Genomic DNA, 72089 nt, shown 5'->3' on the forward strand with positions numbered 1-72089 from the left:
GCTGTCACTTTTATCTGCATGTTATTTACTTTATGGGTAATGGACTAATGGTGAGGATATTATTAGCTACCGTTTCACATAAAGGAATGAGAGAGGAGAGGAGCCAACACATATCTTTGCATAAGACTGCAAAGTCGTCAAGGCTAGGGCAAGTGCTGCCTTGGGGGGAACCATGTACCTGAGATATACATCCATTTAAACTGTAAGCTGCAGCATTCTACCGTATAGATGCCATTTCAAGTTTTGGTCTTCATATTGGTACCACCATAAATCATTATTTTACCACTTGGGACGTATTGTTTAATCAAATAATAAGCTATAACTGAATCAATTGGGATTACTTCATTCTATTGCTTGACTTTGACCGAAAGACTTGTGGTGTAGACTAATGATCTACACAGTCTAACCACAGTAGTACACTCATATGGCTGTCATGTTGTGTATCTAAGCAAGTAAACCTTCCGTTGACATATCAACAGAAAGCAGAACATAAGGTACGTGAGTGGATAAAAAAGCATTAAAGAGACTATCTGCTCACTGCCGCTTTAGTCATCATCTCTGAGTCAGAGCAGAAGGATGCTCGTTTAGATTTATAGCATCATGTGAAGGGAAACACAGCTGCTTGATAAAAAGAAATGTTCTTTCCCTGTGCACTGCACTTTCCAATTATGATTAGACCAGTGAAACCTATGGTAGAATTTATAATCTTGAAACCATGGCAATTTTTTGACTGATGATGACCCAGAGTTTAGAGAGTCCTAAAGACTACAGATTACTGAGGTTCTGACAGATTGTCTTGTCAAAAAGTGCAAAATGCTGCAACAATTGCAGTTCTACAAGTTCACAATGTGTCGCAAACAAATATGCCAATAACGATATCATAAAAGTCAAATAATGTCCGATATATCATCCGCCAAACCAATCTACAGCATATCGGTACAATTCACTGGAACAGTTACTGCATGCAAATTATAAGTCTATTTACAGTATGAATGTGGTGTCAGGAATCACCAACTCATTTTAATGCCAGAAATCTTGATTTATTAAAGCAACATTTCAGCACAGAGGTCTTCTTCAGAGCAAGATGATAAATACAACCACAGTGACTAAGAATGTGCAGCCAACTCATCTCTTTATCACAGTGTCTTCTGCTTAGCTTACACATCATCTCATGGTGCAGTATCCAAAATGAAAGAAAAACTAAAAAAAAAAAAAAAAAGAAACTAGGGGGAACTGGGTGACAATGATGTCAAGAAGTACTTAAATTAGTGGCTCCTAAACTCTTCTGGATCAGGGCCACACTTTTGAGAGAATGTTTTATTTTAATGATCAATGAATGATCGATTGTGTTCTTGCTTGGATCAATGTCATCTTAACTATGACAACGATAAATTTTAAAATCTTTAGAGTTATTCGTGAGACCACTTGCAATACCTTCAACCCCCACTGATTAGGAATCACTCTTCCAGTGCCCACTAAAGAAGAGTGGGCACGTCCATGTAGAATTGGCTATTTGGTCCAAAATGTTAAAACATTTAACCCATTTTATGCTTCAGCTATTAAAAAAATAGCAGCTATACAAGCTCACAGCACGGAACTGAGTGCCGTGCTGCAAGGTTGTAGATCAGATCTTTTGGAAACATAGATATTCAAAGATTTGCAAATATTTTCACGATTTTTCAAAAATAGCAGATCTACAAGCTTGCTTGTAGATTGTGCGCTTGTATATTTACTATTTTTCAATAGCTAAAGTATCAAATCATTCCAGGTATTAATATTTGGAAAATGGTCAAGTAATGTTAAGTATACATCATTAGAACATGATTGAACAATTGACAATAAGGTCTAAATATTTCTACAAATTGTTACAAAACTTTACATCCATCCAATAATTTTAGGCATTAACAACAAGAAGTTGAAGGGTAAATGTAAGTCTGATAATGATGCACGTTCACATCATGTACAGTATGAATACATCGAGGTGCACTAGTCCTTAGTGCGCACTATTCTTGTATCCTACTATTTTTCTTCCTATCGCCAAAATAAAAGTCTGGGTTTCCGAGGCTAGTATCCTACTAAAATATATATTATAAACACATTTTATCTATGAAATGACTTCGATCATATCCATCAGACCGGCTCCTGACTTCCTGCAGAGTGTTTGCAAACGGTCCTATAGATGTTTCAACGATAACTATTTTTATTCAGTATTCTTCCATTTCCATCCAGTAAAGTTTAGCATATTCTTATTTCTTATGATTAATACATCATGTCATCCTCATTCCTGACAGCTGGAGCTGCTTTTACAGGAAACGACCTCATGCCAATTCGGAAACGACCTCATGCCAATTCATATCCTGTTTCCTGTTTCATCACATCTACATTAAAGATGTTAAACGAAGGGCAGAGGTAATAGAAGGGCTGTACCGTCTTGTACCGTCTTGTACGGTCAAGTCATTTTAGTCACACATTTTGGTCATTCACATAGACGTATGACCAATTTGTTTCTATCTGGCAGAAACCGCCTCTTATCTCCATATGTAAACTTTTTGCGTTCATTCGTAAATTAAAACCCTACTCAGTCAGTAGCTGATCTACAAGCTTGAAGGTGAAGCGACACATTTTGAGCTTGTAGATCTGCTACATTGATGCTTTCTAATTTGAATCCTGGAAAGTTAACGGTTTTGGACATATGAGGTTTCTACTCGAAATTCTTCAGGACCTGCATACTTTAACTATGGATATACTTTTTCTAACGGTCGTTAAATGAATCCCTCTTTAACTCATTTGCTGCCATTTAACAATACCTTCGTACTCTCATATGCCCCTGTCTCCATAGACTTCCATGTAATTCATAGTGCACGGATCATGCACACCCATGCCTAGATAATGCACCACGTGTGGCCACATTGCTCACAGCTTTCAAACAAAAAAATCTGAATGGAAATCCGTTCAGGCATTCATGAGATAGCAGCCATTATGTTTTCCTAAAATGTAAACAAAGATGGCTGCCATGTTTGAAAGATGGGGTTGCTATGGGGGTTAAACATGCAATTTCGCGATTGCTATCATGCCTACTAAACTTTTTGGGGTCAATTTTTTTTTTTTTTTTTTTAAGATTTTTTTTTTTTTTTTTAATTTTTTTGATTTTTTTTTAAATTCTCTGGTTCCTCGGGCATGGCAGGGCTGTACATCGGGATTTTTTCGGGCTCCTCGGCCATAGCAGCAAATGAGTTAAGCACCCTACAGACGGATTCAAATTCAAAAATGGCAAAAACAGCAGATCTACAAGCTCAAAACACTACTGCGCTTTGCACCATGTTTTGAGCTTGCAGATCTGAAATGTTTGATGCTTTTGTGTGACGTTGTAGTATGATCAAATAGGGGTGTGAATTTACAAGAAAAACTATCAAAAGTTAAAATATGGAGATGAGAGTATTCTTCCCGACGACGATATAAATAAACTTCATCATAGAAGCTCATGTTCTTGACCAGCTGTTGACAGTACATTATGGTATTTCACAAAACAGAAGCTTTAATCCTATAAATCTGTTTTTGGAATGTCGATTCTTGGCAAACAGAATATTTTATGTACTGTACAGTATGTGTGTTTTTTTACAGTCACTAGTGTAACAGCTGAGTATTGTTGTGGTCAGCATATTATTTCTTTCCCCCTTTTCTTCAAATCTAACATTACATTTTTAAATGTCTCTAGGCTCAATGAACAAGTAAAGTACCATGATGAGATTGGGCAACATATTCTCATAGACAAATAATTGTACATCATCCTATTTGCTAATAATATGCATTGTAAATTAATTGTTTGAGTTTTTGATTCCTCTTCAGTAAAATTCAATAACACTTCCTGAGAAATTTGTATTATTAATCATTTAGTTACTATGAATACATTCAGTTGATTGTGGGATTAGCAGAACTGTGTTGAGAAGCAGGAAGTGAACTCATTAAACCCATCTAACCACAATGCAATGAAAGTGCTAAATGTTTAACAAGCTGTAAAACTGAATCCTACCAAGTGACCTATTATTAAAGACAATGAACATTTCCTGGAATCTACAATTAATTAACATTACCTCCTCGCCACTCTCCTACATATGAATCTACATAGAACCTGCTCTCCTGCATAGGTTGGATGGTTCACCCATGGTCTTAACCCAGGGGTAAGCAACCTTAGACAGGATGCCAACATTGGCACAGGGGAGGGTGATTACTGATCACTGACACACTGGCATTAAGGCCATAGCTACGCGAAGCTGGATATTTTTTAAACCGGATAAATAAGTGGAGAGATTGAAAAATATCCGATTCACTGGATCCGTGTAGACAGGGAACCCGGATATCTCTGAAGACTTTACAGTGTGTGCGCTTGTTAGACCTAGATATCTTTGTCGTGTGGACCTAGATATTTTTCTATGTGGATATCTGAAAAACCGGGATATATGAAATATCCAGCACCATGTGGACCTAGATATTTTTCTATGTGGATATCTGAAAAACCGGGATATATGAAATATCCAGCTCCGTGTAGCCATGGCCTAAGTGAGAGAGAGAGGAGTTTTCAGTTAGTCAGTTAAATTAAGTCCACTCACATCTATATACAAATTACATTACAATTCTACATTCATTGAAACTCCTATAACTCTGACAGGGGAGGGAGATACAAGTGGGTTATTGCTCTGGGTCCAATGAGCATTACATCCTGATGTGAAAGAAAATATTTCTAAAGAAGAAAAAGCCTATGGACAGTCAAAATCAGTTGGAACTATTACATTTTTCATATGGTGTCATAATGAAACGTAATGTTGACGTGGCACACTGACTATCAATTGTGAATTGAAACCAAATGGACCCTTATGGGTCCTTTTGGTTTCATTTGTATACTGTCAGGTTTACATACGTACTTCTAAGGGTCAATTTGGACCTCCCAAAAGGAACCCAGTGTCCCTGGACACCACTTTGAGGACCACTGGTCTAAACAGTCTAGGTTACTCCTTTTTCTTTAAGTTTTTGTTACCTTGTAGGTGGTTGTACTATTATGTAACTTGAAAATTAGCAAAAGAGGACAAAATGTGCCACAGAGGATTCAGAAATAAAAGGCCTTTATTTATGAATGGGCTAGAACATTAAAATGCACCAACGCGTTTTCGGCAAACGCCTTCTTCAAGGTGTTACTGTGGAGTAACACCCTGAAGAAGGCGTTTGCCCATTCATAAATAAATGCCATTTATTTCTAAATCCACCTGAGTGCCTGGACCTGGATTTATGTCCTCTTTTGCTCATTGTGTTCCCTTTCATGAGTACCGGTGGTTTGAGGGATACCAGTAGTGCCCCTGCTATCTTCTTTCTGTGCAACTTGAAAATCAATCATAAAAAACCAACATGAAAATGAATCGTGATAAGATCGTGTATCGTGAATCGTGATACCGCTTGGAAAAATATCGTGATATTGCATTTTCCCATATCGCCCACCCCGAAGTACACCCCTGTGTATAAACATCCATGTAGGAGAGTGACACCTCTCAACGTTAAAGAGGACCATACGTCATTATATTGTGTGATTCACACATCATTCATTCACACTTTCATAATTCCGATTCACGGTAATCATTCTTATTAATATACTCGTGATTTTGTAGATTAAAAAGATTTTCTTCAAAAGGCATACAATGTCAATCATATCACCATCCCACGCTCAAAGAGCCAGTGTTTGTCTGGTTGCCATGGCCACGAGAAGCCGCCTTCGTATCTCCTTCCTGCTACACCGCGGTGGTTGCACAACTACATGTGTCTCCTGAAAAGTCATGTGCAAAAGCAACTCCTGCAGTCTCTATGAATCTAAAAAAGCATCAAAAATATTATATATATATATAGTCTAGAGAGGAGCTCTTCTCCTCGTGAGCAGACATAAATCTTCATCATCTTCCTTGCTGAGCTTCGATAATAACACAATAAGACGGTGGCGCTTCAGGCAGCTCAGGGGGTCTACGGTGGCCATCTTGGAATTGGAGGGACCCCGGTTCGATTCCACGGCTCCTCCTCCTGCCAGTTTCCTTGTGGGCGAAAACACCTTGCGTTGTCTGCGCACGTGGGTGAAATCATCCGGCAAGGGCTTCCGGCAGACATAGCAGCCACCATGCCTTGCATGCAGCAGCCCAACACACTGGTCCATTTGAGTGGCAGTCAGTCCCCACAACAATATTTACTATTCTTTAGCTCGCTCAGCGGTGTCTCATGTGGATCAAGTCCGCTGAAGACGGCACGCCACCGTCATGATCATTAAAGGGATATTTCACTTTCAAAAAAACTTTTGGTAATCTTATCGTCTAATCAGGCTTTTATGAACACCCTGAACAGATTTTAATTTGCTTGATTCAATATTTAGATATTTGATGTACGGCCCTCCAGGCCCAGGGCCTCTCCCCACACACATTGTAACTTCAAACTTCATTTTAACCATGATAGATTCATTAAAAACACCCCAAAAACACCCATTCTTTTTTCTGGTGACTCATATTACCCTCCTAATACGTGAGCAGGCCGTGTTTTTTCGATAAATCTTTTCATTTATTTTTAATAATTATTTTTTGTATTTCATTTTTTCCATTTTCCCAAATAATTATTAAAAATAAATGAAAAAAGTTATCGAAAAAACACAGCCTGCTCATGTATTAGGAAGTTTGTATGAGTAACCAGAAAAAAATAACAGGTGTTTTTAATGAATCTATAATGGTTTAAATAGAGTTTGAAGTTACAATGGGTGTGTATGTGGAGAAAAGCCCATAAGGTGTTTCCCTGTTGAAAGTGGAATATCCCTTTAACTCATTGAGTGCCAGCCTATCACCACTAGAGGGCGCCCAGTGACCAGAGAATAATAGAGATATGCTGGTAATGCATGCCCAAGCCCTGGAGCCATGACTTTTTTTACAAAGGAAAGGACACTTTCCTTTGTGCATGTACAGGAAGAGGATGAAGTTAGCTTGAAGTTAGCTATTGGCTACCAAGCATTTTAGAAGCCTTATTTTCGTCAACTTAGCCATGATTAAACCTTGCACACCTCATGCATGGGAAAAAAACAGAGAAGAATGAGCTCTAAAAAATCCAATGCAATCCTGGATTGCATTGGAGTGGATTTGTGCAGTTTGTTCACAGCTTTCAAACAAAGAAATCCGATTGGAAATCCGTTCAGGCATTCTTGAGATAATCGCCATTATGTTTTACATGTAATGTAAACAAAAATGGCTGCCCTGTATGTTAGATGGGGTTGTATGGGGGTGGAACATGCAAAATCGCGATTGAAATCATGTTCACCAGATTTGATGGGGTCCCAAAAAAAAAAAAAAAAATTCAAAAAAATTTTTTTCAAAAAAAAAAAAAAAAATTTTTTTTTTTTTTTTTTTTTTTTTTTTTAAAAGCCGAACTTGTTCGGGATCGGCACACTACGATACGCTAATAAAGCCGAACTAGTTCGGGATTGGCACTCAATGAGTTAACTATACTTTATTGAAAAAAAAAAAAAAAAAAAGTTTTCTGCGGCTGGCAGAAAAACAGTGGCACAAGCGGGATGCGAACCAGGGAGATGTGGATTGAGAGTCTAATGATTAGCGAGCCAAGCCACTGAGACCGGTACTGAAATGGGGGAGCCGGTGTGAGGCTCCCATATTTCTGGCAGAAGCCCTTGCAGGATGATTTCACCCAACACTGTCAACTGTGCGTGAATGTATGGGTGGACATAATAATTCACATGGTAAAGCGCTTTAGAGAAAGGCACTACACTATTATCGTCTCTGTCGGGTGGAAACCTCATATGTCCAAAACAGTTACTTTTCAGGATTCCAATTCAAAAATAGCAGATCTACACACTGAAAACGAGCTTGAGGATCTGCTACTTTTGATGCTTTTGTGTGACGCTGTAGTGTGATGAAGTAGGGCATTAACTTACAAAAACAACAGATACGTTCGAAACAATGGAGATACAAGGTTTCTGCCAGACAGCAACGATATAAAACGCAAAGATGTATCATTAAGACAGAATGTTGTGTAAATTGGACACACGTCCCACCGGGAGCTTCTATTCGTCCTCCTCCTCCTCCTCATCTTCCCGTATTTTGACGGTCACGCGGTGCCAGGCGTTGCTCAGCACTCCCCTCAGGTTCCAGATGGGGGCGACGGTGTCCGGCTGCATGTTGTAGCTGCTGTCCACCGCCTTGCACACGATCTCCAGCGAGTCGCGGGCCTCGGCGGGGAAGGGCGCCGTCACCTGCCACAGCTTCCAGGCCCAGGCCCGGCCGGGGGGCGGCGAGGGGGGCGGAGCCTGGCCCTTCTCGGCGCTGATCAGCTCGGCGACGCGCCACGTCCTGCCGCCGTCCACGGAGACGTCCACGCGCACCACCTCGCGGCCCCCACCCGACCAGGCGTAGCCCCGCACCGTCACCTGTGGTGGCAGAAATGGATAGATCAGGAGGTCTTCCAACGTTTTCAGGCCAAGGACCCCTGAGCTGAGAGGGAGAGATGAAGCAGGGAACCCCTCTACATTTATTGTATAAATGTGTGATGCAGATTTTTCATCGATTTCATAGATAGATTGATATTTAACTACTGTTGTATATTTTGCGCCGTTTATTTGATTTTTATTTACTTTTTTTTACTATATCTACTGCATAGTACTGTGTTCTATCCGTCTGTCATTCAATGTTATATGAGATACTTCAATGGTTTCCTATGGAAATAAGCTTAGTCTTTTCTAGGATCTCCTTTTAGTTGACCTTGTACCAGTGAACTGTACCGTCATGAAACTGTACTTTATTCTATGCAAACTTCTAATAAAGTCTTCAATCAATCAATCAAGACTTGTCTATATGTTGGATTCGTGTTTTTAGTTAACTTGACACTCTGTACTTGGTCTGCTCTTTTTTACCTCTAGACCAAACCTATTTGCAGAAAATAGTAGATCTACAAGCTGATCTACAAGCGGTGATAGCCCTTCAATGACCCGCAATGTTGTAGTTTTCTGAACTTTAAAAGACTACACTGCGGTGATGGCTTATCACCCCAGACTGTACTATGATAGGGCCTTGAGTCTGTTTGTTACACACCTCCTCTGCGCTGCGGTCCAGCACGGCGCCCTCTAGAGGCTGGGTGATGGCGGACTGCACGGGCAGCTCCTGGATGGCCGGAGCAGACTTGAAGTCCACTGTGTCCCAGTCCACCCCAGGGGAGAAGCCTTTATAGTCGTTCTGCTGCCAGTGGCTCAGGCTCTCCTCTGCGCTCACTATCACCTGTTGGCCCCCCAGTGGTGGAAAAAGGTTAAAGTATTAAACCCATTTAAGACGGGTACACTATATTGTGTATCATTATTTTATGCTTTAACTAATGAAAAATAGCAGATATACAAGCTCACAGCGCGGCACTCGGTGCCGCGCTGTGAGCTTGTATCTGCTATTTTTGGAAAATCGTGAAAATTATGAATTTTGACCCCGATTCTATAAGTGTCTTTTGAATCCTTCTAAGGTTTTTTTTGAAAAACCTATGTTTCTATGTCAGCAATCTGGCCAGCCATCGTCAAAGAAAAGGTCCTTTTCACTTAACTGGAGCTCAGTTAATCTGTTCTTGAGAGACTACTATGTCAGTGGTTCTCAAACCTTTTCATGTGAAGGACCCCCAAAATGATATTTGTTTAGCCACGGAGCCGCATCTCAAAATATCTAGTTCCAGGGACCACCCGGACGGACGGACGGACTGCCGGTGGAGGTTTTGATAGTAAATGCGACCTGACGGTCGCAATTATGCAGAATGTCACATAATGAGTATCACGTTAAAGTAATGAAAATTGTATTCCAGTGAAGTAAAACAAAATGACAATTGTAATTAACCCATTTAGGCCTAGAATTATGTAGTGCTTTAACCATTAAAAAATTGCAGATATACAAGCTCACAGCGCATCACCGAGTGCCGCGCTTGCGAGCTTGTAGATCTGCTATTTTTGAACATTTTAGATATTTTTTCTTTGAATATACCTTTTTAAAAGCAAACATTTAACTCAAATATTTGCTTCCGGGTGGTCCCTGGAACAACAACATATTTTGGGATGGGGGTCCGTGCCCAAAAATACATGTAATTTTGGGGGTAGTATGAGAACCACTGATTTAGAAGAAGGATTTAGAAGACATTTAGACTTCAAAAATAGCAGATCTACAAGCTCGCAGCGAGGCACACGGTGCCCCGCTACGAGCTTGTATATCTGCTATTTTTCAATAGTTAAAGCATGAAACAATGGTTAAAGTGGCTCAAATCTAAAGCGACACAGATCTTAGGTCTAAATGGGTCAAGTAGAGTACTAAATGCACCACTGACCTTGCCCAGCCACTTGACGTTGCGGGCGCCCACGGTGCCGGGGACCACCGCCCTCACGGGGTACCCGTGGTCGGGGGGGATGTCCTGGCCGTTCATCTGGTACGCCAGCAGCACGTCGCCCTCCTCGCTCACCGCCTTGGAGAGAGGGATGGAGGCTCCGTAGGTGGTGCCCGTCACGTCTCGGTCCAGCCCTTCGAACTGCACGTGGCGCGCCCACCGCGCCACCTCCGGCCCGTAGCCCGCGGCCGCCAGCACGTCGCTCAGCCTGGCACCGCTCCAAGTGGCGTTGCTGATGGCGGCGATGCCCCAGTTCAGCCCTTTCACCTGTTTGACCCGGTTCATCTCTGAGCGCCGGTTACCTGGAATACAAACATCATTAGATCAACAACATCATAACGATATAGTAACTGAATCTAAAACATCGATTTTAATTTGCATTGAACTACTATAGCGATATGCAAAAGCAAAATATTGTACAGTTTTGTATCGTATCGTTTTACAATGCAGCTAATCGTTATCGAAGCGTTTTGCAACGCAAATAATCGATTGTATGGAAACTAAGTATTTTGCCTTGTATTTAGACATTCAGAAAAGTGGATTTATCTAGGATTCTGCTCCAGATCATCCAAATCGTCCAGAAACTCTTTTTTTTCCCCAACGGACCATAACTAAAGAACAGATCGTCCGGGTCGCATTTTTTTTAAATTTCTATTAGTATTGTTTTTTAAACCAAATATCCCCTGGGTCAAAATGACCCGCGAACAGCATAAAATCACACCCGTGTGAAGTGGAGCTGTGTGTGTGTGTGTGTGTGTGTGTGTGTGTGTGTGTAGATCATGTGTACCGATTTTTGTGACATTTGAAGAAAATATGTAGGAAAAGGAGCAAAACGTGTGTTTTGGAGAAAATTCAAGATGGCGGAAAATCTATCCTGGCGCAAATGGGCGTGGCCTATATGGGGAGATGCGTCTTGACCCAAGGAATCCAGGGAAAAAATAATTTTAATTTTCCGATCTACGGTTCAAGAGTTACGGGGCAAAACGTAAAGTGGGCCGTTATAGCGCCACCATGAGGCCGAGTGATGTAATTATTTTTCGATTCATTCTTAAAATCATTATGAATCTCCTCTCCGAGGTTTGAAACTGTAGCTCCTATGGTTTACGAGAGAAAAATACTTGAAAGTGATTTCTTGCATTGTCCCATTATAAGTCAATGGGGACAATTAAGCGTCGTTTTTTGCCGATTACGTCGGCATGGTAAGGCGGATCGGAACGAAAGGTAATAGAACACCATTCCCGGCCGAGCCGCACATTTTGATGTATATATTGCGCGAGTGGCGTAAATGGTGCGGCACTAGTTACGCGCCGAAGTCAGGCTACATACACACACACAGACACACACACACAGACCCACACAGCCACGTATAGGGAGCTGCACACAGCTCCAAAAATAATTACATGTTAATCACAGAAGAATCTTTAAGGCCAGTGAGTGATTGTAACTTCCAACCTAGCCTGGCTCCAGCCAATAGACCCGCCCACTCTGAGTGAACTGCTTCTCTTGGTCTGGTTTTGTCATATGACGCGTCTCTTTCTACCGAAACCGACCGAAACCGACCAATCAAATCAATGCAATACGGAGGAGGGGTGCGTCTAACTTTTGAAAATCAACAGAAACAGTGGAGGGAGGGGTGGCTCACCAGAGTTCTTAATTGCCTCCTTTGAACTTCAAAAGAGCTACAACTACAAGTGTCGATAGCTCGTTAGTGATTCTCTCTAATCAATGAAACATCAAAGACAATGACCTGTTTGGTGCATGTCATTGAGGGGAGGGGGAGGAGGGAATGTTTTGTGTGCAAAAGTCAAACACAACCCCTCCCACCAGATCTCTTGTGATTGGGAATTTCAAATTTTAAATCCCCTCCCCTTTTCAATCAAATAGAATGGGGACAACTTCAGACTCAAGCAGAGTCTGAAATCAGGCTACTTCCAACCTGCACATTGCAGCGTGGCGGTGATGGTGTGCTTGGGGAAGCGCGTCTTCAGGTCGTCCAGGGACAGGGTCAGCGTCCCTCCGGGCAGACCCTCCACCCGCAGCCGGTAGGAGGCGGGGTCCACGGCGGGCACGGGCAGGTGGTTGCGCTTGAAGAACAGCGGCGAGGGGGTGATGTAGTTGTCTGAGAGCAGCTCGGGAGGGGGCTCCGCGTTGAAGGGCTTCAGGCTGTTGATGCGAAGGACCGGGTGGCGCTCGGGGTCGCCCGAGTAAGGGTCAGAGGTCGACGCCTGCTGCTTCTGCTGGCGTTTCTGGTCCTCTGCACTCAGCTCGCCAACCTGGGGTCAAAACCACACAATGTGTCATAGAATGATGCTATTAGGTACCTTGTATTAAACCAAAGAATGATGCTATTAGGTACCTTGTATTAAACCAAAGAATGATGCTATTAGGTACCTTGTATTAAACCAAAGAATGATGCTATTAGGTACCTTGTATTAAACCAAAGAATGATGATATTAGGTACCTTGTATTAAACCAAAGAATGATGCTATTAGGTTAGGTACCTTGTATTAAACCAAAGAATGATGCTATTAGGTACCTTGTATTAAACCAAAGTATGATGCTATTAGGTAAACAAATAACTTAGAGGAGTAGTCTTTTGTGACAAGGAACCCCTATTCATATGCATTTGACTGAATTTTAGCTTTTAACCTTTTTAAAGACCTACAATCTCAAAAATATTTAGTGCCAGGGACCTCCAGAAGCAAATATTTTCTTGTTTTCTGTAACTTTCGCTCTCACTCCCTCTACGGCTTTGAAAGACAGAGAGCGAGAAAGAAACAGAGAGAAAGTGAGTGAAAATGATAACAATTTGCACAAGGAATTAATCATCAGACTATGAAGATTACAGAGAGAGTTTCAATGACAGACTTCCCTTCAGAATTGCGTGCGCTATAAGACCAGGAATAGTGCATCCTGCGCAGTGCACACACTTTACAAAGGCTCTGACATCACTGTGATGTCAGGAGAACCACACTAACAGATTCCCTTTTTATGCCCACATATGGAGATCCCTGATGTCATCAATATTAAGCCCATATCTAAAAGGACTTCATATGGGAATGACCATATATGGAGGCCACATCGGCCAAATACCAGTACCACACTAACAGAATCCATATATGGCCAAGACAGATGGCCAAGACAGCCCATATATGTGTAGCTGGTTCGACAGACAGTGCTTTCCATATATGGGCATAAAAGGGATTGTATGTATGATGATGTCAGATGTCATAGACGTCATAGGATTTTCACATAACGAATAACTGAGTAAGCATGTTTGGGGTCTCACAGCATATCTCCATATAGAGTACATGGATCTCCATATATGGTACCAGGGGTCTCCATATATGGGTAACTGGTCCGATATACATCACTGGCCAGATGGCCAAGACATGGCGCGACCTTGTTGCCCTTAGGCGTCTTACTGGTCATACTGTAGAGACTGACTAGTTATTGTTTTATTATCCTTTCATGACCAATGAACACCTCACCTTGTACTCCTGGGTTCCCCAATATGCGGCCCACGGGCCATTTGCAGCCCGCGGGGGGCTACTGTCTGGCCCCCACCAACACCAGTAATAATGGTGGTATAAGAGCAGCAACAACACTAGTATATCGTCGTTGTCGGGTGGAAATCTCGTATCTCCAAATGTGTACGTTCTTTCGCAAATCATACAAGTCCGTCGCACAAAAGTAGTGAAAACAGCAGATCTACAAGCACACAACGCCTCACACTTGTGTGCTTGTAGATAGGCTGTTTTCACTAGTTTAAATCATTTTTAAAATGATAAATTCAAAACGAACGGTTTTGGACATACAAGATTTTCACCCGACAACGATGAAAACTGTCGCTGGAGTAGTGGGAACGCCGCCGTCGCCCCCTGCAATGTTGTGGCCCTCGGCTTGGTAGCCTAGACATAATTCGGCCCTTGGGGAAAACTAATTGGGGAACCCTGTTGTACTCACTGAGCTGCTCCTGGTTGCACCAGAAGGGAACGACCGCCTCACCTTGTACTCATTGAGCATCTCCAGAACGTGCTCAGAGTTGTGCACGGCGTACAGCGACCAGAAGGGTTCGATGGCGCCGCCGGCCGCCAGCAGGATCTTGTCCCCTCCCGGGTGCATGGCCACGAACTCTGTGATGTCGTAGACGCTGCCCCGGTAGGTGACCCACACCCCGTCCTGCAGCGAGCGGTGCTTGGTCACCTCGTCCTGGGTGAAGATGGGGAAGGACCCCCCGGGGGACCCTCCTGAGGCCTTACTGCTGCTGGTGGTGGTGGCCGCCCGCTCTGTCTGCAAAACCACACAGTAAGAAAAACACCATACGACCATTAACCCATTTAGAACGGGTACACATATTGTGTATCATTATTTTATACTTAACTATTGAAAAATAGCAGATATACAAGCTCACAGCGCGGCACCGCGCTGCGAGCTTGTAGATCTGCTATTTTTGAAAAATCGTGAAAATTAGAATTTTGACCCGATTCTATAAGTGTCTTTTGAATCCTTCTAAGATTTTTTGAAAAACCTATGTTTCTATGTCAGCAATCTGGCCAGCCATCGTCAAAGAAAAGGTCCTTTTCACTTAACTGGAGCTCAGTTAGTCTGTTCTTGAGAGACCACTATGTCAGTGGTTCTCAAACCTTTTCATGTGAAGGACCCCCAAAATGATATGAATTTTGCCAAGGACCCGCATCTCAAAATATTTAGTTCCAGGGACCACCCAGAAGCAAAATTTTAGTTACAAACGTTCGCTTTGAAAATACATATTACTACTAATATTACATAAATACTATTCAAAGATTTGCACACATTTTCACAACTTTTTCAAAAATAGCAGATCTACAAGCTCACAGCGTGGCACCGAGTGCCGAGCTTGTATATCTACTATTTTTCACTGGTTAAAGCATTCAATAATTCTAGGCCTATCCTCTAGGGCTAGGCCTATCCTCCCTTTTATTACCGGGGGATTTGAGACAAACTTCTACAGCTCCTCCATAACAAACCCCTGGGTGTCCAGGGGCAGATATTGTGCAGTACTACTTGTCAGCCAGTAGGTGTCACTACCAGACAGCAGAATCTAATCTAAAATGGAAGAATAGGGAGACCTCTGACCACTGGCACTGCATGAAGTATTGTTACATTTTATCAACATACACATGATTAAAGTAATAACATTGTATTTATTATTAAAATGAGTGTACAAATGTTTCTGAATTAACGTTACATTTGTAACGCTCTCAGTTAGATTCTTCTGTGGATCGTTAGCAAAGTTAACAGGCAGGTGGATGTACGGGTTGAAAAGCTCATTTAAACTGTCAATCCATGGGAGTCCTACACCCGCCATGTTGAGGACCAACACAGGTGTTCTGATTGGCATAGAACAGTTAGTAGTTTTAGTTTAGTTCTGTGCCAATCAGACAAATCAGAAATCAAACACCTGTGTTGGTCCTCCTCAACATGGCGGATGTAGGACTACAATTGCAACCCATGAATTAACACAACACCAGATACTGATACAGTATCTGTCTAAACGCCTTAACGTCTATCAACACAACACCTGAACGTGGCCAGAAAGTTCTGTCTTCTGGTCTGTGGAATATAAAATATGAGCACTGTTGAACTATAACGTGCCTTCTTAACTGTTGCTAGTTGCTACACTAAATGTGAACCCATAAACATATAAATACATTTATTTAGACAAAATAATAATAATTGAGGTATGACATTTTTTATCTCACAGCCCCAGGAAGAAAAACAACAAGTGTTAAATTGACATTTTAGCCATCATTTTATAATAAGGCATGCAAACAGCCCAGAGGTGAAAAAGGTGAGGGTTTACAAAGATAATGGAAGGAGAAAAACGCCCGCACACTGTTCATATGCTCCAAAAACTTACTTTTATTATAGGCAACTGGCTGCAACGTTTCGACTTTACGTCTTCATCAGGCAAAAGTCAACTTTTGCCTGATGAAGACGTAAAGTCGAAACGTTGCAGCCAGTTGCCTATAATAAAAGTAAGTTTTTGGAGCATATGAACAGTGTGCGGGCGTTTTTCTCCTTCCATTATCTGATACCTTGATGTCCAGCACCTGGCCTGAATATAGGCTTGAGATGTGCACACAATCTTGTCTATGAGGGTTTACAAAGACCCTTCTTTGTAAATACCTTTTATTTTTGGCATTGTTGAAAACAGTTTTTGAGCGGTGGTCACAACGCTCCTATACGTGGCCGTGTGTGTGGGTCTGTCTGTCTGTCTGTCTGTCTCCGTGTCTGTCTGTCTGTCTGTCTGTAGCCTGCAGTAACCTTTTCTGACCACACATGTTAAGGGAGGGGCGCTGTTGCACACACACACACACACACACACACACACACACACACACACACACACACACACACACACACACACACACACACACACACACACACACACACACACACACACACACACACACACACGCTCAGTTCACACGAGTGTGATTTTTTCTGATGATATCTACAGCATAGTACTGTGTTCTGTCATTCAATGTTATATGAGTTAAAGACAAGGATCTCCTTGGAAATAAGCTGCAGGCTTACCCGAGTTTCCTTTTAGTTGACCTTGTACCAGTGAACTGTACCGTCATGAAACTGTACCTTTCCTTATGCAAACATCTAATGAATACTTCAATCAATCAATCAATCAATCAATCAAGTCTCTGTAATAACCTTGCTGTAGGGCATTCACAAATAGTGATTTTTAGTATTCAAATTATTCTACCTCAAAGTATTCGAATATTCGACAGGACTGGCCATAGTGGCCAAACTTCAAATATTAAGTAAGCAAGAGGCGAACATTGTGAAAATAGCCGATCTAAATGCTCACAACGAGCATGTAGATCTGCTATTTTCACAATATTTATCTGCGGAACCGAGTCACATTAAATGTAATACCTACAATTCTAAAGTGCTTGTCACGGTGGGGGCCCCCAGTTCAAATATGTTTATTTTGGGGGTCACGGCCTAAAAAGGTCTGAGAACCCCTCATCCACCAGGGGCATTGACAACTCATTCTTTATAAAGCCAAGCTTTATAAACTATTTGTTTTTTTAAAGAGAAAACAATAAAAATAAGCGAATATTCGACTTCGGTGAACATCATCGAAATAGTGACTTTGAAATTAGAATATTCGAATATTTGGTGAATGCCCTACCTTGCTGTAGTGAAGGCCATAAGCCAACACGGCTCCCGTCCCCGCCAGCAGTCCTGCCAGGGCATGCCTCCAGTGGGTGTGGTGGTTCCACTGGTACTGTTCACCTCCTGAGCGCTGGGTCTTCTCACTACTGCTGCTGCTGCTGCTGCGTGAGTGGAGGTCTGCAGCACACCAAGGACTGGGGGACAGCCGTAGAGGATGTCTGTGGACATAACACCATGGGACATTTAACCCATTTAGGCCTAGAATTATTGAATGCTTTAACTATTGAAAAATAACAGATTGCTGACATAGAAACATGTTTTTTTTTTTTTTTTTTTTAAACCTTAGAAGGATTCAAAAGACACTTATAGAATCTGGTCAAAATTCTAATTTCACAATAAAAAAAAAATAGCAGATCTACAAGCTCGCAGCGCGGCACCGAGTGCCGCGCTGTGAGCTTGTATATCTGCTATTTTTCAAAGGTTAAAGCATGAAATAATGATACACAATAATGTGTACCCATTCTTTAAAGTCAGTGGTGGTTTGGTTTTCAACCTTTTTCACATTAAGGTCCATTATGTATTCTGCAATTTGAGCCACGGACCACCATTTGATGAGATTTAGCGTCGCAGACCCAAAACGTACAATATTTGTTATCATTGGATGAGATTTTGTCCACAATTCCATGCTGTATTGATGTTGGTACCGTAGGAGAGATAACAGTTGATCAAAATAACAATTCTTCTACATTCTCTAATTGTATAGACTTCTTGTAAATTAAGTAATGCAAGTGTTTAGTTAACAATAATTTAACTCTTGAGAGCATAAAATGAAACCAAATGGACCCGTAAGGGTTTCATTTTACACTCTCAAGAGCTGAAGATCTATAAGGGTTCATTTGGTTACCAACTCTCCATCATTTAGCTGGGGACCACCTGGAACCCCCCTCCTCAAGGACCACTGGTGGTCCCCGGACCACTGATTTAAGTCATTGGTTCTCAAAGTGGGACCCCCAGAAGGTCCAGGGGGTCCCCAGAAAAAGTGGTTAAACAGCATGTTTACCCCTCTATCCGTTTATAATGTTGGCTATTAAAAAAGTAGCAGATCTACAAGCTCAAGGCACGACAATATGTTTGGAAAATGTTTCATAATTTACCCCAAAACACAAAACTTATAATCTGGTTCTCTTTTGTGCCTGATCCCTGCGGCACCTGTCTTGCACAATACATTTTCAGGCCAAATACATATCAATTTATGGGTACTAGACAAAATAATAATAAAAATAATTGAGAACCACTGCTCTAGCCTACACTGCAGTGTACCTGTCAAATAATGTTTCTCCACTCATGTATTCCTTTAATTTAATGCACATTACAAGTTCTAATTGCAGTATACATGGTAATATATGGATGCCACATTGTATCTACATGGGCTCATATTGTATCACAGAGAGGATAAATGGATGTGGACAAGTTGGAGTTTGGCATCACTTCCTGAGAGTGAAATAAAAACCCTTTTTGTTAATATTTTCCAGAATGACACTAATAAGGCCTAACCACGTTTGTTGGGCTTCTTCCTCACGGAAGACACAGGCTGGGGAGCTAACCCAACCTGCTCCCGGTAATATACAACAAGACTAGATTTTGTCTTTGGTTTTGGATATGGCATGCGTTGTCTTTTCATTGTTTTAAATCACTCGTAGAGTGAGTTTGTAGATCGGCTATTTTGGGTCAACATCCATATCGACCAGACCTTGTAGAAGGTCATCCGACTGCGTTGATCTGATGGACACCTGACCGCTCACCAGTGTTGACAGATTTTCAGAGAAAAACAAGCAGCCAAGTTCATGAAAACTAACCCAAAAGAAGTGACTGGGTCACACTGCATTTGATTCAAATAACTAGCAACTACCCATCAGAAACAAGCTTGGAGAAAGAAAAAAAAAAAAAAAGAAAAAAACATCCACCAACCAAGCGCAAAAACAAGCACAAAGTGGCTTATAATAGGCAGATGTGGCAACACTGGTTCCTCTGCTTTATGCAACAGTCAGTCTAATAATGTGTAACACTGAGGAGGTTCTTGAACGCTACCCTAAGCTGGAAGACCCTTCCTCTTGTTGTGTGGTGGGAACTTGTCCTAGTCAGTATAATCATTGTGACAGAGAAAAGTACTTCCACCAAACAACACTAAAGCAATAAACAGGAAGATATGCTCAGTAATTCAGAAGCTTCTTTGATAAGGCAGGAGGTTCCTCTTGTTGAGGTCAATGATTAACTTCAACTCCACCATGATGTAGTAATAGCCAACCTGAGAGTGACTGGCTGGAGTTTACACTCCTATTCTATCCAGTCAATCCAGAGGCTGTCCCTGATCGCCTCACCGGCCCATTAAACTCTGACCCTTGTCCAGGTCATTCAAAGAGTGCTTTAAAACATGCATGTTACTGTCTGTCTACGCAGATATTCAATTATACACATATACATATACCACGGTGCAAAAGATTTCAAATGAAGAAAAAGGCTGCACACTCGTAACCATCATTTAATGAAAAAATCACACCCGTGTGAACTGAGCGGTGGTCGTGGAGGCTGTGCAACAGCACTACTGGGTGGGTGCAGCGGGGTTAGTGTGCTTTACAATGCTGTAGTTTCTTCACACACTCTAATTTATTTGACCCTAAAACATTCAGTTTGTTAATAATAATAATAATACTTGACCACACATGCTGACCCACCCTTCCCCCCTGTGTGTGTGTGTGTGTGTGTGTGTGTGTGTGTGTGTGTGTGTGTGTGTGTGTGTGTGTGTGTGTGTGTGTGTGAGAACAACAGCGCCCCTCCCTTAACATGTGTGGTCAGAAAAGGTACTGCAGGCTTGAGGCTACATACACGGACGGCCGGACGGATGGATACCCACACACACGGCCACGTATAGGAGACGGTGTGACCACCGCTCAAAAACATTTATTGCTAGTACCTGAGACAAGGAATCATCTACAGTAAAAGCTGCTTGTGTCTGTTTTGTCAGTGGAAACATCAACTGATGTAACAGATTCTCAAACAGCAAAAGTGTTGACGGATTTAATAAAGGCATTTCAACTACAACGTTGGTAGAGTTTCTTAGTGTTTACTTACCTTTGAGTTTTATTCAGAGGTCCAAGTCTTGTCAGCCGTTGACAGTGTCTGAGAGGCAGCATTGCATTGGTGTTCTGTGGAGGAGAGTCACAACGTTAGAAATGAAATGAATAGAACATTGAACCAGGAAAGGCGTTTCTGTGATGATTACACCATAAACTGTACAAGCAGATTACTGTGTCCTCAGCCTGTGTTCAGTCAGTGTTACACCCTGAGTGATTGTGAAAAAAAACACCATGAATCTCATGGGTTTTATGATAGAACAGAGTTATGTCTGGTTATGAAATAATGGTAGCCAATCTTACATTATAGTCCTTAACCACTCAGTTAAGACCCGGAACACTATTATTACGCATTATTACTTTAACCATTATTTTAGGCTTTAACTATTAAAAAATAGCAGATACACAAGTGCTTGTAAGATCTGCTATTTTTGAAAATGTTATAAATGTCTTCTAAATCCTTCTTCTAAATCAGTGGTTCTCAAACTCTTTCCATGTCAAGGACCCCCACAATCACATGTATTTGGCCGTGGACCCCCATCTCAAAATATGTTGTTGTCCCAGGGACCCTCCCAGAAGCAAATATTTGAGTTACAAATGTTTCGCTTTTAAAAAGATATATTCAAAGATTTGCAAAACATTTCACAAATTTCTCTAAAATAGCAGATCTACAAGCTCGCAGTGCGTGCTGTGAGGTTGTATATCTGCTATTTTTTCATAGTTAAAGCATGCAATAATGGTATATATATATAATATATATATGGTAATATACGGAAAATGTGTTGTGCCAGGGACTGGAAAAGAAGAAGAAAATGCTGCTGTTTTAGAGTGTCTGCAACTACGGACATTTCAATCAATAACTTACTAACAACTTATTTTAGGAAGCATGTTGTTGTTGTTCTCCATCTCCATCAGAACAGATGCTCCTCTGGCTGAAAAACAACCAATTGGATGACCAAACTCCCTCCACTCCTCCTCATTTAACTAAGCAGGGGTTATACCACCACCACAGCCAACCAGGGTTAAGGGGTGTGTCCTCATTTGACAGGCCAACCAGGGTTAAGGGGCGTGCCCTCATTTGACAGGCCAACCAGGGTTAAGGGGCGTGCCCTCATTTGACAGGCCAACCAGGGTTAAGGGGTGTGGCCTCATTTGACAGGCCAACCAGGGTTAAGGGGCGTGAACAAACACAGAGGTGGAGGAGGGGTAAATAGAAGGCTACCAAGGCGCCCTACACACAGTTGGGACAGCTATCGTGTCGTGTAGTCTGAGATTGAGGGGGGGGGTTGGGGCAGATCCAATGGACTCACACATATGCGTGAAACATCTTCTCCGTATCGTCTGAGAATGGCCACTGGGAACGCCGTACTGATGCATTGTCAATGGAAGGTTGTTTGGTGTTTTGTCGTTGCCGTGTCTCTAGCTCAACCACAGCCTGTCTTTTGGCCAAGAGACACAGCAACGACAAAACACCAAACAACCTTCCATTGACAATGCATTAGTACGGCGCCCCCAGTGGCCATTCTCAGACGATATGGAGAAGATGTTTCACGCAAATGTCTGTACGGCGCCTTACAAGTTGCTGCTACTCGAAACTGGTAAAAGAAAACAAAGCCTATCCTTACTTCCCCGACATTTCTATAATACAATTTATTTTTCATTGTGTTTTACGACTGTGTTTTTTTTAAACAAGCCCAAAAGCTTTTTCTTTTTTTTTAGGTGTTGATCCTTTTAGTTGACCTTGTACCAGTGAACTGTATTATCAGTAAACTGTACCGTTTCAGTGACGTCAATACGTGCGCGTCACGCGTCTCTGACGCATTCACGTTGCCTAAAGACGCATTCACGTCAGTGTCCTTGGGTCCCATGGACGCATCCACGTTAAAATAATTTACCACGTCGCGAAAAAAATATATTTTAAAAAGTCCAGACGCCACCATTGTTCATGGGTGAAGGCATGCTACTTAATGCTATGTTAACACAAATGAAATCCGCGTAGAAGGTCTTAAAACAGACGATAGAACTAACGACAGTGCGTTCTATCGTCCACCGATGCCATTTTGGGCGACCGTAGATGGTCACAGAATTCAATGGGTGCCTGAGTTTTAGCGTAGCACCGGGCCGCTCTCTGACCATAGTGGCACAGGATGTTTGGTGATACACCGAAAAGAGTTCCCCCACAGAACGTGTGCAAGGCACAGCGCTGAAATATGACGTCTCTACACTGCAGCGACACAACAAGCAAGCAACACTTTATGCAGCTGCACCCATCAGAACTTGCATCAAAGCCCTGATAATATTTATAATAAATAATTGCTCTTCCTTGCGTTAGCATGGAGTCTGTTCTTTAGAGACTAGAAGCGGAGTTTTACAGAGTCCATGGAACGTAGTGGGGGCGCTCAGGCTAGCGCACCCCCAGGCTAGTGTAGCTAAGGCTAGTGTTAGTGTATTAAATGTGGAGCAGTGTCTGCCTCGCTCTCTCCCCGACCACGTCCACGGTGGTGTCGCATTAACGTGTATTTTGCGATCATCGCACACGACGGCGACGCTGCCATTAACAAGCGAGCTTTTCGTGTCAAGCATGCATGCAGAGGCAGGAGGTAAACAAAAGCATCCAGTCCATAGAGTTGATACAGTCAGGCAAGTCAACGCGCATTCGCGCACTGCTATGACGCTCGCATCAGCCCGTTCCAGCAGTGTTTCTCAATCAGTAGTCCGCGGACCTGACTAGCGCCGCATGCATGTTAATGCACAACACAGGCATGCACTCGTCTCCGACACACACACACACACACACACACACACACACACACACACACACACACACACACACACACACACACACACACACACATACAAACACACACACACACACGGTCCTCTCACATATGGAAAACATTAACGCTTATAACGTTTTGAACGATTAAAACCTTTTTTGGGGGAAAAACTTTTGAAAAATAAAGAAAATATATGTTTTTATTTTTCGATAAAATAATCTTACAATTCCAAATTGTAAGATTTGGAATTGTGGTTAATTTCCTTCATACACATTTCTACGTAACATGAACATAACCATATAATAACCAATTCAAGTTAAATGCTGCACTTTGTCAAAAATGACATGACGCGTTGAATTTTTGTGGGACCCATAAAATATCCCTGGGACTCATCCGAAAGACCCCTCTTGGGTCCCAGGACTCATTACATTAAAAACCTATTAACATCACTGCCGTTTCCTATTCACACTTCTAATAAAGTCTTCAATCAATCAATCTGCAACACAATTGTATAACATATGTAGTGGACGGACCCCCCTGCTTCATCTCTCTCTCTCTCTCTCTCAGATACTAAACATGAAGTCGCTGGAATAAACTAGATTTTCTAATCCACAAGAAGACATGGTCATGAACAGAAGCCTTCCTTTATCAATAAGACAAAGCTATCAGCCACCATCAACTCATTTACGTACACATCAACCTGGTGCAGTGATTTATTGTGGAGGTTATCAATTAATCACTATAGCTTAGCCCCGATAACAACACAAAGTATTGTTATAAAAAGATATAAATAAAATCTGGTCACAATGAAGAATTTCCCCCATGAGAGAGAGAGATTTAATTCATACAAGCCTTATCACTAAAACACAACAAAACAAAACAGCTGCATTGATAATGAATTGAGGGTAATGGACACATGCACAGAGAAGTGTGCAGCTACTGTAAGCAATCTCTGAAAACTAAAACGTTTTAAAATCTGTTATTTTTGGTGAGTGATACCATTGAGCAAACAAAGTATTAATTGGTCAAAATGTTATGAAAGTTATTCAAATTCCAAATCAAATATAACATGGACATGTCCTCAGACTCCTCACTGCCACAGGAGCATATCTATGTTACCCGTTTACCTAACCCTAAGGTAAGTGGGGAACATGGGAGGACCTGGGAGGGGGTCATCGCCATATTGGCTTTGTGGTGGTGGACATCTTTGGCAAAATACCAGAACTCCAAAATGAGTGGACAATAATATTACCAGAAACACAAAGATATACTGTAGCCCTGAATGGCCATACATGTCTGTAACTCTGAGAGTCTTCAAATGAAACCAAATGGACCCTTACAGATCCATTTGGTTTAAAATGTCTTTCTATGAATTATACTGAATACTGTTTTAGGGACTAACTATGTTGGTAAATATTCCATAGCGTCTACCTCCCAATAAAAACCCTTACAAGGGTTTTGAGGACGACTGACCAGTCACTTCTTCTGGTCCCACCAACATGACTGAAGACCAGGGGGGAGACCGACAGATCATTTCACGCTGTAGCGCCCAAACTGTGGAACCATCCGACCTCCACTCCATGTTAAAGTGTCTCAAACCTTTGCCTGTGTTTAAATCACGTCTGAAAACTCATTTGAACTCCTTGGCTTTACATGGTTCAGAATGAGTTGCTGTTTCCGTTAGGTAATGTGTCTGTGTGTTAGACCCCCCTTACACCCTCTGTTTTACTATTAGTATTTTATATTTGTTTACTGAGTGTACTGTACAGTAGTAGTAGTAGATGAATAGGTTCATCGCTGTTGTTTTAAGTGTGCTGTGCTAAATAATAATAAATGAAGTGGATCATATTGGATTCCTTTCCTAAAACAGTTTCAAATACTTGTGTCCAAAAATAGTGTTACATGGTCATCAATCCTAACAAAGATTAGTTACACATTACATTTAGTTTTTCCTTTACTACCACTGTTTTCCTAACTATAACACTGTAACACTACACTACAGCTGTGGTTCTCAACCTTAATATCAGTCTGCAACCCCCAAAATAATCATATTTTAACTGTGAACCCCCACACCCTGACGAGCACTAAGAGTTAAGGCATTAGATTTTGTATATCAGGGTTCTATTGTGAAAATAGAAGTCTACACATTGTAAGCATGTAGATCGGCTATTTTCACAATTTTCTGCTCTAATATTTGACAATTTGGCCAATGTTTGTCATTTCAGAGGTATTAATTTCATTTCAGAGGCTTCCTTAAATTGTCACTTTAGAAATGTCCTATACAATGTTGAGTGAGAAAACAATGTTGTTGCACAATAAGGTAATCATCTGGGAACCCCCCAAAATGTTGAGAACCACTGCTCTACACTACAGTATCATCTTATATCTGCAGCGATGAATTTCACCATAATACACCCAGTCAATACTGAATCATGATGGGTGGCACTGTGTGCTTTCCATGATTGCCCAATTTTATGACCACCTTATTTCATTATAGATCATAATTTACCTTACCTTCCAGTAAGTATTTTTGAGACAATATAGAATCAAACTCTGTACACTCGTTGCAAAAGCATTATAAATATAGGCTATTGTTTTACTATAAATACTACATTTTGTAAAATTAGCTCCTTATAATTTAATTCACTGTAAAGGTAACTTTAATACAATGATACTTTCATTTTACACAATCAGCCAACATTCTCCTTCTTCAGCACATAATCATTTAGATTATGTGCTCAAGATAGCAATGATAACAATGCCATCTCCAAACAGTGGACAGTCTAGACACTGAAAATGGGGTTGGTATGACTGTGAGACATTGTTTAGCTTCGTTTATTGGTAAAATACTTACTGGAAGCCAGTGGAAGGTTTAATAGCAAATCATTTAACGCTATGTTCAAGACAGTAGGATTCACAAAACCTGGATCAGTCAGTCCCCCTGCAAGATTGCTCCAAACATACAGTAACTTTTTGTCTTTATCTCTTTGTCATTTATATTCCTTCTGGTTAAACATGCCAGGGGTTGAGCTCATTATTATTAAATTCAAACTAAGTACAGGTTACTTATTACACAATTACACTTTTGCTTTACATAATCAGGCAACATTCTTCTACTAAATGATCATGTGCTGAATAATTTCCCGTTATAGCAATAATAGTAATGCTATTTTCCAAGAACAGTGCAGTGGACACTGAAAACTGTTGGTATATATGACATGACTGTGTTGAGACATATAGTTTACGTTCATTGGTTTATGGATTTATATAGTTTTGGGGTAAACAAAAGTAAGCAAAACATCTGTGTGTATGTGAACAACATCACGCATGTGTTCATCATCATCATCATCATCATCATCATCATCATTCATTCTCCACAATCCACATCATATGACCACAAACATTATTCAACTGTTAGCAACACTACTAGCCACACAGGCTAACAGTAAAACACTCACTTTGTGCCGTTGTCAGTTGAACGTGACAACATCTCCTGTTTCTACTGGTAACGAATACGTTTAGAGCATTACAAGTACTCACCTCTACTTTAAATAGAAGCTTTTTAATAGAGATGCTGTTGAGAAGCTGCTGGAGACACGTTGCACCTCCTCAGAGCTGTTCTCTGTTATCAGCCTGTTCCAGAGCTGAGGTGCGTTCAAGATAAACTCTGTCAAAACAACACATGGGAGGCAGCTCTGAGTCTGAACCACCTAGAACAGTGTTTCTCAAACTTTCAGATTTCAAGGTCTCTCCTTAACTCTGACAGTGTACAAATGGAACCAAATAGGGTTTATTTGGTTCCATTCCATTTGTACACTAGTCTTGTTACTTAGACTTGTCTCAGTGTCTGGGTCCATTTAGAGCCCCCTAAGGAACCCACAGAGTCCCTGGAATCCACTTTGAGACCCACTGACAGCAGTGGTGGAAAAAGTATTCAATTTTTACTCAGGTAAAAGTATCAATAGCCTACTGCAATATAGAAATACTTTAACTGTTACAAGTAAAAGTCCGTAATTCAACATAGGCTATATATAGGCTTACATGTTGTAAAAGTAGTCCAACACCAAAGTCTTGGCATCAGAACTTAAAGTAGGCCTACTAAAAGAAAAAGTAGGCCTACAAAAAAACACTTTCAAGATTTTTCCAAAATATATATGATATAGCCAGGATATATGATATATTAATGGTTGGCTGGGGACCCCCTGGAATCCCCCCCTTAAAGATCCTGGGGGTCCCCGGACCCCACTAATAAGTAATGGAAATGATCAATTACCAAGTATTAGGCCTACTTAATTTATGTAATCAATTGATATGTTTTGTTCTGATAGTGATTTGCTATTAGTGTTTGTTCGGTTACAAGGGCTCCCCACCAATCCCCCATCTCTATAGCAAACAGAACATATATTTTCAGGTCGGGATACCAGTTTCATCCAATCAGGAGAGAGAACTGATGAATGAAAAGAGTTTTATAATGATGTTAGGAAAATGCTAAGGGTAAAGTGACCTGTGCTTTTCTAAATATTTGAGGTCATGTTTTGCTCAGATAGACTCACTTTAATGAGCCCACTTATGGCCAAGGGCCCACAAGAGAGGGTGGTGGGCATAGGTGGTGGGCAGATAAATTTGAAGATGATAAATTGATTCTTTCTTTCAATTGGATGAAATTGGCAACCCACCTGTAAATGTGTTGAGAGGACGAGAGCCCTGTTGAATTTAACTTTAACCTTTGTTTTGACTTCCAAGCTTCCAAGCAGCCCATGCACATTAATGCATTACTAATTATTCAATAATATGATTGGATGTCAAAGGTGTTCCTGAACAAGACACTTAACAGCTCTGAGCCATCTGAACAGCCATGCCATCAGCTGGGTGAAGTTAGAAAAGCAATTTAAAGAACTGTAAATATCAACCCACTTCCCTATCCGTTTCCATCTATCATGAAAACACATTGTGTAAATACCGGTACACACATGAATTAAATGCACAGGCACATGCACTGATGAAATAAACACACATAGAGGTTTCTTCTATTCTTCTATCCCAGGGGTGCCCACACTTTTTTGACGTGAGATTAAAATGACTAGCTCAGCATGATCTATAACATCCAAAATGTTTTAGCTGAGGGCCTGAGGGAGGCTTTGGAATAGCAGCACTGGCGTTACATTTTAGACAAACACATGCACTTACTGTAAGGGGTATGGAAGTGGTAGGTTGTGGGGTTCTTTGTAATGCTACTGACTCTTGAACAAAGTATTGCATTGGAGGTTTGCCTACTTTAGAAGCCATAAGGGAGCTGACAGGTCCTTCTTGATGTCATATTGACATATTTTTTTTATATTTTAATTATATATTTTTAGAGGCATGTCATGTGGTCTACCTGCACACCCTTGGTGATCTACTTTCTGGTAGATCACGATCTACCTTTTGGGCACCCCTGTTCTATCCCATTGAGGTTAGTCGGTCACTGTTGTAGTACAATATAATACAATGCCGGTCAATAGCTAGTCAAGTACTGCACTTCAGTATTTTATCATTAATCACATGAACCTTTGGTTATACTGTACAAAGGTGAGATAGAATGTATATTGTATATGCATTACATCAAGCCCTGTCTCAATTATTACTATATTTCTGGGATACGTTAACCAGGGTAATAACATATGTAAACACCTTGTATTAGTCTATTTTCATAGTAAAGAAGTTTGAAGTGAGCGGTGGTGCATGTGGCCGTGTGTGCAGCAGTTCATTTCAGGGTCGCGTGTGTGCGTGTGTACACATAGTCTCATAGTCACACACACACACACGCACGCACGCACACACACACACAGGAGTGGAGTGGTGTGACTACCACTCAACAATATTTATATCAATAATTTTAACCATAGAATCGAGCCATCCAGGACCCTGGTGAATTGTGATCATGAAACTTTGATTGTTAAAATATATATTTGAATAAAACATAAAACATGCATGTTACTGTCTGTCTACGCAGATATTCAATTATACACATATACATATACCACGGTGCAAAAGATTTCAAATGAAGAAAAAGGCTGCACACTCGTAACCATCATTTAATGAAAAAATCACACCCGTGTGAACTGAGCGGTGGTCGTGGAGGCTGTGCAACAGCACTACTGGGTGGGTGCAGCGGGGTTAGTGTGCTTTACAATGCTGTAGTTTCTTCACACACTCTAATTTATTTGACCCTAAAACATTCAGTTTGTTAATAATAATAATAATACTTGACCACACATGCTGACCCACCCTTCCCCCCTGTGTGTGTGTGTGTGTGTGTGTGTGTGTGTGTGTGTGTGTGTGTGTGTGTGTGTGTGTGTGTGTGTGTGAGAACAACAGCGCCCCTCCCTTAACATGTGTGGTCAGAAAAGGTACTGCAGGCTTGAGGCTACATACACGGACGGCCGGACGGCCGGACGGATGGATACCCACACACACGGCCACGTATAGGAGACGGTGTGACCACCGCTCAAAAACATTTATTGCTAGTACCTGAGACAAGGAATCATCTACAGTAAAAGCTGCTTGTGTCTGTTTTGTCAGTGGAAACATCAACTGATGTAACAGATTCTCAAACAGCAAAAGTGTTGACGGATTTAATAAAGGCATTTCAACTACAACGTTGGTAGAGTTTCTTAGTGTTTACTTACCTTTGAGTTTTATTCAGAGGTCCAAGTCTTGTCAGCCGTTGACAGTGTCTGAGAGGCAGCATTGCATTGGTGTTCTGTGGAGGAGAGTCACAACGTTAGAAATGAAATGAATAGAACATTGAACCAGGAAAGGCGTTTCTGTGATGATTACACCATAAACTGTACAAGCAGATTACTGTGTCCTCAGCCTGTGTTCAGTCAGTGTTACACCCTGAGTGATTGTGAAAAAAAACACCATGAATCTCATGGGTTTTATGATAGAACAGAGTTATGTCTGGTTATGAAATAATGGTAGCCAATCTTACATTATAGTCCTTAACCACTCAGTTAAGACCCGGAACACTATTATTACGCATTATTACTTTAACCATTATTTTAGGCTTTAACTATTAAAAAAATAGCAGATACACAAGTGCTTGTAAGATCTGCTATTTTTGAAAATGTTATAAATGTCTTCTAAATCCTTCTTCTAAATCAGTGGTTCTCAAACTCTTTCCATGTCAAGGACCCCCACAATCACATGTATTTGGCCGTGGACCCCCATCTCAAAATATGTTGTTGTCCCAGGGACCCTCCCAGAAGCAAATATTTGAGTTACAAATGTTTCGCTTTTAAAAAGATATATTCAAAGATTTGCAAAACATTTCACAAATTTCTCTAAAATAGCAGATCTACAAGCTCGCAGTGCGTGCTGTGAGGTTGTATATCTGCTATTTTTTCATAGTTAAAGCATGCAATAATGGTATATATATATAATATATATATGGTAATATACGGAAAATGTGTTGTGCCAGGGACTGGAAAAGAAGAAGAAAATGCTGCTGTTTTAGAGTGTCTGCAACTACGGACATTTCAATCAATAACTTACTAACAACTTATTTTAGGAAGCATGTTGTTGTTGTTCTCCATCTCCATCAGAACAGATGCTCCTCTGGCTGAAAAACAACCAATTGGATGACCAAACTCCCTCCACTCCTCCTCATTTAACTAAGCAGGGGTTATACCACCACCACAGCCAACCAGGGTTAAGGGGTGTGTCCTCATTTGACAGGCCAACCAGGGTTAAGGGGCGTGCCCTCATTTGACAGGCCAACCAGGGTTAAGGGGCGTGCCCTCATTTGACAGGCCAACCAGGGTTAAGGGGTGTGGCCTCATTTGACAGGCCAACCAGGGTTAAGGGGCGTGAACAAACACAGAGGTGGAGGAGGGGTAAATAGAAGGCTACCAAGGCGCCCTACACACAGTTGGGACAGCTATCGTGTCGTGTAGTCTGAGATTGAGGGGGGGGGTTGGGGCAGATCCAATGGACTCACACATATGCGTGAAACATCTTCTCCGTATCGTCTGAGAATGGCCACTGGGAACGCCGTACTGATGCATTGTCAATGGAAGGTTGTTTGGTGTTTTGTCGTTGCCGTGTCTCTAGCTCAACCACAGCCTGTCTTTTGGCCAAGAGACACAGCAACGACAAAACACCAAACAACCTTCCATTGACAATGCATTAGTACGGCGCCCCCAGTGGCCATTCTCAGACGATATGGAGAAGATGTTTCACGCAAATGTCTGTACGGCGCCTTACAAGTTGCTGCTACTCGAAACTGGTAAAAGAAAACAAAGCCTATCCTTACTTCCCCGACATTTCTATAATACAATTTATTTTTCATTGTGTTTTACGACTGTGTTTTTTTTTAAACAAGCCCAAAAGCTTTTTCTTTTTTTTTAGGTGTTGATCCTTTTAGTTGACCTTGTACCAGTGAACTGTATTATCAGTAAACTGTACCGTTTCAGTGACGTCAATACGTGCGCGTCACGCGTCTCTGACGCATTCACGTTGCCTAAAGACGCATTCACGTCAGTGTCCTTGGGTCCCATGGACGCATCCACGTTAAAATAATTTACCACGTCGCGAAAAAAATATATTTTAAAAAGTCCAGACGCCACCATTGTTCATGGGTGAAGGCATGCTACTTAATGCTATGTTAACACAAATGAAATCCGCGTAGAAGGTCTTAAAACAGACGATAGAACTAACGACAGTGCGTTCTATCGTCCACCGATGCCATTTTGGGCGACCGTAGATGGTCACAGAATTCAATGGGTGCCTGAGTTTTAGCGTAGCACCGGGCCGCTCTCTGACCATAGTGGCACAGGATGTTTGGTGATACACCGAAAAGAGTTCCCCCACAGAACGTGTGCAAGGCACAGCGCTGAAATATGACGTCTCTACACTGCAGCGACACAACAAGCAAGCAACACTTTATGCAGCTGCACCCATCAGAACTTGCATCAAAGCCCTGATAATATTTATAATAAATAATTGCTCTTCCTTGCGTTAGCATGGAGTCTGTTCTTTAGAGACTAGAAGCGGAGTTTTACAGAGTCCATGGAACGTAGTGGGGGCGCTCAGGCTAGCGCACCCCCAGGCTAGTGTAGCTAAGGCTAGTGTTAGTGTATTAAATGTGGAGCAGTGTCTGCCTCGCTCTCTCCCCGACCACGTCCACGGTGGTGTCGCATTAACGTGTATTTTGCGATCATCGCACACGACGGCGACGCTGCCATTAACAAGCGAGCTTTTCGTGTCAAGCATGCATGCAGAGGCAGGAGGTAAACAAAAGCATCCAGTCCATAGAGTTGATACAGTCAGGCAAGTCAACGCGCATTCGCGCACTGCTATGACGCTCGCATCAGCCCGTTCCAGCAGTGTTTCTCAATCAGTAGTCCGCGGACCTGACTAGCGCCGCATGCATGTTAATGCACAACACAGGCATGCACTCGTCTCCGACACACACACACACACACACACACACACACACACACACACACACACACACACACACACACACATACAAACACACACACACACACGGTCCTCTCACATATGGAAAACATTAACGCTTATAACGTTTTGAACGATTAAAACCTTTTTTGGGGGAAAAACTTTTGAAAAATAAAGAAAATATATGTTTTTATTTTTCGATAAAATAATCTTACAATTCCAAATTGTAAGATTTGGAATTGTGGTTAATTTCCTTCATACACATTTCTACGTAACATGAACATAACCATATAATAACCAATTCAAGTTAAATGCTGCACTTTGTCAAAAATGACATGACGCGTTGAATTTTTGTGGGACCCATAAAATATCCCTGGGACTCATCCGAAAGACCCCTCTTGGGTCCCAGGACTCATTACATTAAAAACCTATTAACATCACTGCCGTTTCCTATTCACACTTCTAATAAAGTCTTCAATCAATCAATCTGCAACACAATTGTATAACATATGTAGTGGACGGACCCCCCTGCTTCATCTCTCTCTCTCTCTCTCTCAGATACTAAACATGAAGTCGCTGGAATAAACTAGATTTTCTAATCCACAAGAAGACATGGTCATGAACAGAAGCCTTCCTTTATCAATAAGACAAAGCTATCAGCCACCATCAACTCATTTACGTACACATCAACCTGGTGCAGTGATTTATTGTGGAGGTTATCAATTAATCACTATAGCTTAGCCCCGATAACAACACAAAGTATTGTTATAAAAAGATATAAATAAAATCTGGTCACAATGAAGAATTTCCCCCATGAGAGAGAGAGATTTAATTCATACAAGCCTTATCACTAAAACACAACAAAACAAAACAGCTGCATTGATAATGAATTGAGGGTAATGGACACATGCACAGAGAAGTGTGCAGCTACTGTAAGCAATCTCTGAAAACTAAAACGTTTTAAAATCTGTTATTTTTGGTGAGTGATACCATTGAGCAAACAAAGTATTAATTGGTCAAAATGTTATGAAAGTTATTCAAATTCCAAATCAAATATAACATGGACATGTCCTCAGACTCCTCACTGCCACAGGAGCATATCTATGTTACCCGTTTACCTAACCCTAAGGTAAGTGGGGAACATGGGAGGACCTGGGAGGGGGTCATCGCCATATTGGCTTTGTGGTGGTGGACATCTTTGGCAAAATACCAGAACTCCAAAATGAGTGGACAATAATATTACCAGAAACACAAAGATATACTGTAGCCCTGAATGGCCATACATGTCTGTAACTCTGAGAGTCTTCAAATGAAACCAAATGGACCCTTACAGATCCATTTGGTTTAAAATGTCTTTCTATGAATTATACTGAATACTGTTTTAGGGACTAACTATGTTGGTAAATATTCCATAGCGTCTACCTCCCAATAAAAACCCTTACAAGGGTTTTGAGGACGACTGACCAGTCACTTCTTCTGGTCCCACCAACATGACTGAAGACCAGGGGGGAGACCGACAGATCATTTCACGCTGTAGCGCCCAAACTGTGGAACCATCCGACCTCCACTCCATGTTAAAGTGTCTCAAACCTTTGCCTGTGTTTAAATCACGTCTGAAAACTCATTTGAACTCCTTGGCTTTACATGGTTCAGAATGAGTTGCTGTTTCCGTTAGGTAATGTGTCTGTGTGTTAGACCCCCCTTACACCCTCTGTTTTACTATTAGTATTTTATATTTGTTTACTGAGTGTACTGTACAGTAGTAGTAGTAGATGAATAGGTTCATCGCTGTTGTTTTAAGTGTGCTGTGCTAAATAATAATAAATGAAGTGGATCATATTGGATTCCTTTCCTAAAACAGTTTCAAATACTTGTGTCCAAAAATAGTGTTACATGGTCATCAATCCTAACAAAGATTAGTTACACATTACATTTAGTTTTTCCTTTACTACCACTGTTTTCCTAACTATAACACTGTAACACTACACTACAGCTGTGGTTCTCAACCTTAATATCAGTCTGCAACCCCCAAAATAATCATATTTTAACTGTGAACCCCCACACCCTGACGAGCACTAAGAGTTAAGGCATTAGATTTTGTATATCAGGGTTCTATTGTGAAAATAGAAGTCTACACATTGTAAGCATGTAGATCGGCTATTTTCACAATTTTCTGCTCTAATATTTGACAATTTGGCCAATGTTTGTCATTTCAGAGGTATTAATTTCATTTCAGAGGCTTCCTTAAATTGTCACTTTAGAAATGTCCTATACAATGTTGAGTGAGAAAACAATGTTGTTGCACAATAAGGTAATCATCTGGGAACCCCCCAAAATGTTGAGAACCACTGCTCTACACTACAGTATCATCTTATATCTGCAGCGATGAATTTCACCATAATACACCCAGTCAATACTGAATCATGATGGGTGGCACTGTGTGCTTTCCATGATTGCCCAATTTTATGACCACCTTATTTCATTATAGATCATAATTTACCTTACCTTCCAGTAAGTATTTTTGAGACAATATAGAATCAAACTCTGTACACTCGTTGCAAAAGCATTATAAATATAGGCTATTGTTTTACTATAAATACTACATTTTGTAAAATTAGCTCCTTATAATTTAATTCACTGTAAAGGTAACTTTAATACAATGATACTTTCATTTTACACAATCAGCCAACATTCTCCTTCTTCAGCACATAATCATTTAGATTATGTGCTCAAGATAGCAATGATAACAATGCCATCTCCAAACAGTGGACAGTCTAGACACTGAAAATGGGGTTGGTATGACTGTGAGACATTGTTTAGCTTCGTTTATTGGTAAAATACTTACTGGAAGCCAGTGGAAGGTTTAATAGCAAATCATTTAACGCTATGTTCAAGACAGTAGGATTCACAAAACCTGGATCAGTCAGTCCCCCTGCAAGATTGCTCCAAACATACAGTAACTTTTTGTCTTTATCTCTTTGTCATTTATATTCCTTCTGGTTAAACATGCCAGGGGTTGAGCTCATTATTATTAAATTCAAACTAAGTACAGGTTACTTATTACACAATTACACTTTTGCTTTACATAATCAGGCAACATTCTTCTACTAAATGATCATGTGCTGAATAATTTCCCGTTATAGCAATAATAGTAATGCTATTTTCCAAGAACAGTGCAGTGGACACTGAAAACTGTTGGTATATATGACATGACTGTGTTGAGACATATAGTTTACGTTCATTGGTTTATGGATTTATATAGTTTTGGGGTAAACAAAAGTAAGCAAAACATCTGTGTGTATGTGAACAACATCACGCATGTGTTCATCATCATCATCATCATCATCATCATCATCATCATTCATTCTCCACAATCCACATCATATGACCACAAACATTATTCAACTGTTAGCAACACTACTAGCCACACAGGCTAACAGTAAAACACTCACTTTGTGCCGTTGTCAGTTGAACGTGACAACATCTCCTGTTTCTACTGGTAACGAATACGTTTAGAGCATTACAAGTACTCACCTCTACTTTAAATAGAAGCTTTTTAATAGAGATGCTGTTGAGAAGCTGCTGGAGACACGTTGCACCTCCTCAGAGCTGTTCTCTGTTATCAGCCTGTTCCAGAGCTGAGGTGCGTTCAAGATAAACTCTGTCAAAACAACACATGGGAGGCAGCTCTGAGTCTGAACCACCTAGAACAGTGTTTCTCAAACTTTCAGATTTCAAGGTCTCTCCTTAACTCTGACAGTGTACAAATGGAACCAAATAGGGTTTATTTGGTTCCATTCCATTTGTACACTAGTCTTGTTACTTAGACTTGTCTCAGTGTCTGGGTCCATTTAGAGCCCCCTAAGGAACCCACAGAGTCCCTGGAATCCACTTTGAGACCCACTGACAGCAGTGGTGGAAAAAGTATTCAATTTTTACTCAGGTAAAAGTATCAATAGCCTACTGCAATATAGAAATACTTTAACTGTTACAAGTAAAAGTCCGTAATTCAACATAGGCTATATATAGGCTTACATGTTGTAAAAGTAGTCCAACACCAAAGTCTTGGCATCAGAACTTAAAGTAGGCCTACTAAAAGAAAAAGTAGGCCTACAAAAAAACACTTTCAAGATTTTTCCAAAATATATATGATATAGCCAGGATATATGATATATTAATGGTTGGCTGGGGACCCCCTGGAATCCCCCCCTTAAAGATCCTGGGGGTCCCCGGACCCCACTAATAAGTAATGGAAATGATCAATTACCAAGTATTAGGCCTACTTAATTTATGTAATCAATTGATATGTTTTGTTCTGATAGTGATTTGCTATTAGTGTTTGTTCGGTTACAAGGGCTCCCCACCAATCCCCCATCTCTATAGCAAACAGAACATATATTTTCAGGTCGGGATACCAGTTTCATCCAATCAGGAGAGAGAACTGATGAATGAAAAGAGTTTTATAATGATGTTAGGAAAATGCTAAGGGTAAAGTGACCTGTGCTTTTCTAAATATTTGAGGTCATGTTTTGCTCAGATAGACTCACTTTAATGAGCCCACTTATGGCCAAGGGCCCACAAGAGAGGGTGGTGGGCATAGGTGGTGGGCAGATAAATTTGAAGATGATAAATTGATTCTTTCTTTCAATTGGATGAAATTGGCAACCCACCTGTAAATGTGTTGAGAGGACGAGAGCCCTGTTGAATTTAACTTTAACCTTTGTTTTGACTTCCAAGCTTCCAAGCAGCCCATGCACATTAATGCATTACTAATTATTCAATAATATGATTGGATGTCAAAGGTGTTCCTGAACAAGACACTTAACAGCTCTGAGCCATCTGAACAGCCATGCCATCAGCTGGGTGAAGTTAGAAAAGCAATTTAAAGAACTGTAAATATCAACCCACTTCCCTATCCGTTTCCATCTATCATGAAAACACATTGTGTAAATACCGGTACACACATGAATTAAATGCACAGGCACATGCACTGATGAAATAAACACACATAGAGGTTTCTTCTATTCTTCTATCCCAGGGGTGCCCACACTTTTTTGACGTGAGATTAAAATGACTAGCTCAGCATGATCTATAACATCCAAAATGTTTTAGCTGAGGGCCTGAGGGAGGCTTTGGAATAGCAGCACTGGCGTTACATTTTAGACAAACACATGCACTTACTGTAAGGGGTATGGAAGTGGTAGGTTGTGGGGTTCTTTGTAATGCTACTGACTCTTGAACAAAGTATTGCATTGGAGGTTTGCCTACTTTAGAAGCCATAAGGGAGCTGACAGGTCCTTCTTGATGTCATATTGACATATTTTTTTTATATTTTAATTATATATTTTTAGAGGCATGTCATGTGGTCTACCTGCACACCCTTGGTGATCTACTTTCTGGTAGATCACGATCTACCTTTTGGGCACCCCTGTTCTATCCCATTGAGGTTAGTCGGTCACTGTTGTAGTACAATATAATACAATGCCGGTCAATAGCTAGTCAAGTACTGCACTTCAGTATTTTATCATTAATCACATGAACCTTTGGTTATACTGTACAAAGGTGAGATAGAATGTATATTGTATATGCATTACATCAAGCCCTGTCTCAATTATTACTATATTTCTGGGATACGTTAACCAGGGTAATAACATATGTAAACACCTTGTATTAGTCTATTTTCATAGTAAAGAAGTTTGAAGTGAGCGGTGGTGCATGTGGCCGTGTGTGCAGCAGTTCATTTCAGGGTCGCGTGTGTGCGTGTGTACACATAGTCTCATAGTCACACACACACACACGCACGCACGCACACACACACACAGGAGTGGAGTGGTGTGACTACCACTCAACAATATTTATATCAATAATTTTAACCATAGAATCGAGCCATCCAGGACCCTGGTGAATTGTGATCATGAAACTTTGATTGTTAAAATATATATTTGAATATTTAATTACCGGTATATGATATACATTTAATAAACGCCCTTTGCTTAGCGGTTTAAATCTTTTTCTTTTTACAGAATGAAGGTTTTATGGTCATGAGTCACCAGGATCCTGGATGGCTTGATTCTAGGCTTAAAATAATTGTTATAAATATTTTTGTAAAAGACACATGGGGAAATTGTCACCAGTAAACCATGCCCACTGCTATTCCCTATACTGAATGGCACATGAACTAGTATCCAAAAGTATTAGTGCACGCTAACGCATGCAATAAGAACACAGAGCACTTCAGAATGCACAGACATAAAAGTTCAATATTTTGAGAAAAAAAAAAAGAAAAACAACGCTTTAATGTAGAATTTCAACAGTTATATTCAGTATTCTGAACATTGGAATAAACACGGTTCTGCCATCGCAGTGTCCTCTATAATATTGAAAAGACTGAAATATCCAGCAGAAATCGTGTCCCTCTTGGTTCAGGGTGTGTGCAGTCTTATCAAAATGTACATCTTAAAAAAAAAGAATATTTGGAAGTCCTTTTAGCTCGGTCGCGGGTTGAATTCTGGAAGTGGCACCACATGAGGAACAGCCGTTTGTCTGTGGTTCTGTGTCCCAAGATCTGACTGGATCCAGCCAGTGATCCTCACATAGCCAAGATGACCAGAGACCTCTGCCTACCAATACTAGAGCCTGACCCATACCGTATATCCAGGGGTTACCACACGTTTTTAACAATGAATTTTCAAAAGTATTAAACTGTACCAACATTTGTAGAGCTATAGCAATCATACAGTGATTGAGACTTACTCCAGTGCAGGGCTGTCACGATTATGCCATTTTACATGATTAATTGTCACTCAATTGCAATTAACATTTTAATTGTGTTTTTGTCATTGACAATTATGTTTCTGTTTGGCTTGTAGGCTTTGAAGTTGCACATGGCAGAGAAGACGCATAACCTAAATATACAAAGAAATGACTGACATATTTGACAGCTTTATACTTATAAGAACATTGATACAAGCTCACAACGCATCGCGGTGCGTTGTGAGCTCGTAGATCTGCCATTTCCACTATTTTTGAAGATGTTTGAAAATGTGTGAACATTTTTCAACATGGAAACGATTATGACAAAATAATTGCGATTATGTCAAATAATTGTGATTAGATGATTATGTAATAATTGTGACAGGCCTACACCAGTGTTCTATCAATGCACCGAGACAGACTCCAGCGAAGGAGTCACGTGACAAAAAAAAAAGAACAGATCTACAAGCCAACAACGCATCACGGTGCCACGTGTTGCTAGCTTGTAGATCTATTACAGTATTTTTGTCACACGACGTCCTGCATACATTAGGCGGCACCCACGCAGCTCGTGCAGCGCAGCATTTTGCCATGTTACATATTTCACGTAGTGTTAGGCATGTTTTGGGACACGTTTTCAAGCGCATCTACAAGCTCATCAGATCTGCCATTTTCAATTGATCCAAAAGGTAATGGATAGAATGATCGCTGAGATAATAATGGACACCAGACGTATGGGCAGGAGATCTGTGATCATCTAGGATCCAGGCGTGTGTCTCAGTACAGTCCCACACATCCACTCCATCCATTCACTGCTGGTTCATCTTGGCCGCCTCGGCTTTGATCAGAGAGATGAGCTCCAGGTTGATCAGGAACACAAAGCGTAAGCCTGCGATCTGAGGAAGACACAAGGAGTTGTTAACCCCATTCAGAATGGGTACACTATATTGTGTATCATTATTGTATGCTTTAACTATTGAAAAATAGCAGATATACAAGCTCACAGCTTGTAGATCTGCTATTTTTGAAAAACCGTGAAAATTTGAATTTTGACCCGATTCTATAAGTGTCTTTTGAATCCTTCTAAGATTTATTTTAAAAACCTATGTTTCTATGTCAGCAATCTGGCCAGCCATCGTCAAAGAAAAGGTCCTTTTCACTTAAATGGAGCTCAGATAGTCTGTTCTTGAGAGATTACCATGTCAGTGGTTCTCAAACTTTTTCATGTGAAGGACCCCCAAAATGACATGTATTTGTCCACGGACTTTGAAAATACATATATTCAAAGATTTGCACACATTTTCAAGACTTTTACAAAAATGGCAGATCTACAAGCTCGCAGCGCGGCACTCGGTGCCGCGCTGCGAGCTTGTACAGTATATCTGCTATTTTTCACCGGTTAAAGCATTCAATAATTCTAGGCCTAAATGGGTTAAAACCTTTCGTCTTGGGGCGCCCGCTGGCCTAGCGGCCCAGGCGGTGCATACCGGCATAGGCTCTAATGCCTGGCGACGTGTTTGCGGGATCGAGTCCCGTTCCAGACGACCGGTGTAGCCATGTTTAGTCATAGTAAAGAAACTAACGCACAAATTGAAGATGCATTGTATCTCAATATAATAATACGTGTGAACTCTTTAGGCCACAAAAACATGCATGAATATGAATCAATATTTCTTACCATGCTCCAACACATCCCTTTAAAAAAACGTTATAAAACTTTCGTCTTTGCAAGGTTTTGGACAGGTTTCCACCCGAGAACGACGATATACTATATATGCGATGACGATTCTTTACATAAATATAGTAAAACCTTGTGTCTCTATATTTCAATTTTTTTTACATTATTTCATAACTTAATTCCCTATTTTATACATAATCGTATGGCAGTGTCATGAAAAAGTAGTGAAAAATGAAATAGTGACACCAGGTTTCAAGTAGTTAAGCCGGTCGATGGGTTTTATACATATTTAACCCATTTAGGCCTAGAATTATTGAATGCTTTAACCACTGAAAAATAGCAGATCTACAAGCTCACAGCGCTGCGAGCTTGTAGATCTGCTATTTTTGAAAAAGTCGTGAACATTTTTGCAAATCTTTGAATATATGTATTTTCAAAGCGAACGTTTGTAACTCAAATTTTGCTTCTGGGGGGTCCCTGGAACTAAATATTTGGGGGTCCGTGGCCAAATGCATATCATTTTGGGGGTCCTTCACATGAAAAAGTTTGAGAACCACTGACATAGTAGTCTCTCAAGAACAGACTAACAGAGCTAGTTAAGTGAAAAGGACCTTTTCTTTGACGATGGCTGGCCAGATTGCTGACATAGAAACAGAGGTTTTTCCAAAAACCTTAGAAGGATTCAAAAGACACTTATAGAATCGGGTCAAAATTATAATTTTCCCGATTTTTCAAAAATAGCAGATCTACAAGCTCGCAGCGCGGCACTCGGTGCCGCGCTGTGAGCTTGTATATCTGCTATTTTTCAATAGTTAAAGCATTACATAATTCTAGGCCTTTAATAAACAGGCTCCATCTACATACCTCTACCACAGAGTTGTTGTTTAGCTTCCACTTGTTTCCCTGCAGGACGGGTCTGCCGTCTATGTAGATGGGCCGTCTGCCCTCGTTGGCGATGAAGAAGTCTCCGTTGTTCTTTAGTTTGATGATCCCTGAGAAACGGAAAACATATGAAAATACCATGAACCACAAGTCAGACCAGCTGCTGAACGGGGAGGATAAGAATGTAAAAGCCATAAATCCTTCCGTTTCCTAAATTAACTCCCCCACTTCATTGATCGCTGACTACAGCGTTACACAACAGCGTCAAGTAGGGCATTCACCAAATATTCGAATATTCGAATATCAAAGTCACTATTCGATGTTGTTCACCGAAGTAGAATATTCGCTTTTTATTTCTTTTATTTTCTCTTTAAAAAAGATATAGTTTATAAAGCTTGGCTAGATATTAAGTCATAAGAATTAGTTGTCAATGCCCCTGGTGGATGAATTTGTTAATACCAGGGGTTCTCAAAACCTTTTTAGGCAGTGACCACCAAAATAAACATATTTGAACTGGGGACCCCCACCCTGACAAGCACTTGGAATTGTAGGTATTAATGTGACTCGGTTCCACAGATAAATATTGTGAAAATAATCTACATGCTCACAACGCCTCACAACGCGAGGCGTTGTGAGCATGTAGATCGGCTATTTTTACAATGTTTGCCATCTTGCTGACAGTTTGGCCAGTCCTGTCGAATATTCGACTATTCGAATACTTTGAGGTAGAATAATTCGAATACTAAAAATCACTATTCGCCCTAGCATCAAGTCAGGTCTGCTACTTTTGATGGTTTTGAATTTGAATCTTGAAAAGTAACAGTTATGGATAATAGGTTTCCACCCGACAGAGACGAAATACCAATTTAATTGATCAGCATTTTTAAAACATTTCAGATAAAAATAGAACTGCTTTAATCAGTGTCCGTTTTGTTCCAACCCACCACCATGGGTGATGCTGCCAAATGGAACAGATTGAGCTGAACCCACAAAAACAACAAGCCTGAATCTAAAAAAACAATAACAAAGACTACACACTCATGCAAAATACCAGAGTGACAACGTTCTGGAAAAACCTTCATGCACAACGCATGCATCTAACTTTGATTTGAGATATTATTACATGTATCTGTTTGCTGAGGCTGGTTGCAGTACTGTACATGTATGTAGTAAAACACAGGTCTTCAACAGCGGTCCAGTGTTTGTTTTTTTGTTTTTATTATTATCGAAGTCGATTCTACAAATGCCTTCTAAATGAGCAGTTCTCAAACATTTTTGTGTCAAGGACCCCCAAAAAGCACGAGTAGTTGACAAAGCATTAACTATTTACATTAAAGGAGCTATAGTCAACTTTTCTTGAACGGATGCTAAAATAAATATGTTTCAAAAATATTTTATAAAAAAATAAGCTTCATATATGTCATAATAATCATTTTGGCCATTGTCGGACAGACACTTTGTTTACATTCTAGTCTATTCTTTGATAGTGTGAGACTAGGATGTAAACAAAGTGTCAGCCCGACAATGGCCAAAATGATTATTTTATCATTATTTTACGCTTTTTGTGGTCATTCTTTAATTAACACATAGCTTATTTTTTTATAAAATATTTTCGAAACATTATTTTTATTTTAGCATCCGTTTTTCAAGAAAAAGTTGACTATAGCTCCTTTAACTACTGTTGCTTAAGCCATTTGTAGCCTGTTCATGGTATGACTTGAAGATATTTGCCTTGGACACAGTTGTTAAAAAGGCTTTAATTATCCGAGTTTGCTCCAATGTCTTCCTTCTTTATGCATTTTGTGAGTTTGCAGTTTGCAGAAGAGTCCTTGCCATGAAAAAACCTTTGAGAAGCCACTGCTCTACAGCAGTGAGCATGGGTTCATGCACAGGCCAATAAGGCCATAACACAGGCATTATTATCACTTTATGTATTTATGGCTTTATGAATACACATGGCTGCTGCTATCACTTATGTGTTGTGTACATTTACAAGATATCAGCGTCATACAGTAGCTGCTGCTAAGTGTTGTCTCTTACTTGCACAAGAGAGACTGACATTCTTATTTCCTTTTTTTTAGCACGCACCTTATGAATATTTGATATTGTTGTCCTGTTATCTGACTTTATCCTTTTGTTTTCATTCCCTATTCTTATAGGGCAGGGGTTCCCAAACTTTTTTGGCTCAGGGCACCCTGATAAATATTATTTTAATCTGAGGCACCCCTACATTATAATTTTCTCTCCCAGCACGTTATATTTATAGCATGTCGTTGTTGTCGGGTGGAAACCTTGTATGTCCAAAAGCGTTCGTTTTGTATTTATCATCTATAAAATGTACTGAACTAGTGAAAACAGCCGATCTACAAGCACACAACGCCTCGCGATGCGAGGCATTGTGCTTGTAGATCGGCTGTTTTCACTAGTTTTGTGCGACGGTCTTGTATGATGAAGCAGGGCAAAAGACATGAGGAGATACAAGGTTTCTGCCCGACAGTGACGATATTTTAGTGATTATGTTGCGAGGAAAACGTTGAGATAACAGCCATTTTGGTTAGAACTGACTGAAAATAACTTTGTACTTCAAGTTTAAAATTATACAAAATAATATTTTTTCAAGTGTAAATTCCAAATATTATCAAATTATCTCGCGGCACCCCTGGACTGCCGTAACGGCCACACATGGGAATGTGCCACACATGGGATGCCTGATATATTATTTTTGAAGTGTATGGGATTCCCTTTTTCTCATTACTCCGACGCAGCCAATGTTAAGTGTGCAAAAGGACTTTTCTTTCAAACCCACTTTTTTAAAGGTGTAAACTTGTGGTGCGTCAGTAAAGTAGAGTTTATAGCCCCTCACACATCACCAGGTATTTTAAAGTCAGGACCCATGTTTGGGTTGCAGACTCATTTTTATATCCCCTTTTTGTGCCTTCCATTACAAATATATATTATTTCAAAAGACTTACAAAAGGTAAAAATACATAAACTTTCATCAATTAAACGAATTCCAACATATTTTAAAATAAATAAAATCATTTCCATTAAAAGAAATCCAACAAACTCAAAACACACATCCATAACATTTGTCGCTGCTCTACAATGGTAGAATTCACCCCATATATGACTCTACTGCACCCCCTGTCTCTTCAACATGGTAACGGCTTCTGATATGGGAATGTTATTATGATGATGTTCTGAAAATGCTTAGGTTAAACTGACATGTGGTTTGCTAAATATGGTTTAGGTAATGTTTTGCCAGGATAGATTCACTTTAATAAGCACACTTTGTACTTAGGACCAAGGGTCCAAGAAAAAGGGAGGGTTCTCCTTTACTCCTCTCCTCTCCTTTAATTGAAGTGTTTTTAGATCGCTTGGGTCAACCTAATCCTCATGCATAATTGGGGCAATTAGACAAACAGTTAGGGCTGTCACGATATGACATTTTACATGACAATTAATTGTCAAATAATTGGCGATTAACGATTTAATTGTGTATTTGTCGTTGATGATTACATTTCTGTTTGGCTTTTAGGCTTTGAAGCTGCACATGGCTATCATGACACATAACCTAAATATACAAAAAATATATATTTGACAACTTTATACTTAAAAAATAACATTGATAGTGGAAATAGCCGATCTACAAGCTCACAACGCGTCGCAATGCGACGCGTTGTGAGCTTGTAGATCTGCTATTTCCACAATTTTTTTAAATACGAACATTTTTCAACATGGAAACGATTATGACGATTATGAAAAATAATCACGATTATTTCAAAATTCACGATTAGACGATTATGTAGTAATTGTGACAGCCCTACAAACAGTTACTGTATGCCATAAGCATAACCCATTAAAAAAGAAGTAGTTCACCAAAAAGAATGACTTATTTTCTATCAATTACACCCCCCATGATGAAACCTTGAATTCATGGAGTTTTTATTTCATTTTGCCATATTCCTAAGCCAATAATTTGATGACCGGGCGATCATAATTAGTAATGAATAAAGTTAGTCCTTGACGGCTGGGCTACACCAGAAAAGGCGCATGCACGCGTGCACTGTCTGTGCGTGTGCGAAAAGCCCCTGGCTACACCAAGGAGGGAGTATATGTGTGAGAAACCAGGGAGTTTGTGTACAAAACTCATACGCGCACGCACAAAATAGAACTGATCCTATTTTTACAGCATGCGTATCCGGGGCTCGCGCTATCCGTGAGCCTGGTGTAGCCGACATCATTGATAGATATTGGATCTTTCCAAAACGCGCATACGCTCGCACGCCCCGCATACGCACTGACACGCGTGAAAAGGCTTGGTGAAGCCCTGCCGTTAAGCTCAGTCACTGGCTGTCTGGAATTCTGCTCTCCTCTAAGCAAGAGGTTTCCTACCTCGACTCTTACATTTTGTAATATATATTTTTTAAATTATTATAAGTCCTTCGTATTTTAAGCATTAGTTTATTGCAAGATACATTGTACCCCATCACTTCCAATAAGAAATGTTTCCGTATATTAATTTATTACACATGATATTGCCTTTTGAAATTATTGAGATCTCTCAGATCTCAGCAGCAAAGACATCACATATAACATTGATTCTAGACATCACATATAACATTGATTCTAGACATCACATATAACATTGATTCTAGACATCACATATAACATTGATTCTCAAACCTTTCATGCCCTGACCCCCCAAAATAATCATGTTAACTGGGGACTCCCACCCTGCTCCCGCCCCAACCAACCCTGACAAGCCCCTGGAATTGTAGGGTTTGAGGAGGCATTACACTCGGTTCCATAGTTCAAAATTGTGAAAATAGCTGATCTACAACCATTGGTAACCATTTGGTCGTCTGGAAGGCCAATAAAGAATCCAACTAGCTTATCAAGTGTCACTAAACCAGCTCTCAGCATGTTATCAAGTTAACCCATTTAGAACGGGTACACATTATTGTGTATCATTATTTTATGCTTTAACTATTGAAAAATAGCAGATATACAAGCTCGATTGACCCGATTCTATAAGTGTCTTTTGAATCCTTCAAAGGTTTTTTGAAAAACCTATGTTTCTATGTCAGCAATCTGGCTAGCCATCTTCAAAGAAAAGTTCCTTTTCACTTAACTGGAGCTCAGTTAGTCTGTTCTTGAGAGACTATTGTGTCAGTGGTTCTCAAACCTTGTCATGTGAAGGACCCCCAAAATGATATGTATTTGGCCACGGACCCCCATCTCAAAATATTTAGTTCCAGGGAACCCCCAGAAGCAAAATTTGAGTTACAAACGTTTGCTTTAAAAATACATATATTCAAAGATTTGCACACATTTTCAGGACTTTTTCAAAAATAGTAGATCTACAAGCTCACAATATCTGCTATTTTTCTATAGCTAAAGCATTCAATAATTCTAGGCCTTTGTCATACTGAAAATGATTGGACAATAATGTTATACAGCCATTACTGCAAGATAAAATAATATGTAGGAGTGTCGAGTGTTTAAATGTCACCTTGTTTCCGGGATATCTTCCAGGCGGGGCCTTCCAGTGACAGGTCTACGTCAATCTGTTTGTCCTTAGTTGCTCTGCCCAACGTAATCTGTGGGAACAGTGGAAAATTAAGTTAAGCAAACATGAACGCAAAGATAAGACAGATGACAGAAACACTTCAACAAACACGCCACAAGTCTGGCACCATGTTGGCGCTAGTGATGTGTCGTTCATGAGTGATTCGTTCATAAGAATCGAATCATTAGCATGACTCGTGAACGATTCGTTCAAATCCCTGAAATGGGTCGTTCACACTTTTGTTCACACCCCCGCCCCTCCCCCTAATAGCCCCGGCCGGCAGACAGGACGCGACGGCGGGCTGTACTCGCGACGTAATAAAAACACTCCCGCGATTGTGTTTTTCACGGGACGATCGCGCTATGAACGAATCATTTGAACAGGTCTTTTGAACGGATCATTACCGTGAACGTGAACGAAATGATCCGTTCACTGAAATGAACGGGATTGCCCATCACTAGTTGGCGCTGCTCTGTGTTAATCAGCACTGAATATAGCAGTAGTTCTCAAAGTGGGGTCCAGGGGACCCCCGGGGGTCCTTGATTGAGTGGGTTCCAGGGGACCCCAAGGTTGGGGAATTTTGGACTAGCCATTTTACCACGTTATTCTGATGTTATGATGTCCATGAGCGAATCCACTGCATCTCCAACCGCGAGCGGTGGGATTTAATGCTAAATTGCTTATTCGTATTGCTCGAACGCCATTATTGTTTATGAGCCGTGAAAATAAGTGCATCTAAAGGTAAGATAGCCTTGAGGTTCTAGGCCGAAGTTCTACACCTTGCTTGCCAAACTTTCCGTAACTCTAAACAACTCAGAAAAGCCAGAGAGCCGCTCTTTTTCGCAGCTAAACTCATCCGTGATTGTCGGCTCCGGTTCGGGAATAAAAAGGGGAACTCACCTCTCGTGATCTCATGAGGTAGCGAACCATCCTTCCTCTTAGTGCTGCTAGTGTCTGGTTGTCAAAGTCTGGCAGGTTCATCCCTGGAGGAAAACAAACCAACGCTTGAGTTATATGTCAACGCTGTATGTCACTTGACAAAACTTGTCGATCTACAAGCTGTGTGACATGTTGTGAGCTTGTAACTGAAATGTGATAGTAGTTAGTGTGGTTGCTATAGGCTAGTACTAGTACTATTCTACTATTGTATTCGGTCTGATAGTTGTGTTTTGTAAACTTTTTGAGTAATGTTATAAGGGTTGTAAGGGTGGATATCTTGAACAATATAATGTCCAGACCAGACACGATTGGTCATGCTTCGCTTGACATCCCAATATATGATTTGTTGTTGTTAACCTTTTTCTGACCTCTGATTGGACATCATATCGTCCAAGATATCCAGCCTTACAACCCGGATAACATCACTCTTTACAAGTTTTATTAAACCCATGGATTACAGGTGTGCAAATGGTGAGTATCTATGATGACGTGCTTGGACCTGAAGTCTGCTGGCCTGGTGGTTGTTCAACCTCCTCTTGGTATAGCGTAGTTGAAATTCCCAGTGGATTCCTCACAACTCACGTCAGTGCAAACACACTTGCACCCTTCTAGTTTATATTTGTTTGCAGACTGTGGGCCCTAAGGACCCCTTATCCTTAAAATGATTTGCTTTTTTCCCCCACTAAAATACTTCAAATAGCAGGCAAAGAAGGCAAAGAAGTTTAGGGATGAGGGGTGAGGCACTGTGTGTGGAATGGGGTTGCGTGGACGCAGCGTTTCACATCATTCGGATTCGGTCAAACGGAAACTCCCTCTTTCGCTCACCTTTTCTCTTTGGCTTTTAACATCATCTGAGATTAAAATGTAACTTTTTATTTTGCAGGTACATCGGTGTACAATTCCAGTTTAACGAACTTGTATATAACTTTCTTATTTTTCTGTGTACTGTCTACCAGGACCTGCCAGACAGTTAGCCTGCTTACCTGTGATACTGTCTACCAGGACCTGCCAGCGAGGCAGCTCCTGTTCCAACTGTCTGATCTCCCTCTTCTGATGGCGGTCTGAGATCATCAGCTCTGAGGAGGACGATACAGGGAACGGAGAGAGAGTGTTAAAACATGCCAGACCAGTGAGACGACACTACTAAAACCTCTATGAACACATATTTACAAAGTAACACGCCAACACGAGTAGCGACCATCATGTCAGCAATTTCCCCCCCCCAACACACACATACACAGACACAATTTGGTTAAATATGTGAGGCACACAGGGTAGCCATGTTTAGTCATAATTAACCCATTTAGTGCTTTTCCCGACTAAAGTCTGGATTTCAAACCTGGCCGTGCGGTGCTTTTCCCGATTCAAGTCGGGATATCGCTTTTATATTAAATAACAGTAACGCATGTTCATTGGGACCCGCGGGTGAAAGAAAACTCAATCTCCTGTGATCCTTTGGGAAAGGACGTCATCAGGAAGTGAATATCCTCTGTTGGTTTCAACGCAATGCTTTGACAGTAAAATGGCTTTATCTCGAAATCCATCTTCAGATCGCGTAGATCGTCGAGAAACGTTTTTTATTTATTTTTTGTTTTTTTACCGGCCTGTATCTAAGCGACAGACTGTTAGGGTAACAATGTTTCTTTTCTGTGTGAAAGAAAACAGGGAACTGTATCTAAGCGACAGACTGTTAGGGTAACAATGTTTCTTTTCTGTGTGAAAGAAAACATGTTGATCGATATTACAACATAGTGAATTTCCACAACATGGACACGGTGGGTCTTCAACATAAGGTACAATCAACGGAAAAACCCAGGCAGAAGGTGTCTAAATAATTAATTATATATAAAGAACCAAATGTGTTAAGAAACTATAACTAACACACAAATTGGGTTAGAACTCTAACCCTTACCCTAAACCTAACCTCAGTAACCCTAACTAAATAGTATTCTTAACAAATTCGTACAAATGAACCTTCTGACTAATGAACCTTCGGACCAATGCCATGGCACCCACAAAACATGCATGAATATGAATCAATATTTCTTACCATGCTCCAACACTTCATCCCTGCTCTCCCTATAGGATAAAGCCAGACATACATTAACTGTTACATCATGAGCAATGGACCTGTGTCAAATTAGAGCGAAACGCAATGATAGCTTTTCACTGAATTTTACTTTTCAAAAATATTCAATATTCAAAAATATTTCAGAAAAAATACAGAGGTGAAATGTTAAATAATAATGAGAGTAAAGACTATATCTTACTTTAACTTTGCATCATCGACCATCTGCTCTGCATCAGAGAAGTTGAGCACCTGGTCACCTTTAGGGAGAGGCTGGACTGAAACGACACAAAATCCCCAGATGATTAGCTTCATGTTTTCTAGTAACAAACCAACATACATTTTAAGTGTATACAGGGTATCTGCACATTTCAAAGTTTGATTGATTGATTGAATATTGAATATTTTTATTAGACAAAAATGAAGAACAGTACAAATATGATCAAGACTAAAAATAAATTGTACATTTTCAAATTGTACTTTTTCAAAAATAGCAGATCTACAAGCTCGCAGCGCGGCACTCGGTGCCGCGCTGTGAGCTTGTATATCTGCTATTTTTCACTGGTTAAAGCAGGCCTAAATGGGTTAAACACCCTGCCTAAAAGGAACACCTCAAATAAGCCCTTTACGGTCTTGTTTACGTTGGAGGTCCTTGGTATTCAATTCATGGACAACATAGCAACAAAAAACAATCAAATATCATCGCAATTATAAAACACTATCAGCAAGTTTCCAGCGTCTCATCGTGCATTGCGCAGAAGGTGGGCGGCAACATGAGCTTGTACCGTATGTCAGCTGTTCTCTGGATGTGTCTCACACATAATTCTACAGTAAATTCTTGCGGAAACAGGTGGATATGTACAGAGTAGGGGAAAATAGGGGTGGAGGTGAGGTAAGCTCACTTCTCGCCTGTCCTGAAAGGTGAATTTTCATGGCAGTTTTGAAGGAGGCCAGCGAGTTACATGTTTTAAGGGAAGGGGTCAAGGAATTCCACACAGTGTTGTAGAAGGAGAATTTACCTATATTTGTCTCATGGGTTTGTGTTACCATTTTAAGACCTTTTCAAAGGCAAACAATGAAGGGGCCACAGCCTGAAAAGGTGAGAGAAGCAGTGCATTAACTCACCACTCTGGTCATCCAGCAAGTAGTACTGCTTCAGCAGCTGCCAGTGGACCAGCAGACTCTTGGGCGTTCGACAAGGGTGCAGGATGCTGGGGTGCTTGTTCAACAACTCCTGAAACACCTCCAGTTTAGGTTGGCTAGTCTGTTGAACCAGAAAAACATGAAAAGAGTTTAGGTTGGCTAGTCTGTTGAATCAGAACAACATGAAAGAGTTTAGGATGGCTAGTCTGTTTAATCAGACATGAAAAGGGTTTAGGTTGGCTCGTCTGTTGAAGCAGACACATGGAAAGTTAAGGTATGATGAAGTACGTCACTCCATATTTTAACTTGGTGGTTTTTCGTTAATTAACGCCCCTACTTGATCGCAACACTAAAGCATCAAAAGTAGCAGATCGACCTACAAGTTAGTCAGCCTTTTAATATCATTTGTTAGAGTACTATATAGACCAATGTAAATCAACATCATCACACTTACAGAACCGATCTTGGCCAGTAAGGCCTCCTCAACCTGACTGAAGAGAGCTTTGCTCTGGATGGCAGCGATGGCCTCTGGGTGGAGCTGTCTCATAGCCTGCCATGCCAGTCTGACACACACACACACACACACACAGACACACACACACACACACACACACACACACAGAGGAAAGCAAAAGAACATTTCACCACTAAAACATTTTGTATACCTGGAACCACTTTAAGCATTATTTGATGCTTTAACTATTAAAAAATAGCAGATATACAAGCTCACAGCGCAGCACTCGGTGCCACGCTGATGTAAATATAGTATGATGTTTTATTCATATCGTTGCTGCTGTTCTACATACTGCCAACCAGGTGAAGAACTCAGACCGAGGCTTTAACATTTGCCGTTATGATATGAAATATCACAGACCATTAGGGTTCAATGGAAGATGTTTCAGAACATATTGCTAGTTTGACCATTTAAATGCCCTAAATTATCTTAAAAATAATAACCAAAAATAGCCTCTCTATGGCGGCTTGTAGATCGGCGATATTCGCTGTGCAACATGCTTCCATAGAAGACATGCAGATTGCAGACAATTCAATCCATGCTGACAACAGGCCGTGAATAAGAAAATGAGGTATGATAAAAGAATTATACAAAAATTAAAACACTAAGATGCGTTCTTACTTTGAAATGACAGGATCGTAGAGCAGCGCATACCAGCGCTCCTTAATCTCCCGTAACGTGAAACGACAGCTGAACTTCACCCCTAGATGAACCGAGGTCAGGTCTGTGGTCTGAAACATACCCACAACAAACAGAGACAGAGACAGAGACAGAGACACACACACACACACACACACACACACACACACACACACACACACACACACACACACACACACACACACACACACACACACACACACACACACACACACACACAATTATAAAACAGTTCAACTTATCATTATCCCTGACTTCTCTCACCTTGGATACATTAGTAAATGGTAAATGGTGCATTCATCTTCACATAGATTGTGCTGTGCATTACATTCACACACCGATGGCAGAGGAAACCATCCAAGGCACCAACCTGCTCATCGGGAGCAACTAGGAGTTCAGAGTCTTGCTCAAGGACACTTTAACACGAACTCTGGGGGAGCCCAGGATCAAACTGGGAACCCTTCGGGAATCCTCCGTGTTCTAATGACGGTTTCTCTACCCCTGAGCCATAATACATACATGCATCCATTTCCGTTTCCTTTTATATAAAGTTGGGGGTTTTCTTTTTTCTATAGAAGGATGCATAGCACACACACTTGTCTCACCTGTAACACAGCATTTATAAGCAGCAGGTCATCGGTGGGCTTCCACCTCCCCAGGTCTTTAGTGACCTGTAGAGGCTGCTTGCTCTTCTTCATCCTCTTGGCCATTGGAGGCGGGGTCACCACCATGGCCAGGGGCGGAGTCAGACCCGAGCTGGATTTTGTCACCTGACAGGAAGAGCATGACGGTGGAGATTAATATATTATATTTCTTAATAATTTCCCCCATTGACATGGAAATAACACTGTCTGCAGTTATGTTAACATAAGAGAATTAAATGACTTAGGTCAATTTGTGTTTTGAAACTTTTGACTTGGGCAACTGTAAACCTGAATTAAGTGACTTACTCTGGAAATAGTTTTTCCTGAGTCAATTTTACCAGAGGTGGCCAGTGTCACTAAGAGCTGATTTATGCAAACATAGAATTTTCCTCAAAAGATTACGTAGGTCATTATTTTGGGAAGGTGACTGTTTTGAGTGCTTTACATAGATTTTTACCATGTTCTGTTCTGTTGAAAGGTGCTTGCACTAGGTGTGCTACTGTTCAGAGCAAGAAATAAGTCAGAAATGTAAACAGCACAAATGTTATGGGGACTGACCTATGGGAAAATTGGGAAATTGACTCAGATTTTTGGCGATCGACGGACCCCGGTTTGTGTTTTGGAAAGTAAAGGTCACCCTAACAACTTAAATGGACCTTTCATAGTTGTCACCTTTTGTTTGGATGAGAGCTCGCAACTCCCAGAGCAGCGGCTCTAAATTGTGTTTGGACGAGAGAGCCGATTGGTTCTAACCTTTTTGTTTGGATGAGAGCTCACCACTGATTGGCTCTAACCTTTTGTTTGGCGGAGAGCTCGCCGCTCCCGGAGCATCTGATTGGCTGGTCCATGCCGGGCGGGCCCTTCACTCTGCTGGAGGACTTCACCAGACTGCTCTCCACCAGCTCATCATCAAACTTCTTCCTCTTTATCGACCTGGACACACCATCATGGATTAACCCATTCAGAACGGGTACACATTATTGTGTATCATTATTTTATGCTTTAACCATTGAAAAATAGCAGATATACAAGCTCAAGCTTGTAGATCTGCTATTTTTGAAAAATCATGAAAATTCGAATTTCGACCCGATTCTATAAGCGTCTTTTGAATCCTTCTAAGACTTTTTGAAAAAACCTATGTTTCTATGTCAGCAATCTGGCTTAGCCATCGTCAAAGAAAAGGTCCTTTTCACTTAGCTGGAGCTCAGTTGGTCTGTTCTTGAGAGACTACTATGTCAGTGGTTCTCAAACCTTTTCATGTGAAGGACCCCCAAAATGATATGTATTTGGCCACGGACCCCCCATCTCAAAATATTCAGTTCCAGGGACCACCCAGAAGCAAAATTTGAGTTACAAATGTTCCCTTTGAAAATACATATAGTCAAAGATTTTTCACACATTTCACGACTTTTTCAAAAATAGCAGATCTACAAGCTCGCAGCGCGGCACTCGGCACCGAGTGCCGCGCTGCAAGCTTGTATATCTGCTATTTTTCACTGGTTAAAGCATTCAATAATTCTAGGCCTAAATGGGTAAAATGATACAACATGTAGTTCCGACGAAGCAATCCGATTGGTTGAAATGGCTCTCTACCTGTGCAAATAATGTGCACTACTGCATGCATCAAACAAAGATTTCAGCTGTGCTGGTTGAGAAAGAGCTGAAGCGGCTAGGCTAGCAGTTTTCATGTGAAGTTCAGGGACATAGTAGCTAAACGAGGCATTACAAAATTTAAAGTTCCTATCAAATATCTTAATGGTACTATGAAATGAAGTTGATGACGTGTTATTTTTTTCTTTTTTTGTAAGGGCAACTGTTGTATAATCGCAATATTACACTCGAGGGTCTGCCTTATCATGGTTATTTGCACTTCAGCCCCGCCTACATTAAGCTCACGACACATTGCGTTGTGAGCTTGTAGATCGGCTAAAAACAGCAGATCTACAAGCTCACAAGCTTGTAGATCTACAAGCTCACAACAAGCGCTTGTTGTGAGCTTGTAGATGGGCTTTTTGGCAAAGAGATTTGGTAGAGAGTGGAAAAAAAGATTGTATCAAGTACAGTACTTACAGATCCGTTTTACCAATTACAGAGATTTTAAAATGGTACCGGATATGCAGCTCAGCAAATGGCGGTGGATGATTTCACGATACGATTATCGTGAGCGTTTTTTTATCACGGTAAACGATAATAGCGATTATCATCCCATCCCTAAATCCAAATGACTGAAAACAGTTGTGGCGAGTGGCGACTGAGAAGAACTTTAATCTATGAGTACAGAACAATAATGAATGATGTTATCGGGTCCAACCTGGAGGAACTCCTGCGTTTGGGAACAACTCCTCCACCTCCACCGAAGGCCTGTGTCGCCGTCCTTTTGATGTCTTTTATTCCCAACGACTCTTCGTCTTCTGATCGACTCTGAGCCCCGCCCACGGCCATGGATGCACCGCCCACTGATGCACCTGCCTGCATCTGGACACACGTTATAGAGGCACAGATTAATGTCAACATATTGTTAACCTGCCTGCATCTGGACACACGTTATAGAGGCACAGATTAATGTCAGCATATTGTTAACCTGCCTGCATCTGGACACACGTTATAGGCACAGATTAATGTCAACATATTGTTAATGTCAAGCCCTGTGTAGAATGTAGAATTGTTGTGAGCAACTCTTAAGACATACAGTGCACAGTAATTGACTGGGTTTTACTGTGGAGCATTATGTACAATTCCCTGCCATTTATGACCAAAGGTACATAGATATCAGGGGGGGGGGGCTATGTTTATAACATACTGTATATTTCAGATTATATTCAGTGTAGATCTGGGGTCTGAGGGCTTTAAGCAAGCTGTGAGGCAGCATGAGCTTGTAGATCTGCTATTTTCGGCACAGAGGGGAAAAAAGAGCAGACCAAGAAAGAGCCAAAGCCAAACGTGACGTTTATTTTACTGGTTCAAGAGGTTAAAATGTCAGGAAATACACACGAATCAAGCATATTAAGAGAGAATAGAATACCATTGTGTAAACAAATAAACAGAAAAAACTAAACTGGTTTAAAGTTAGTTAAATGCACTGTCAGTGTGAGTCTGCATGTCATGTTTGGTGACAGTCTGTCACATCATTATACTATCATCTTATCCTCATGTAAAACAAAGGCTAATATTAGTTAGCCTTTGTTTGTTTACATCATAACATGGCCTTGTGTTGTTATAGTGAGCGAGGGCCATCTAGCGACATGTGGCATCAACAAGACTCATAACCAGCATTAACAGCACATTGTATGGTTCATATTAATTAATGTTATAAGACATACTTTAACATAATGCTGTTCTTCCTGACACAGGCTCTACAGTGAAGTTATAGTAGGGTTAGTGCTGCTGCTGCTGCTGCTAGTTAGCTAACTAGCATGAAGCTAACAGCATTCAATGAGTCAAATAGAATGCTTACGTTTATGTCTAGAAACTCACCTTTTGCTCTTCTTTATATCTCCCACTCTGGAATGGTATAAATACTGTCTGTAAACATATATGAGGCTTCTTTAGCGAGTTATCCTAGCTAGCAGCCATCAGATGATTGCTAGACAGTATCTGCTGTAAAACAGGCTAACAACAACAACATTAGCATTAGCCACTACGAGCACGAGAGAGTGTTTTTTACTGGTGATTCAGTCAGAGTGTATGAAAGGGTGCGCTCGTTTTATTGTCCACGACATTGCAAGCGGCGCGAAGGCCAGCGGACCTTGGTCCTGCTCTTCGCCCCCGAGCGCCGCAGGCGCGAGTGGCCGCGAAGAGCGGGCCAGGGCCGCGCGGCCGGCGGAGCGCCGCGCGAGTTACGAAGCCGTGGTGAATGCAATCGTTATATTTATGCCCAGGCCGTAAGGCCTGGGCAAGCCCACGATACACGCCCGCGCAGTCCGGTGCGCATTTCCGAACGCACCCTTTCCCCACACTCGGACTGAAACACCAGTAAAAAACACCATCCCCTACGAGCACAGCCCAGCCTCCTCCGCTTCTTTTCCGGCGGACGGACATCCGCTTTATTGTTGGTGCAATATCGCCGCCTCCTGGCCAGGGTTGTGAATCACACAACAATACTTGTTCAACATGGTATAATATAAGTATAATATGATATAGCCTACTTCTGCTGCTCAAAATGCTTGATTGATGATTGGCATGATAAATAAAAGAATGTGTTTTACATTGCCAAAGCATGCACATAACATAAATCAAATGCATCAAATCAAAAATGTAAACAGAGACTTAATAACATCAATCCTAACAGCATGGCATGATAAATAATGTGTTTTAGGCTACATTACATATGACATTGATTGATTGATTGATTGATTGAAAACTTTATTAGAAGATTGCATAGGGAAAGGTACATGCAGTTTCATGAGTTTCACTGGTACAAGGTCAACTAAAAGGAGATCCAAGAATGCCTTTCAGCTTATTTACATATAAACCTTTATGTGTCATCAATAGCAAAGAAAGAAAGTTGTAAAAAAAGAAGAAAATAAATAAAATACAGTGGAAAAGTGGGGGTATAACATAACATGCATCCTAACAATAAGTGAATAACAAGCACTATAATGAACAGTAGACTCCTGTGCTTCTTTCTCACTCATTCCTGCTCCCTAAATTCCCTCATAATATTCCTCATGGTACCTCTTTTTGTCCCCCGCAGGATACTACTGTACTATGTCCCATATATACTTTACTGTCTGTCAGGGGCGTCAATTAGGTATGGCAGGGGTAAGCAGCTGCCATACCCTGGGTCCAGGTGGGAAAATAAAAGTTACATTTAAATATAAATCCATGAATATCTCTTTGTCTATCTGTGATGGTTATTATATGTGGTTAAATTACAGTAAAAGTACTACAAAGGCAAAATGTAACAAAATGATCACTTTAACAAGGTATTAGGCTATATTGTATTCTCCACACTTGTATTCTCCCCATCTTGACAGAATGGTAAAGGCTATATATAGTCCATGGGCCCGACGGGTTGTCGGTATCAAAAAGGTGGCAAAGGTTACCATGCATTTTTGAAAAGCTCTATATCTGTAGATTATATTTTGGTATGATAACCCTTTCTTAGACCCAGCTAAATTGGTGTTATCAGCCGCTGGAGTTGGTGTCCCATGAAATTTACATTACAGGGAAAAAAAGCAAAAACATTATCTGCTTTTAGTAGCATAAGAGGGGTCAAACTAGGGGTTTGTCATGATGCCGAATCCATTGCAAGCATTTGTTTTGCACAAAAAACATTCCTTGGGATATACATGGCCTCAGAATACGATGCATGTATGGGTGTGCATTCATGTTAGTCAGAGGCCTTAGGGTTTTATTTCTCATGCTAATCAGTCTAAAAGCGCCAAATTTTGCACAGATGTAGCCCAGGGCATGCTCTAATGATTTAGCTAGGGCGCCCGAGTCGGCGACCTTTGGGGTCGCCACAGCTCCAGAAAAACAATGGTTTAGTGATGAAAAGTGATGAGTCATCACTTTTCTGAGTTTTGTGGATGTTTTCTGGAGCCCGAAGGTCACCGACTCGGGCGCCCTAGCTAAATCATTAGATCATGCCCTGGGCTACATCTGTGCAAAATGTGGCGCTTTTAGACTGATTAGCATGAGAAATAAAACCCTAATGCCTCCGAATAACATGAATGCACACCCATACATGCATTGTCTTCTGAGGCCATTTATAGCCCAAGGAATGTTTTTTGTGCAAAACAGATGCTTGCAATGGATTCGGCATCATGAAAACCCCCTAGTTTGACCCCTCTTATGCTACTAAAAGCAGATTAATATTTTTACCTTTTGTCCTGTAATGTAATGTTAATGGGACACCAACTCTAGAGGCTGATAACACCAATGTAGCTGGGTCTAAGAAAGGGTTATCATACCAAAATATAATCTACAGATATAGAGCTTTTCAAAAATGCATGGTAACCTTTGCCACCTTTTTGATACCGACAACCCGTCGGGCCCATGGACTAATACCCAGGTTCCGCAGGTCAGCTGCACAGCCAAGTTTAGCTGTACTTGAACAACCGTTCCAGGCTGCCATATCCAGCCCAAGAAACCGTAGAAACGAAGGAAAAAATAAAATGTACTTCTTAAAATAAATGTAGGCTATCATGCCTGTTGCTAAGGTATGGCATGACTGGTGTCACAGTCATGTTGCCATACCTTAGCTTTTTCTGAACTGACGCCACTGCTTGCTGTACCTTCTACAATTTATGATTTGAATTGGACCCCGGTGTAAACACGCTGTTGTGCTTTCTTGTGGTAAAGACATCTCAATGAAAGGCAGCAGCAAACAGAAATGTTTCCTGAGAGTTTGTTCTATCTAGATTATGTGGTGCATTAAAAAAAAAGATCTGGATGGTTCATGATATCAGAAATGTATGTTGTCCCTAAACCCATTCAACAGGGACGTTCAGAGAATGTTAAAGAGGCAGGGGCTGACATTTCTAAAAGGGCCTTTTGGTGAAAATATAAAAAAATAGCAGACCTCCAAGCACGCGTTGTGAGCTTGGAGGTCGGCTATTTTCGGTGCTTGATATCACACTGCCTAATCAAGTTATTTTGCATTTCTTTCACCATAGTGAAAACTGCATTCATGGTCTGGAGAGCCGAGGGCACTTTTTACGGACGGATAAAAGGGAAGGGTCTCAAGCCTCCTTTTGATGTCTTTGTGTGCACGTGCCTGCCATTCAATGCCTTTGAAATCAGTTCTTTGACGCACAGGGAGCCAGTGTGAAACACTAAGAACTGCAGTGATATGATCCACATTTTCTAGGTAAGGACTGCAGCAGCAGCAGCAGCAGCAGCGTGTGAATCCATTAGGAGTCGCCTGATCGATTCTTTAGGGAGACCTGTAAAGACACCATTACAGAAGTCAAGTCTACTGGAGATGAATGGGCAGGTTTTATAAATCCTGCTGTGATGTAATAAGTCCTTTAATCGTGATAGTTTCAGGGCTCCAGCTAGATGTTATATGTTAGATGTTATGGAGATAAAGCCAGAGAGGCCACTGGCCAGACTGAGAATTGGACATGTGCCCTCTGCACATGTCCAATTCTCAGTATAAGGGCTCGGGTACAAGCGGACGAAATGAGTTTTCTCAGAAGGGTGGCTGGTATCTCCCTTAGAGATAGGGTGAGAAGTTCAATCACCCAAGAGAGACTTGGAGTAGAACCGCTGCTCCTTCACTTGGAAAGGAGTCAGCTTATAGGTGGTTGGGGCATCTAATACGGTTGCCCCCCGAGCGCCTTCCTAGAAAGGTCCTCGATGCACGTCCCACTGGGAGGAGACCCTGTGGCAGACCTAAGACCAGATGGAAGGATTATATCTCCAAACTGGCCTAGGAATGCCTCGGTATACTCCCAGGAGTGGGACTGAGTTACTAGGGCCCAAGGTGGAGGGGCCTGGAATTATTTTATACTTTAGCTATTGAAAAATAGCAGATATACAAGCTCACAGCACGGCACCGAGTGCTACGCTGCGAGCTTGTAGATCTGCTATTTTTGAAAAGACGTGAAAATGTGTGCAAATCTTTGAATATGTATTCTTTAAGCGAACATTTGTAACTCAAATTTTGCTCTGGGGGTCCCTGGAACTAAATATTTTGATATGGGGGTCCGTGGCCAAATACATTTCGGGGTTCTTTGACATGAAAAAGTTTTAGCACCACTGACATAGAAACATGTCTTTGAAGGATTTGAAATATTCAAAGACTTGCACAAATGTTTTAGATTTTTCAAAAATAGCTATTTTTCAATAGTTAAAGTACACAGGGCCCAGAATTTGGTGCGACACCCCTGCACACATCTATCACTATCAGAGGACAGCATCATCCATGGAACCAGAACCATCGCATCAGCCAGGCAACTGAAGAAAGGGTTTATTTATCCTCAAATCTGACCGTGTTATTTGTGAATCCCAAAGGAAATGTCATTAAATGGAACCAAATTGGACATGTAAAACATCCATTTTTGGTTAAATGTGTACACTCGTGAAGTTACAGACCTGTGAGGGTCCATTTGGTTCCTACTATCAATCATTTATAGCCTGGACCCTATGTTTTTGAATCAGTGATGTACACTAGGCCATTATTGGTTCTCAAACTTTTAAGGTCACGCACTAATAATCAATTTACATACCAGTAAGGAGCGACTTCACCCTAAAGGGTACACAACATGGGCACGTGCACATGGGCACGTGCACATAGGCGCGTGCACGCATCTGCCTGGCACCTTGGCATGGGATCAACTTTCCCTCTGCGTCCTAAAATAAATATTGGCACTTTGGCTACAGTGTGTGCGGCCGCTTCTTTGTCTTTTAAAGACTAATGGGATCAACTTTGACCCAAAAAGTGCACAGACCTGGTTGGTTGTTTAAGTGTTGTTAATGTTCTCCCAAATATGGAGATGACTGACGTCTGACATCACAGATGTTTGATGTCATAGACCCATAGCATAGACCACATGAGACTGACACAATATGTCCAGATATGGGCATTCCCAGATTTGGGCTTAATAGTGATTACATCAGAGTCAGAGATCTCCATATATGGACATAAAAGGGACAAGGACGAAGTTCATTTGCAAGTGTGTCTTGCATTGAGGTTGGTTGTTTAATTTGGACAAAATGTGGCCATATATATTTGCCCAAGCTGGGATGAGGTGTCACGCACTGTGACACACATGGGCTTAATATTGATGACATCAGGGATCTCCATATATGGGCATACAAGGGACAGGGACGGAATTCATTTGCAACATCATTGTGATGTCAGAACAGGCAGCTATATCCTTCTGCTGACCTGGGATGATATTGATGACATCAGGGATCTCCATGGGCATAAAGGGACAACGACGGAATTAATTTGCAACATCATTGTGATGTCAGAACAGGTCAGCTATATCCTTCTGCTGAGCTGGGATGAGGTGATGTCAGAACAGAAAAAGAGAGCAGGCATGCACATCCCCAACCCAAATTGGGCAGGTGAGCGACGACTAGTATAAAGAGAAATAGATAAAGGCTCACACACTGAGGGATCCAATGCAAAAAGTGCTTTAATGCACCAAAAAGACTGTGTGACGTTTCAAGCAACAATGCTCTTCCTTAGACTAACTTGTGAAACAGGAGGAACACCAATCTTATACCGGTATACTGTATGTTTGTATATGTATATTATATGAAGAGAGGGTGAGAATGGCTGAAGTCGTAAAAGTAAATGTAGCAATACCACAATGTAGAAATACAGTACTGTAACAAAAGTCCTGCAATCAAACTAAAAGTACAAAAGTTTGGCTTCAAAATGTACTTAGAGTATTAAAATGACAAAATGTGTAGCAGATCTACAAGCTCATTGTCGTAAATGGTAAATGGTGCATTTATATACTGTAGCACTTTCTATCCAAAGTGAACACTTCACATAGATTGTGCATTACATTCACCCATTTCACACACACACACACACACACACACACACACACACACACACACACACACACACACACACACACACACACACACACACACACACACACACACATTAGGCACCAACCTGCTCATTGGAAGCAGTTAGAGGTTCAGAGTCTTGCTTAAGGACACTTCGACACTAATTCTAGGGGAGCCCAGGATCAAACCGGGCACATTTTGGTTCCAAAGTGGCCGCTCTACCTCCTGGGCCACTGCCACACTTTAAAAAAAACTAAATAGTAAAATAGGGCTTAATTGGTTCAAGTGATTTGTAATAATGATCTGGAATAGAAGTATAAAGTATTGGAAAAATGGTAAAGTAAAAGTATACCTCCAAACCACTGAAGTGTTGCATTAATGATTGACCCATGCCGTAGCAGTGCCCTGTAACACACTGTCCCCATGGTCAGACTCCACAGTGATGGCTGATTCTAAGAAAAGGCTGTCTAGTCTAGTGTAATGTTTAAATATTAGTCCATCCACCACAGGTTACGTCCTAGACTGCATGGAGCAGTGTTCCTCAAACCTTTCTCATGTCAAGGACCCCGAAATTGATATGTACTTTGGCCGCGGGCCCGGCCCATCCGAAAAGTATATACTGTATATATATATATATATATATATCGTCGTTGTCGTGTGGAAACCTTGTATGTCCAAAACCGTTCGTTTTTGTAGATCTGCTGTTTTCACTACTTTTGTGCGACGGCCTTGTCTGATGAAGCATGGCTTTACTTTAAAACAGACACATTTGAAACTTGGAGATACGAGGTTTCTGCCCGACAGTGATATATATATATATATATATATATATATATATATATATATATACACACACACACACACACACACACACACACACACACACATATACATGTATATAAATATACATTTGCAGATATTGCCGTTGGTTGTTTATGTCATAATTGTAATTGTGCTTTGGCAACACTTGTCACATGTTATGACAATAAAGCCTTTTGAATTGAATTATACAAACTCATTGCTTATACTGTATATATCTGCTATTTTGAGAACCAATGACCAAAAAAAAAAAAAAGCTGACACTGGGAAATTCAATTTCATAATCTTGTTGTGGAAAGGAAATTGTCTTTAATTGAATGGGGGAAGTGCACAATACAGTACATTCATACAAAATGACGACTCGATAATAACACTGATGTAAACTTTTAAGTTTCAAAATATTGTCAACAAATAGGCGACATTTTGATGACATGTACAGTATACAGTAACAGTTTCAAATGTTTAAAAAATTTGAATAAATACATCATTCTTATAATCAGGAAGTCCAATATCATGTTTACAAAATGTAATTGTAATATTAGGCATCGGTTTCTAGATACTATAAAATGCAACAATAATAGATATAAATAAATAACAGTGATTTTGCATTGCACCATAAACATTTAAATATAAGAAAAGCCTGAGTTTAGAATAAAACATGTTTTGTGGGTTTTGAACAGTGGCACCAATCATCATGCTTTTCCTTAGCTCCAATCGGAAACCACTCCCTCCGCTATATAACTCCCAGATGAGATTCCACTCAGTAAGACGCCCAGATCAGGAATCACCAGAGAATATTGGCCGCTATGCATGATTTTACCATTATCTTTTACACATTGTATCCTAAAAGTAAAGGTCGGCCCGACGGCCCCCCTGCTCTCAGATATTTTACATTTTAGCGCACAGGAAAATCTAACCAACGGGTTGAAACAAGCGTTTAAAACGCTGTTTTATGCTGCATTCACACTGAGAGAAGCCAAGCTAATGGTTTGCTTGGTAATTCAATGTATTCTCTATGCAAACCAGCTTTAAAAAATTCCAAGCTTTTTTTCCAGCTTGGAAATTTTAAAAGCTGGTTTGAATAGAGAATACATTGAATTACCAAGCAAACCATTAGCTTGGCTTGTCTGTATGTGAATGAGGCATAAGTCAGCCTGTGCCATGTTTTCCCAATGCAATTTTACGGAAGCAGTAATACGCATTGACTGGCCACAAGCTGACTAAATAAGCGATTTAAAACATGCATAGCGGCCATTCCGGGCGATATTCACCGGTGAGTCCTGATTTGGGGCAACCCACTGAGTAGAACCTCATCTCGGAGCTATATAGTGGAGGGAGACGTTCCGAACGAGGCTAGCTTTTCCTAAACAGGAATAGTTTTCAACAGCTGCCATCCTTTGTTGAGATAAAAAAAAAAAAATACAAACATACATTTTTTACGCACCTTTCAAAAACTATGTCATTACTATAAGCACCATAACATAACTTTTTTACGCATCATAAGCACATTTGTGGCGTAAAAAGGGTTAAGGTTTAATACTACTTAACTCCGTTAATACTACTCCGTTGTGCGCCAGCGTCACGCATTGAAAAATAGCCGATCTACAAGCTCACAACGCGTTGAATGGCTATTATAAATCTGAGTTATGACCTGAGTATGACCTGAGTAGGTAAAATGTTTAACATCCTTATAAGATAAGACTAAGATACTTTTGAGTCCCCTTGTCCTGTTGGTCAATCTGGGAATCCGCCCACAATCTATAGGAAATTACATACTACTGTACATAATGTCAGACTTTAGGAAACAACACTTTACATGTATCCTATTCTGAGAATTAGAATAAAATAAAAAGTGGCAGATCGTAGCTAGTTTTGAATTTGAATCCTGAAAAGTAACAGTTTTGGAAAACTAAAACAGTGTGACAGACAGTCAGTCCTAAAAAGATCAGATTTGAGAAACAAATTGTCTTTGGCCTACAGTCTCAAACAGAGCCAATGACACAACTATACTCAAAGTGACCCTGTTGCTCAGTCTGCTCAGTCAGTAATCTTTCTCATCCTTTTCTTTTTTCTTTTTTGTTTTTTACCTCCCTGAAGCCTAAATGACGCTCTGCTACACGACAGTGTCTGTCGCGCGGTGAGAGACCTACAAGACAGGACGTCAAGGTACGGAGTTAGGGAGGGGCTTTGGGCCTTCTCTGAGCTGACAGGTGAAGGCAAAGATTGTTCATTTATGAAGATACACCATCCCAGTTGGAGCCACTAGAGGCTACATGGTACACAAACACTACAAATGGTCTCCTAAGTGGGCGCCGGCATCTGATGGCAAATCTCGCGAACATACAATGTTTACTGGTGCTGGATCCCGCGAGAGTAAGTTGCTGGGAGAGAGAAAGGTCAATAATAAAGTAGATTTTCTATTGTGCGGCTTGTGACAATCGGGTCCAATATTTAGTTCAGCGACCATGGAGCTAAAGAATGGTTCAGAAGCTGTGTTCGCGTTCACTCTCCCATTGGAAACAATAGACTCCAACCTGCTTTCTACCTCCTAAAAATCTGTCCGCCAACTTCACACAGATACGGGAAGTAAACCGGACATGGCGTGTCTTGCTATTTCCGTCTTGGGCGACGGTCTGCCACTGTGCCAAGGTGTTCCACCACAGCAGGTAGATCTGCCGCGCCAAGGTGGTCCACAGCTGGTAAGGTTAGGTTGCACCACACAGGTGGTCCACGGCGGGTAAGGTTAGGTTGCACCACACAGGTGATCACCTGGCCTTCTAGTCCTCTCTGCTGCCCAGGAGACATCCAGCAGATGTTCTCATTGGCTGTCGTGTGTCATGTGACACTGCTGTCTGTGTGAGGTCAGAAGGGTCAGTGTTCCACAAACTGCAGGTTGATGACGCTCTCCGGAACGAGGAGGGTCCGTGTCATGGGCTTCACGGCCTCCCCTCCTTCAGGGTCCGGCTTCACCTCGAACTCTGTCACGATCTGAAGAGACAAGAAAAATCACAACTCAGTTTTACTGCAATTTGTAACTAGACTTAGACAAGTCGTCTAGCTCGCCAAATAAGACATTTGCCCCCTATGTGTTTCTGTAAATATACTTTGACTGCTCCTAGCAGTAGTAGTAGTACTTATTATTAATCCACTCACCCTGGCGAGGGCGAGGTAGAGCTCCAGCTCGGCGATGCGTCGTCCAATGCAGCTGCGCTTCCCCACGCCAAACGGCACGGAGGCGTAGGGATGATGACCCTGATGACCCTGCTCTCTGTTTAGCCAGCGCTGCGGCTGGAAGGAGTCTGGGTCCGGAAACACCGAGGCATCGCGGGAGGTGGCGAAGTGGCACAATGTGATCAGAGTCTGCATGAAAGTAAAAGGTGTTGCACTGTTAGTAACATGGCCATGGCAAAGACTTGGTCTTGTCCGTGGCAAGTTTAAAGGACAACTCCTCCCTAAAACACTTCTAGGCTCATTTTCCTACTTATATTGATCCCAAGAAATGCCCGTTGTCCAGTTTCCCCAGCAGAACCCTGCAGCTCTCATAGCATAGAGTGGAGCCTATAAGCCTATCGCTTTTACACTATTTGTTGTGTTCAAAAGTGATTTTCTTTTTCATGAATGTCTTACTAGTTGTCATTACAAACACATCCATGCCTTGGTTGTCCCACACAAGCCACCACAATCTCATAAATCATGTTTTGGGGGGAGCATTCGGCACAGGTGCCAATCAAAGTGACTGTACTGGCCTATCACAGGGCATCTTTTCCGGGACTTGGCATAAGAGAATAACATCTGTTTAGCAGAGTGTGAGGGCTTGTGTGGGACAACGATGACATGGATGTGTTTGTAATGACAACTAGTACCACAATCATGAAAGATAAAAAACACTTTTGACCACAACAAATAGTGTAAAAGCAATAGGCTTATAGGCTCCACTCTATGCTATGAGAGCTGCTGGGTTTTGCTGGGGAAACTGGACAACAGGGGCATTTCTGCGTAATAGACCACATGGACAGTCTTTTGGGATCAATATAAGTAGGAAAATGTGTTTTAGGGAGGAGTTGTCCTTTAAGATAATTCTTTTTTACGCACCATTATAGCGTTCTTATTTTGATCATAAGACCCTATTACTGAATGTCAGTCTCCAGGTTTTCTTCTGAATATGTGTGACACTGATTAATGACACCATGGTACATTAGGAGTCCCAACTACGGTAGTAGTAGTGGATTTCAAATGTTTTATTTTTAAGGACCCATTAACAAAGGACCCAGTGTGTACAAATGGAACCAAATGGACCTGTAAGAAAACTATAGATGTTAGCTGATCTACAAGCTCACATGAGCTTGGTTCTGAGAACCTTATCTGAGTCTTATCTGAAACTAATCCAGAACCTGTGAGAGATACATTTCACAGCATTGGCATGGTTCACTTCAACCCTGTTAGTCTAAAAGAGCTCAATACGTATTATCCCATTATTTTATATTTTAGCTATTTTTGAAATATTGTGACATTTTTTTTTTTGCAAATCTTTGAATACACCTTTTTTAAGATTTGTAACTCAAATATTTGCATCTGGGGGGGTCCCTGGAACAACATATTTTGAGATGGGGGTCTGCGACCAAATACGTGTAATTTTGGGGGTCCTTGACATGAAAAAGTTTGAGAACCACTGGTTTAGAAGAAGGATTTACAGTAGAACACATTTAGAGACAGAATCGGGGTCAAAATATTCAAAGACTTGCACAAATGTTCACGATATTTTCACAAGCTTGTATATCTGCTCTTTTTTAGTAGTTAAAGCATAACATAATGGTAGAAGTACCAAGTCTTGACCAAGTCTTAATGGGTTGAGCAATCTGCTTTTCAAAAGGCAATGGGATGTCCACCCACACACCCACCAACATAAAAACATAGTCTGTTTTCTTCCCAGGGAGCAAAATGCAAAACATTATATATTAAAAGCTGCCATCCAGAACGTATGTATGAGTGAGCATTTTAATACAATATAAATACCACACATACTCCTCCAATGAGACATTAGGACATCTACAGGTTAACAAGTATAGTACTGCCTTAACCTCATAGGCACAAAAAGCCAAGCAGGGAATTTCCTCTTGGACGGAACAGTAGATATCGTACAAGCTTGTAGATCTGCTATTTTTGATGCTTTCATGTGACGCTGTAGGGCAGGGTTCCCCAATTAGTTTTCCCCAAGGGACGAATCATGTCTAGGGTACCAAGCCGAGGGCCACAGCATTGCAGGGGGTGACGGTGGCGCTCCCGCTACTCCAGCGACAGTTTAGATATCGTCGTTGTTGGGTGAAAATCTTGTATGTCCAAAACCGTTCGTTTTGCATTTATCATTTAAAAAATTATGAAACTAGTGAAAACAGCCGATCTACAAGCACACAACGCCTTGCACCGCGAGGCGTTGTGTGCTTGTTAGTGGGGTGCCTGGACACTCAGTCATTTCAAATTTGTGTTAAAGTTTATTTTTCACTTCCAATTTGTAGATTATGGTCTATAGAACAATTTTGGTTCGAGTGTCAAGACACCAGATTGAAGAAAAATATATCTTTTACCCTATTAACAAAAATAACCAAAATCGTAATTAAGATTTTTTTTACATGTCTTAATTTTCCCACAATTGCTTGTGCAATATATTTTTCTATTGCTATATCAAGTCAATACTGTGTGAGGAATCAACTGGAGTCAACTATTTGTTTTGAATATTCTGATATTTCACACAAATTAGACAATAACATGGTTATTACACTCAACATCAACAATACAGTTACATTTGTTTTAACTGTACCGCAATATAGTACCATTGGCTTTAACAACTACTAGAACAATATTTTAACAAAGAATAAACATTCTAATCTAATATACAGTCTGCTCTGGTCTAGCAAGTTCTCACAAGTACATTTGCACAGACGTGTGCATTTCAACATTTCTGCAACTGCACCGAGTGCAGGTTGGCATACAAGCACGTTTACAAGTGCACTTCACACTTTAATATATCCTTGGCAAGGGGCAGAGTGGTCCAAATGGGACCACTAATCCCATAATCAGTGGGACTGTGGACGGTCATCATGGACCTGAATGAACATATTCATGCAGATACATAGTTACGTGCTGTCGCCAAGGCGCTTGCTTGGAAGACGCTTCTGTTCAGATGTTGATCCAAAGCATCAGTTGGGGGGGAATCCTTTCCACGTTCCTAGTTTTATGTGAGAATTGTGTCATTCGAACATGATCAACATCATTGCCCACTTTTTTCAGCCTTGGAGATGCTTGTGTTGGAGTGTCAGCGAGGGTTACAAATTCTTCCATCAGGGATGGCACTTTGCGCATCACCTTGTAGCAGGATCGCTTACCCTGCCATGGATTTGAATGACAATGTGCTGTCTGAGCCAGTGAATGCATGGATAGAGCCATGGCTGCATGGATAGGCGATGGTATTCAAGGAGATCATTCTAGTAATCTTTCCAGCTTTTTTTGAAGGAGATCCAGATTTCCGCAGCCACATTCAGAGCCTGGATGTGATTTCTGTTGAGGAGGTTTCTGTTCAGAAGGAGTTAGTTGTGCCAATTGTTTATGACTTTTGTTATTGATGGTGGAGTACTGAAATTGGCAAAGGTTTCTGGGAAACATTGACAACAAGAAGGAGCTGTTAAGTAAGAAGGAACTGTACTCATTCCTTTCAAGTAAGTTGTTAACATATTCACAGTTTCCAGATGACAAGGATGTCTACATTACTGCAGGTGATCAAGTCCACCATGTTGGAAACAGTGGATCAATGCAACCATGAGGAAGCTGACACTTGTGTCCTAGTAGGCCTACATCTTCTCTATGCCCTCCAAACATCATCACTTGGGATGGTGCATACTGGTGACACAGATGTTGTTGTAGTGCTTCTGTGTAATTTTCATCACATCCAGGCTCTGAATGCGGCCATCTCTCTCTAGGTCGTCCTCAGATGAGCCTTCCATCGTCGCTTCCAGTCATCCCGGTTTTCCATACATCCGGCCAGCTCGCTGGTGCTTTGCGCTCCTGCGTCTTTCTTGAGTACATCCACATACCGGTATGTAAGTGTGGGACGTCCTCGTGACCGGTGCCCATGTGTTGGTTCCCACAGCACCAGTTTGCTGGCTGGCAGCTCCTGGTGTCTTTGTCAGTGTCCTGCAAGTCTCATTCTCCTGGCTGCTATTTTATCGCTCACCCTTAATATTCCAGCATACAGATTCTTGTTGCTGACATGTGAACTCTTGCTGATGTTGAGCACTACACGTAACATTCTGGTGTAGCACCCGTCTAGAGACTTCTGCAGAGCAAGGTCCAGCATTCACTGCCATATAGGAGAACAGACTCTACCATCGCATAGAAGAAGCTGAGTTTGGTTTGTCGGGGGAGGTTGGAGTTCCATACACTAGCCATGCCATTAAGGGCCCTCCGTGCAAGTGATTTCCTCACTTGAAGATCTTGTTCTGTTGAGTTGACCCATGAGCCCAGGTACTTGAAGTCCTTGACTCCCTTCAGAGCAGTGCCTCCTGTTGAATGACACAATTCTCACAGAAAACTAGGGATGTGGAAAAAACTCCACCCCCAACTGATGCTTTGGATCAACATCTGAACAGTCTTCCAAGCAAGTGCCTGGGCAACAGCACATACCGTATGTATGTATCTGCATATGTGTAGTACTCTGTCAATCAAAACCTCCACCGGCTGTCAGTCTGTCTGTCAGTCACACGTCACACTTTTGCCCTACTCATATCTCCGCCACCGTTGCCCCGATCCATGCCAAACATTGCACACACACTCCTTGGTTGCAAAACCACAACCTCCACCCATTTCTCACACATGGCCCTCTTCTAGCGCCACCATGAGGCAGATTCTTGCAAAACACATTTTTGGACACTGCTCCAACAGATTCTTCCCTAAAATCACACAAAGCGGTACACAGTGTCTCTATAGTCAT

General features: G+C 41.1%; 3 protein-coding genes and 1 long non-coding RNA gene across 6 annotated transcripts in view; 1 reads left to right on the forward strand and 3 right to left on the reverse strand.

Moving 5' to 3' along the window:
• Positions 1-1031: 1031 nt before the first annotated feature.
• suox (sulfite oxidase) lies at positions 1032-36575 on the reverse strand. Of its 3 annotated transcripts, none has more exons than XM_080728964.1 (10): positions 36491-36575; positions 30181-30254; positions 27053-27179; positions 20734-20807; positions 17621-17822; positions 14434-14718; positions 12362-12698; positions 10369-10727; positions 9111-9293; positions 1032-8449 (listed from the first exon to the last, which is right to left on the reverse strand). In XM_080728964.1, the coding sequence occupies exons 4-10, from the start codon at positions 20793-20795 to the stop codon at positions 8087-8089; spliced, it is 1791 nt and encodes a 596-aa protein (XP_080585090.1). In that variant the 5' UTR covers positions 20796-20807; positions 27053-27179; positions 30181-30254; positions 36491-36575; the 3' UTR covers positions 1032-8086. The 3 variants fall into 3 exon arrangements, with proteins under 3 accessions (XP_080585090.1, XP_080585089.1, XP_080585091.1); XM_080728963.1 differs by having other exon boundaries at positions 1032-8513; XM_080728965.1 differs by having other exon boundaries at positions 8380-8508.
• A 2762-nt stretch (positions 36576-39337) lies between these two features.
• mcrs1 (microspherule protein 1) lies at positions 39338-57431 on the reverse strand. The gene is made up of 14 exons (XM_080727578.1): positions 57284-57431; positions 56121-56284; positions 54604-54742; positions 53771-53935; positions 53127-53236; positions 52446-52554; positions 51974-52112; positions 51051-51126; positions 50831-50859; positions 49764-49856; positions 48742-48824; positions 47785-47872; positions 42252-42379; positions 39338-40605 (listed from the first exon to the last, which is right to left on the reverse strand). The coding sequence occupies exons 2-14, from the start codon at positions 56282-56284 to the stop codon at positions 40519-40521; spliced, it is 1410 nt and encodes a 469-aa protein (XP_080583704.1). The 5' UTR covers positions 57284-57431; the 3' UTR covers positions 39338-40518.
• A 6969-nt stretch (positions 57432-64400) lies between these two features.
• Positions 64401-66504, forward strand: LOC308287745. The gene is made up of 2 exons (XR_013962156.1): positions 64401-65055; positions 65251-66504. It is a non-coding gene; the product is annotated as an uncharacterized lncRNA (long non-coding RNA).
• Positions 65001-72089, reverse strand: part of cyp27b1 (cytochrome P450, family 27, subfamily B, polypeptide 1) — an 18744-nt gene continuing 11655 nt past the window's right edge. The window contains exons 8-9 of the mRNA XM_080728994.1: positions 67262-67468; positions 65001-67096 (exon numbers count right to left, since the gene is read on the reverse strand). Of these exons, the coding sequence (XP_080585120.1) occupies positions 66980-67096; positions 67262-67468 (324 nt within the window). The 3' untranslated portion in view covers positions 65001-66979. The remainder of the gene's footprint in view (positions 67097-67261; positions 67469-72089) is intronic.

Source organism: Nannobrachium achirus (assembly GCF_963921795.1).
Source record: "Nannobrachium achirus genome assembly, chromosome: 6".
NCBI classification, from domain to species: domain Eukaryota; kingdom Metazoa; phylum Chordata; class Actinopteri; order Myctophiformes; family Myctophidae; genus Nannobrachium; species Nannobrachium achirus.

Excerpts from the sequence above, each read along its gene's own strand:
- suox (XM_080728963.1), bottom strand. The coding sequence starts at position 20,795 with ATGCTGCCTCTCAGACACTGTCAACGGCTGACAAGACTTGGACCTCTG. Across the intron at positions 9,294-10,368 it reads ACGTCAAGTGGCTGGGCAAG|GTGATAGTGAGCGCAGAGGA; the intron begins GTCAGTGGTGCA and ends GGGGGCCAACAG. Across the intron at positions 8,514-9,110 it reads TGGACCGCAGCGCAGAGGAG|CTCAGGGGTCCTTGGCCTGA; the intron begins GTGTGTAACAAA and ends TCTCCCTCTCAG.
- mcrs1 (XM_080727578.1), bottom strand. The coding sequence starts at position 56,284 with ATGCAGGCAGGTGCATCAGTGGGCGGTGCATCCATGGCCGTGGGCGGG. Across the intron at positions 52,555-53,126 it reads TACGATCCTGTCATTTCAAA|ACTGGCATGGCAGGCTATGA; the intron begins GTAAGAACGCAT and ends TGTGTGTGTCAG. Across the intron at positions 51,127-51,973 it reads CTTGCTGGATGACCAGAGTG|TCCAGCCTCTCCCTAAAGGT; the intron begins GTGAGTTAATGC and ends GTGTCGTTTCAG.